Below are 60,948 nucleotides of genomic sequence, written 5' to 3'. Positions count from 1 at the left end.
GACATGGGATACTTCATATGCCACTGCCTGAACCTTGGACTTAGGATGGACCTCACTGAAATGATCTGCAAGTTGAACTGCGAAGCACCTCACTGATCTTGTCCAGCATCACCTTGGTCTAATGATGGACTACACTCTTAAAATGGAATACATAGACTATCAATTAATTGCCAGCATAAGCCTTCATCGGCCAACTAACAAAGGACAATGCATCAATGTGAACTTCTGCAGTTAATCCAGGCTGAAATTCAAAGACATTAGTCATTAATCTTACAGTTCTTACAAAATCTTTGTTTAAACATTGGCCCTTAACACTTACTTAGTTTACTAATTTTAAACCATGACTTGCACTGCACATAAATAACTAATATTGGCATTATATTCATGCTGTTTAGCCAGAGGGGAACCGGCCCCCACAGTGAGCCTGGTTTCTCCCAAGGTTATTTTTCTCCATTAACCAACATTTTATGGAGTTTTGTGTTCCTTGCCACAGTCGACTTAGGCTTGCTCACTGGGGTTCTAAATACAATTATTATTTAATTATTTTTATTTTTTTTACATAATTTACAATCATAATTAAACTACACAATGATGACTCTAAGACTTTATAGATATTACAGTTTTCATTTTCTGTTAATGCATGATTTTCTGTAAAGCTGCTTTGAAACGATGTGTGTTGTGAAAGGCGCCATACAAATAAACATGAACAAATCTCATCCTATTCTCATCTTGCTCAAAAATGCATAAAATAAAACTTAATTTCAACATTAGTTCGCACCATCCATTCCCATGCTAAACATGCTGGGAAATGGATATCCCCTGCCCAGTTTCATCATTGCTACAAAAAGTATTTATGTAGTACAATCTCAAATGGATTAAGTAAACTGAAATTTTACTAATTTAATTGGATAGAACGCAATTGCCTTAAAGTACAGTCATTGTCAACATATTAAACATATAATAATTTTTCACCATTAATATGAGGTTATACATTTTACATACTGTATAAAAACAAATGTTTTACAATATTTCACAGTAAATGCATAAACATTTTCAAAGCTAATATAAGGACAATAAACCTCTTGAGAATGTTTACCACAATATTTGCTGTGCTCATTTATCCTGATGCTTTTGAGATAGACTTTGTTCATCAACACTGCTTAGCACTGTTTAATATCTTGGTTAATATTTATTTATTTATTTTCCTAGGTGGGCTTTAGGCACTTTTATTGAATAGAGACAAGAAGAGACAGGAAATTATTTGGGAGAAAGATGGGGAATTGGATCAGGACATGACACAGGCCAGAATTTAACCCGCAAAAAAGTTCTCTACTCGGCGGCGTAAAAGATTTGGAGCATATAACTACTTGACCAATGCTCCAAAAATTTTTTTATCTCTCTCTCTGTTAATGTAAGTATTAGCTGAAAATAGGCAATATTTGTTACCACATTTAAACCCTGAATTTCTGTCATCACTGAAACAAGATCACTTCTAACACTTATTCACTGACGTCTTAGAACATAGTCTTCGGTGAAAGATATTTAATCTTTTTCTGCTGTATGGTTTGTTGTACTGTTTCTGTCAGTGGTGAATTCTCAGGGCCAGCAAAGCCTTCTCTGCTGGCCTAACATGCCAAATAAATAAATATTTCTCAATCAACTTTTTGCCTATGTATTTTTAATCGCTTTTATTTAATCTACAAACAAATAGAGAAAAACTAAAAGTTTAGCCAGTCAGAATTTATTCCTTGATGCTTACAAGGGAAGCGTGACAACTATTTCACAAATCACATGCCCGAAGCAGCGAGTGAGTCTGAGCTCCACCCTGTCAGGCCTTCAGAATTTCTTCAGAATCCCTCAACAGTGCAAATGAATGAGCAACTAGAGTCAGACTGTCAGATTCATCAGCCAATCAGATTGATTTATTTGTTCTTGGTGGGTGTGATCTTTAGGATATGTTCTAGCTGGCCTTGAGTGACGCAATCACGCTTTAAGTGACGTAATTTGAAAGCGAAGAGCACGAGATCTTGCTGACGAGTCGGCTGTCATCACTGCTGGTATTGCCGTTGAGAAAGAGATCCTTATGGATTTAAAAACACAAGATGTTCTGCATGACCGTGTGATTGCTTGATTTATTAAACAGGAAAGGAGGGCTGATTTTCACTTCAAGTAAACTGGTAAGTGCTTTTTGCATTGTTATAGCAACATCAGGAGTTTTCTAAGTGTAAATTAGGCTGCTTGAGCATTCAGTGTCGGATCAAGTTTTGGAAAGTAGTGCTGCGTTTCATTCAACTCGGAAAGTCGGATTTTACAACTTCTGACTACGAAAAGTGTAATGGAATGCATTTTTAAGTCAGAATTACAACTTGTAGGCTCATGCAGAAATTCTCAACTCCGATTTCGCCGAGATGCAGGGGCATGATGTCACACAAACATGTCGACAGATATACAAAGTAAGTGATCAACATTCACTTTATTAAGTAATATCGATAAATGAGTTTGTTTCCACATTACATGATATTAAAGCTTTTTAACAAATGGCTGCAGAAACAGGTGCATAAAACTTTATAATCTCTTTTGATAATCGTACACCTGTAGCACAAATGCTAGCGCTGCAGCACTGTTTATCATTTGGGTTGCTAGGAGACATCTCTAATGAGAGTCATACCCCTGCTAAGCTAACGGGAGCGTTGCAGTTCCGAATATCGGGGAATGGAATGCATTTATGGTCAGAGATATCAAGTAGGAATGTCCCACATCCAACTTGAATGGAACGCAGCATAACCGTGTACCCTGATGAAACGAAATGTATTGCAAGCAACATTTAAATCGCAAATATTATTAGATCAATTTTTCCAGGTATAATAGACCTCCTTGTTAGATTCATATGAAAAATGATGATTTTTGAATGTCTGTTCAGGAGACGTTCATTTCACAAAACAGTCATGCTGCAGTTAAAATTAGGCTTGCTTGAGCATTAAGTGTCATTTCAAGTTATGGCTTTCGAGCGTGGACGTGTTTTTAAAATGTCAATTGGTATTATTAGATGCCGAAAGGCATAGGATGTCCTATTCATTGTGAAACTGTGTTTTCTTAATGGCATGAATCATACTGAAGGCAGAGACTTTAAATGCATGGCCCGCCACTGGTTTCTTTCTGTGTATGGGAAAAAAAATTCTGTCATGAGAAAATCTTGAAACATCCAGTACCTGTTTTATAAAGCTATGGACACACTGTGTAACAGATGGACTATTGTGTGGCTGAATGTTATCAGTCAAGGAAGAGTGTCAGGATATCTTGTGAACAAATATTTAGTTGCCTTTTGGCAAAGATAATCAATACATGTATCTAAGCAACACAAATTACATCATCCTGTTAATGAACCACATTTAAAACATAAAAAGTCAAGTTAAGAGCCAGTTTAAATCTAAAAAAAAATAACTGTCATTTTTTTCTTAGTTCAAAGAGATAATCATAGATATAATGTAGCCCTGTATAATATATAATCACGCACATTTTCTGAGCATAAAAAACGCTGTACTTTTTATTTTTTAATTTTTTAAATAAGACTTCTTCATAGGAGATTGGTGGTTTTATTTTTTATGGATGATGAATAAACATCAATAGCTGTTTTTCCCTTTAAGTTTCAACATCATAAGGTTCTGCATTGCATCTATCTGTGTGCTTTTTGTGGAGCTGAATAAATTGGTAGAGCGCCCCTAGTGGAATAAGACAACATGGCACAGCAGACAGAAGAACACAAATACCAAAGACCCAGTCTGGATACGGCAGCTTTTGAGCCTGTGAAAATTTGAAAAACAAATGTCACTATGAGTTTTTATCCCTCTTTACCATTTAATTTATATACTTTAATTTTTTTTAGAGACCCCATGAATTAAAAATTAGGATTGTCATAAAATATAGATATATTGATTATTGATTGGCATGCTTTGCATGCTTTCCAGTTGTCTCAGCTGGCCTCTGTTTAACAGTGTGGCGTAATAGGAGACCTCAAAAGGGTGTTATAACATGTTCTCTCTCTCTCTCTCTCTCTCTCTCTCTCACGCACACGGACACACTCACTCACTCACTCACACACACACACACACACACACACACCTTGGTGCGGTTATCCTTACGAGGACTCTCCATAGACATAATGATTTTTATACTGTATGAACTATAGATTCTATCCCATAACCCTACCCCTAAACCTAACCCTCACAAAACAAATTCTGCATTTTTACATTTTCAAAAAAACATCATTTAGTATGTTTTTTAAGTGATTTGGGGGGCACAAGAAATGTCCTCATAAACCACATTTATAGCATAATACCCTTGTAATTACCAGTTTGTAACCTAAAAAAATCATCCTCGTAAACCACCCAAACCCGCCCATACACACACACACCAGACAGACAGGACGAGCTGAGGCGGTGCAGGAGTTAGTCCAAAGTTATGAAGGTTTTTGTACTTCTTCAATAATGAACAAAGTGACGTTGATGAGTTTGCTGCAGGTTAGTGAAACTGCACAAACTGAAAAATTAGAAATGGTGACATTTATTATGCAATTCTCTGTATGTACAGTAGCCTTTAATAGGTCTTTCATTCAAGCTGTCAAACCACAAAGCAACATATTTGTAGCTGAAAATAGGCTCTGTGAAAAATACATGTTTACAATAGATTATCCAGTGATAGCTAGAGTAAATAATCTTTGTCCTTTGATAATGATTTGGGTCGAATTTAATAGAAAACTATTCAAGCTGCACTCCGTGGCACTTCAGAATGTTGACGCTGAGTGTTGGCGATGTGTGCATACCTTTGTAGAAAATAAATAATTGTGCCAATTATTTTGCAATGATGCCATGATGTCTGCCAAACACGTCCGGTGTGCGTCCCCCTTTGATTTACCCTGCCGCTCACACTTTATTAACACTATTTAAAGTTGTGTTAAGAAATATGTCTGAAGAGACAAAGACCCGATAATCATCGGGAAAATCTTCTGAATATCGATGCTTGAAAAAGGCATTGATCCCAAGCCTATTCAAAATATATGTTTTGTGGCTTTTAGTCCATGTCTATTAGCCTTCTTTACATGCTAGTGTACTCCCAAAAGTTTACAAAAATTAAACTTTCGCAGATATACTGTACAAATTTAAAATGTGCAGACTATCTCTTCTGAGAAAATATTGATGACTCACCGTGCACTACACAGATGTTGGGCCTCATGTACTCAGATAGGAGACAAAAGTAGGCCTACATACAGTCATAAAGCCTGACTGTAGGAACACTCAAAGCCTGATAACACAAATGGCGGCAAAATCAAACAAAGGGAGTCCAAAACTGACTACAGATCCCATCAAGCCTTGCTCACTTTACACCTTTATGTGAAATTCTGAAGGATCGAACTCTCAACTCATATTGGATGAAATGCATGACAGAAGTGTCCCTCAACCATGACGTCATCGGAGTATAAAATCTCTGAGATCTTTCTAAGCTTTGCTTCCAGCAACAGTATGCGCCACATCTAGTTGAAGCCCTGCTGCCCCCAGGTGTAGCCTCATTGCCCAAGGAAGTAACGTACGTACCTGAATGTAACGTATGTACCATACAATCTCCATCTCGCTGGACAAGGCAAGATTTCTCCGTGTTCCACTGAGCATGCTAACGGATCCGGAGGAGATCGCCAAGCAATCCGCGTCTCACCCATTTGTCTGCAGAAATGAAAGATTTCTCTTCCTTCTTCTGGTGGAGATATCAGCGAACCCGCCGAGAATCAGCTGCCAAACCGCCCGCCGACAGAGCGAGGAAACAGCCTCCCATCATCACTTGAGCTTCGAGGAATCGAGTCGGAGTCAAACGATGGACGAACACACATTTTACCTGCGTCCTCATGCAACTCAGGTAAGAGGTTTACGTCTGGGCAGAGACAGATTAATATAGTGTGTTATTCTTGTAATTTACTGTTACCACGAATGAGATTTGCTGTGTTGTCATCCAACCACATTGGGCTGTTTGTGCATTTCTGCCATCGCGGGTGAGACCAGCACACTGAATTTATCCATTAAAGAACCAACGACTGCAGCAGACAGATTGCGAGCCATTCACCACATCTCTGAGTGATAAAACTAACGGTTGCCTTCTCTCCCATGATCGCTAAAACCGGCTTTGGTGCCCTCACTGTGGCAGGGTGAGCAAGAGACAGACACAGTGGGTGTGGCGTCAAGACTCGGAGAGGCATTTATTGGAAACAATAATAAATGTAAAAATGTCCAAAGGAGGTAATAAAGTGTCTAAGGGGGAATAGTGTTCATAAAAGGGGGAATCTGGCATCCTCGCGGTGAATGGGGCGGGGTAGTGTCCATAGGAAAGCCCAGGTACGGGCTGGGTCAATCGGCCGCTCACGCTCCCCTCCAAAGTCCACGGCACATGGGGCGGCGGCGTCACTGGCAGCCTGTCTTCCCAGGCCCACGGCAAGCGTGAGGGGAAGGCGGCCTGGCATCTAGCCCATCGGTGGCAATGTGAGCAGTTCACCCCCGGAGACTCATTACGGCATCCGGGGGTCCGAAGAACGGGTCCGGCAGCGCGTCCACTCATCCGATCCCTCCCAGCTCTGGTCCTGGGTGTGCGAGGATGCCAGTGTGTGCACACTTGGAGATTTGCGCACTGCATTTTAAAGACAGCGGTGATGAAGCATTATCCCCATAAGGTGTGCTTCATTCACCACTGACCAAACTTATTGACCAGGCTTATTAATTATGCACCTCTTCTCGCTCTCCCGCCCAACTCCCGTCGTGAGCCTGGCTGAAGGGCGGCCCTAAGAGGCAGGGCGATGGATAATTCCGCCACATCTCCCTGTTCTCTCTCTCACGTACTAACATAAACATACCCGCACATACATTTGGCGAGCAGATAACTTGGTGATAGTGCCCAGCTTTGTCCCTAAGTTATCGAACCAGAGGAGACACACGTTAAATGGGCAGACGCCATTAACCAGTTTCTCCGCCCACATTCAAAACTCGTGTGAAACATCTGCCATTTTGTGCCCTCCTTCTCTCATTATGCACACACACACACACACACACACACACACACACATACACTCATTTTCACACACACAAACACACACACACACACACACACACACACACACACACACACACGTCATGTTCATGTTACTGTTTAGTTTGTAGTTGGAAGTTGGAAGTTTATCGACTGCATTGTATTGATTATTAATTGATATTACTGCATCAATAAACTTTGTTATACTTTAAAGAGAAGTGATTTGGTATTGTTCTGCATACACCTGTGCCAAGGGCTGATGTCATTGCTCGGATTCAAGCCTTCATTTTTTTCCTAATGAATGTCGATGTTCTCTGGACGTCGACTTTCCTAAGAGAACAATCCTAAATTGAGACTGCGATACTGTCTGGTTATTAGTCCCTGATTCCAGGGTGGTGCCCCGGCAATATTAATCCTTATTAATATTCTATTGATTTTGATAATTTATAGTTATTATCTTTGATGATTTTTGATTTGAAGGATTAAAATTCTAATGTTGATTCTAATCAATGTTCTATTGATTTTAATAATTAATAGTTATCTTTGATGATTGTTGATTTGAAGGATTAATAAGCTAATGTTGATTATAATCAATGTTCTATTGATTTTAATAATTAATAATTATCTTAATAATAAGAAATACTTGAAAAACTGCGCACGTCAAGCGATTTCATGGGGTCTTTAATTTAATAAGAGTGTAGCACATTTGATTAATAATAAAAAAGCATAAGATTAAAAAACTATTCTTCTGAGAGAATCATAAATAGCAGAAAGATGTTGTGTCATACGTGATATGGGTTCCACGCTGAGTAGGTTGGCTGCCTCTGGGCCTCAACAATCACATATGACAGAAACACCACCAAAAGCATGAGGGGGCTGATAACCCTCCACATCACCTGCCAGTACAGGTTAGGCCTCCGTCCTGTCATCCACTCGATATCATTGTTGAACCTGATTAATATATGAATGAAACCTCCTTGAGCCTCTACGTAAACCAATAATCAGTCAGATATTATAACAAGCCTTGCTTCATTATGTAATGGCAGTGTTCTGTTCATTCATGAAGCCTACAAATTGCTGTGGAATACTTTTAGTGACATACCTGTTAATACCATAGATATAAACCACGGCTATGATCTCAAAAAAGGCGATGACTAGCAGTGGCACGGACCCCACATAGCTGTCGAATATTTCTAGCCAGTAGTTTCCAGAGCGCAGACAAAATATCAGTGCAATACTGAAGGAGACTAGGCATATAAGACCTATAAGGAGAAGACTGTATGACAATCTGTACACAAGTATGGACACCCCATTCTAATTAACAGGTTTTAGTGACACCCATTACCAGGTGCATAAAATAACACATGCGTAAATTTTACAAATAGTCCTCTGACAAAATAATTCTTACCAGTTTCTTACCAAATGACTGAAATAATTTGACTCCTACCTGTTAACAGCTCTTTGGGCATCCATTTGGGAACAATGTGCAGGTCTAACAGAGGAGTTAGGACCCCTTCCAGATTTCCAAACATTGAGGACAACCCCAAACTGAAAAGCATGATGAAGAAAAGCACAGCCCAAACCTGAGCGCCTGGCATCTTTGTCACTGCCTCAGTGAATACGATGAACGCCAGGCCAGTACCTGAAGCACTCTGAGTACAAAGTAAAGACACACACACACACAGACACACACACACACACACACACACACACACACACACACTTAAATGGTTAATGATTCGTTAGTGCTATCTTCCAGTGCATTTAGAAAAGTAGAGGACTATTTGCAAGCTTGTATGCAGATAAGATTTTTTTAAATTACTATTATTTTTAACCAAAATATAGCTACAGAAGGGAGTACTACGGCTACATTTTCTGGAAGTATGAGTAATCAAATGCAACTGTACCTTATTGAGAAATTTATGAAGATCACATGTCGTCAAGTTAAGACTTCCAACAAGCCCTTGATTTGTAGCATTCAGATATGTTAGCCACTCTTTATAATTTGTTTCTGTAATATTCTGATCCGAAATATTAAAAGTATTTTCCAAGTTGTTGATATTACTAAAAAGAAATGTCAAAGGTTAAATATCATATAATACCATAAAACACTTTTCAATATTGTGGTGCTTAATGTTTAGCTAACCTGTTCATGCACTCTTCGTAATTGGTTTGAGCCTTGAATCCCAGGATTGCAAAGATGGGTATAGAAGCATAGATTGATGTTGCACTATTGATGCATCCAACAATGACAGCATCTCGTTCACAGTTGTTCCTGATCAAACAGATAGACATACAGTGAAGCTAAAAATGCACATTGTTTTTAATAGTTCACCTGTAGACAAGGCTAGAGGCTTTGGGTGACAACAATTTGATTTAGTTCAGTTATGATTTTTACTAACTGATGTGCTTCATCATGAAATCTGAAGTTTGGTCACAGTTTGGATTTCTAAACTGAAAATATAGCTCAAGAATTTTATTTTGGATAAGAAAAGAATGAGTATTAAATTCCATGATCAATGCATTGAATTTTCATTGTCAGATCAATGCATTGTGATGCATTGTCACATTTATACATCCCTTTTAGTGGCTAATATTAATAACATTAGATATGATGTGTGAGATATAATGCAAAATGAAAAGTCTGTTTTGACAGGTAACCTGAAATATGTGCTTCATGTGGTAACATATAAATAAACTGGTTCCTTTTTGATTCAATTCACTAGACATTGCTGTAAGCAGTATGGGGAATACTTTCCTAAGTGACTTAGTTGAAACCCTTGTACAATAACGGCAATCTTCTGATTGGCAATGGTGATTTGAGCTCCGCCCCTTTAGGCGTGCAGTCGGCATATTTAAGCAGACAATCAATTACTGTTACTTCAGATTTTTCTTCCTTCACGACTTCGAACATTAGACTTAGTCTAGGAAACCCTCTCCACTTCGCCGTCAAGATCCACTTACAGCGGACGGTTCTTCTCTGTGAGATGCGAACAGGAAGACTTGACCCTGCGTGTTCCAGTGAAGTTTTCGCCACCTCACTGTCGAAAACGCTCTCGGTGAACGGGCCATTCATTTTCCCTCCCCACCAGAGTTTTCCTGGCGATTATGCATATGTTGTTTCTGTGTGATTGTGTCCACATAAACTATATTCACACGAAATTCAGAAAAGCGCTCGCACGATGTTGACTCTCCTCCCCGCGAGTGTTCGCCTGGAGGATTCGCATATGTTGTTTCTGTGTGATTGTATTCACATAACAATGTTCTCATAAAAATCAGAGATATGCTTGCTGTCTGTTCGAGACGCACATATTTACACACTCCTCATTCCCCGCCATAGGTCGCCGGGATAGCACACAAATGTGTTTCTGTCTGTTGTGTTTGTATAAACATTTAACAAACATGCTATATCAACTGCTCCCCTGTGATGAACAGCACTCTGTCTCCTGTAGTGAGCCCACTGTCTCGCTGTGTGGATGCCCGACGAGCCCTCATACTCCTGTAGCCAGTGAATCAATAAGCCTGCTGTCTCAATGCACATGAGCCCTAATGGCCGTATCAGTCTATCACCCCACACACTATGATCAACCACTTCCCTATGGTGAGCGGCGCTCTGTCCCCTACAGTGAGCGAATCAATAAGCCTTCTGTCCCATTGCATGGATGTGTGGCAAGCTCTCACCTGCGTGTTAAATTGGGAGTTGAGAGCAATGGAACACGTCTAACGATTCAGTTCGTACACCGGCCACCCTGCTTCAATGACGTTCTGTCATCTGTGGTCCTACCACTGGACACGCCGGTATTGTGTGCAGAAATTCACAATCTCCTCGTGAGGAACATGATGGAGACTGTCCCGGACAGCGACGCCCTCAGCAGGGTTTACAGCTGCTATTTTCTAACTCCAAAAAAAGGTGGCGGTCTTCGGCCCATTTTAGATCTGAGACATTTGAATCGTGCGTTCGCGAAGCAACCATTCAAAACGATAACCCAGAAAAAAAATCCTATCGCACATCCATTCATGGGATTGGTTTGCGTCAGTAGAGTTTGCATCAATAAATACCTTTTTTTTGGTCTGTCTCTGGCTCCCTGTGCATATGCAAAATGTATCGATGCAGCACTCAGCCTATTGGAAATGAACGGTATACATGTGTTGAATTACCTCGATGATTGGCTGTTACTAGCCCAATCAGAGGCCATGCTGAGTGAGCACGGAGACTTTGCATTGCCATCTGAAAACCTAGGTCAGAATGTCAACCGGGCATCCCAGTTCAAACTGGGGAAAGCATGTCCACTGATGTCTTTTCAGAGGATATGGCTTTTATGGCAGCAGTATCCGCTATCATACCGTTAGGTCTGTTACACATGAGACCTCTCCAGTATTGTCTCAAACGACATGTACCACAAAGCATGCATGTTGGGGTACCTGGCCACTGTCTGGCTGCTTTAGCACCATGGACAGCTCCAGCTTTCTATCAGCAAGGTGTTTTGCTGGGTCACGTATTCAGATGAAAAGTAGTGACCACGGACACGTCCAACACAGGTTGGGGTGCAGTGTGCAATGTGGACAGGTGCGAAGTGAGCATGGCACATCAACCGCCTAGAACTACTGGTTGTCTTTCTAGCCTTGAGGGTTTTTTTATTCCGACATTGTGAATCACCACGTCCACGAGACACTTCTATGCATTAAAATTGCAGGTCTTTGCAAACTGATGCCCTTCACATGGCAAAGACACAGTAAATTGCTCCATAGCTCCATTTTCCTTAAAGTCCGCACTCTTGTTGGCTCTGGCTTATTTTAAATGGTTGAATCACATACAGATGTTGTCGACTGACAGCTCATGCATGAAGTTCGGACCACGTGTTTCAAAAGCCATACTTAAACCTAGAAAAGGCTACGTGCCTATGGTTTTGTCAATACCCTTCAGGGCTCAGGTGATCCTGCTGCAAGCCTTCTGTCTGCCAACGTTTAATTCAGATGAAGAGCAGTCTATGCAAATGTTATGTCCGGTGTGGGCATTACACACATTTGTTGAACGGATCCACCAGTTGTGGCTGTCAGACCAACTCTTTATTTGTTATGGAGGCCGCACAAAAAGCATGGCCATCTCCAAACAAAGGCTCTTTCACTAGATTGTAGATGCGATCACCCTCGCATAATGCATGAATTGCCCTATTGGGGTCAAAGCACATTCAACTAGAGACATGGCATCCATCTCTTCACAAGTTCTTTCTACCTAGAGCGCTTATATTTTCAGCAGGTAAGCCAAAACACACTATTATGGGTGGGCTACCAGTTAAATTTATACAGCCACAATATGTAAGATGTATTATATTTCCCCTCTAAGTCACGAGCACTCCCTATAAGAGTAAAACCTATTTTCCATCCACGGTTGTGGAGAGGATAAAATTACACTGTGTGTATCTACACTGATGAGCCAAAACATTATGACCACTCACAGGTGAAGGGAATAACGTTGATCATCTCCTAACAAGGCATCATGTCAAGGTATGGGAAGATTAAAATGTAAGTGAACATTCAGTTCTCGTAGTCAAGGTGTTGAATGCAGGAAAAATGGGCAGGAGTAAAGACCTGAGTGACTTTGACAAGGGCCAACTTGTTATGACCAGATGACTGAGTCAGAGCATCTCTGAAACAGCAAGGCTTTTGGGGTGCTCCCAGTCAGAAGTGGTGAGTACCTACCAACAGTGGTCAGAGGAGGAAAAAACCACAAACCGACGACAGGGTGTTGGGCGCCTGTAGAGCCGAGGAGGGCGGGGCCGGGCTGGAATGACGTACGCCCGGTCCCCAATCAGCCTGATGGGGAGCGCGAGGGATAAAGGCGGCCGGGGACGACAGTTTGAGAGAGAGAGAATTACAGGCAGCTGTACTGTATGTTCATAGTTGTGTGTTTTAAGTTGTTTATTAAATTATTATTTACATTCTTAAGCCGGTTCTCGCCTCCTCCTTTCCACTGAACCCCCTTACACTGGTGCCAAAACCCGGGAAGGAGGAGGGATTCCCGTCGCAGAGTCCTTGACACTGCCGTCCACCCAGGGGAGCGCCGCTGCCATCCGACGGGGGACGGAGTAGCCCGACCACCTGGACGCGGGGAACGGCCGCCGTCCGCGAGGCGAGTGGGGACGGGACTCCCCGACCGACTGGAGTGGTAGGGCCGCTTTCAGGGGTGGAGGAGTGTCCCCACGGGACGCCGGGAACGCGGAGGGGCGTTCTGTCCACTGGGGGTCGGAGGTCTGACTCCGGTCCGCTCGGGGAGGAGCGGCTGCCGTCCACCTGAGAGGGTGGAGGAGTGATCGAGGACCACGCGACGGCGCATCAGAGAACCGGTGAGTTTTTTTTCTCTCTCTCCTCTCTCTCTCTCTGTCACTCCGTGTTGGCCTTTCCCTCGCCATTTTGTTTTGTTGTTTTTCCCCTCCTGTCTCCTCCCAGGTCGAGGAAGGCGGGGATGACCCGCCAGCAGTCGGGGCGTAAGGCACGCCCCCCCCGCGCCCCCCCCCCGGAGAGGAAAGGGGGGGGAATGTACATCATGACGGGGGCTCCCCAGCCTGAGGCAATGCCAGGAGGAGTGTAGAGCCGAGGAGGGCGGGGCCGGGCTGGAATGACGCACGCCCAATCCCCAATCAGCCTGATGGGGCGCGCGAGGGATAAAGGCAGCCGGGGACGACAGTTCGAGAGAGAGAGAATTACAGGCAGCTGTACTGTATGTTTATAGTTGTGTGTTTTGTTTAAGTTGTTTATTAAATTATTATTTATATTCTTAAGCCGGTTCTCGCCTCCTCCTTTCCACTGAACCCCCTTACAGCGCCCAAGGCTCATCGATGTGCAAGGGCAACGAAGGCTATCCTGTCTGGTCCAAACTGACAAAAGGTCTACTGTGGCACAAGTCAAAGAAAATTGGTTGCGGGAGGAATGTGTCACAACTCACAGTGCATCTCACCCTGCTGCGTATGGGGCTGCGTAGCCACAGACCGGTCAGAGTGCCCATGATGACCCCTGTCCACAGTCAAAAGTGCCTACAATGGGCACATGAGCGTCAGAACTGGACCTTGGAGCAGTGGAAGAAGGTCGTCTGGTCCAATGAGTCCTGTTTTCTTTTATATCACGTGGACGACCGTGTACGTGTGCACCATTTACCTGGGAGAGTGATGGCACCAGGATGCACGGGAAGACAACAAACCGGTGGAGGGAGTGTGATGTTCTGGGCAATGTTCTGCTGGGAAATCCTGGGTCTGGCCATTCATGTGGACGTCAATTTGATACGTGCCACCTATCTAAACATTGTTGCAGACTACAACTGTAGGTACACCCCTTCATGGCAATGGTATTCCCTGATGGCAGTGGCCTCTTTTAGCACAATAATGCGCCCTGCCACACTGCACAAATTGTTCAGGAATGGTTTGAGGAACATGATGAGGAGTTCAAGGTGTTGCCCTGGCCTCCAAATACCCCAGATCTCAATCCAATTGAGCATCTGTGGAATGTGCTGGACCAACAATTCAGATCCACGGCAGCTCCACCTCGCAACTTACAAGACTTGAAGGATCTGCTGCTAATGTCTTAGCGCCAGATACCACAGGACACCTTCAGGGGTCTTGTAGAGTCCATGCCTCGTGAGTTGGCACTGCATGCGGAGGACCAACAGCATATTAGCAGGTGATCATAATGTTTTGGCTCATCAGTGTATATACTCTATAGGTACCCAGACTACAATAACTCCCATCTGGTACTAACTACGTAGGTTACTCGTTTATATACAGTATTGTGCAAAAGTCTTAGGCACATAAGATGTTTCACACAAACATTTGTCTTAAGATGGTTTTTTATATCTTCAGCTTTAGTGTCTCAATAGGAAATATACATTTTAGACTCCCAAACATTCCTTTTGCAAATAGAATAGAATAGAAGAACAAACTACACCAAACAAACTATATATATATATATATATATATATATATATATATATATATATATATATATATATATATATATATATAGTATATACTTATATATATATATAAATATACACTTAGGCCTGTAGCCTGTAGGCCTGTGACTCACAATACATACAGTATCCTTATTAAGTGTTTTCTCCTGGGGTTGTGATGTCACATAGTGTGGCAGGATGGGATTCTGTTCCCCACAATGCTTACAGCAATGTTGAGTAAACTGAATCGAAAGGGATCATCTCCGGTTACACATGTAACCTTGGTTCCCTGAGATGAAGGGAACAAGACTTTGCGAAAGCTGGCCGCACTACTACTTCAGTGAATTGAGAAAAGAGTAATGCCCTCTGTCCCTCAGTCAGAAAATTTCTTACAAGGGTTTTAACTAGGTCGTTGAGAAAATTAATTCCAATACTGCTTACAGTAATGTCTCGTTCCCTTCATCTCAGGGAACCGAGGTTACATGTGTAACCGAAGATGTTTTCTTCAAACAAAAATATAATTTAACTTCACTGTATCAAGCTGAATACATTAGGTTGCACCAACAAAGTAATTGTATGGGTTAAATTAAGTAGAAATTGATCCTTGAGATAACAATCACAGTTTGCCACTTTTTCGGTGTGGTATTGAACCTTTGATACCACAACTTTACAGAACTATTTAGTTAGTTTCATATACCGTATATTCCAGAGAAGGGAGATAGATGATATGGATTAGCACATGAATGTTTTTTACATACAAGTTTGTCACAATATTTCTTACTTTTCTGGGTTATAACTGGAAAACGCAATGAGCCCACCAAAGGCTAAAGACAGAGAGAAGAAAATCTGAGTTGCAGCATCTAACCACACTTTTGGGTTCTTCAGTGTTTCCCACTGTCAGAAGGAAAAGACAAGTTAAGTTTTAACATTCACAAAATTTGTCACATATGTATATGCTTTTGGAGTTGGACCTACATTAGGGCTGAAGAGGTGCTTTAGTCCAAGAGTAGCACCTGGGAGAGTCAAGGACTGAATCAGGAAAATGGTGAGCACCACATAAGGGAAGGTGGCTGTCACATATATTGCCTGCAGAATCAAATGTTGAGAATTGAATAAGAATGTGGTTTTGAATAATAAGTGTAGTTTTCTGTCCTGTTCTGACATGGCTTTAAAGCTATGCATGTGGACAAAAAAGCCACAAAACTAACATTTTTATTGCATAGGGTCTTTAGCAAGAAACATAGAAAGAAAGAAAGACCATACATAAATGCCCCTTGTGTACCTTTCCAATGGTCTCAATTCCTCGGATAAAGCAGACATAGACTATACACCAGGCTGCAGCCAGACATACTGCCAGCTTCCATTGTATGATCCCACTGCTCTCAATGTTTGGAGAGATATTCAGAGTCTCTCTGTACCAAAAATAATTGACAGGTGTGCTCTGTTTGCACTCCTCAATGTATTCTGGAGCAAGAAGGAGGAATATTTTTAAATTGCAATATATCCCACATGGTCATTGAAGGTGTTTACAATATTACGATTGGTTTATAACTTGCCTGTGAGGTTGGGTTTAGTAGGACAGTGATGCCAGGGAAGTGGGTTATAGAACGAATGGAAGAAGTACCACAAGACCCATGCCAAGATGGTGTTGTAGAATAAACCCACCAAGAAGGACACTGTCATAGAGGCCAAACCTGCATGCAGATAGAAAATTCATCTCAATGGTCACTCCTGTGTCAGACTTCAGTAAAAATCCTAAAATTAGCCAAACCACTAGGGATTAGTATTGAAGTTTAATCATTTTTATTATGGGTTGTTGAGTTACTGTAGAATAGACATCTACAGGACATGTGCAAGGATGCAAATGCACATAGTCTGTTTCGAAATCTAGTAATTTTGTGTGACAAAAATATTACAATTCTTTTATTCATTTACTGTATACATCATTCATCATGTAAAATAACAATGGATTATGACAGCAGTTTGCTGTATTGACAATTTACAATGTCATTTTCAAAGAATATTCTGGGTGTCTATGTGTATTCCATTTGCACACACTTTTACCCTATAATGTTTCAATTAAAAAAAATGAAACTAGGTCTAGTTACTACTAGGCAAGAGTTCGATCTGCTCATCGGTAGGCCTACTATTCTTAAAGGGATAGTTCACCCAAAAATGAAAATTCTCTCATCATTTACCCACCATCATATTATCCCATATGTGTATGACTTTCTTTCTTCTGCTGAAAACAAACAAATATTTTTAGAAGAATATCTCACCTCTGTAGGTCCTTTCAATGCAAGTGAATGGTGAACAGACCTATGAAGTTCCAAAAATCACAAAAAGGCAGCATAAAAGTAATCCATACTACTCCAGTGGTTTAATATACAGGTGCATCTCAATAAATTAGAATGTCGTGGAAAGGTTCATTTATTTCAGTAATTCAACTCAAATTGTGAAACTCGTGTATTAAATCAATTCAATGCACACAGACTGAAGTAGTTTAAGTCTTTGGTTCTTTTAATTGTGATGATTTTGGCTCACATTTAACAAAAACCCACCAATTCACTATCTCAAAAAATTAGAATATGGTGACATGCCAATCAGCTAATCAACTCAAAACACCTGCAAAGGTTTCCTGAGCCTTCAAAATGGTCTCTCAGTTTGGTTCACTAGGCTACACAATCATGGGGAAGACTGCTGATCTGACAGTTGTCCAGAAGACAATCACTGACACCCTTCACAAGGAGGGTAAGCCACAAACATTCATTGCCAAAGAAGCTGGCTGTTCACAGAGTGCTGTATCCAAGCATGTTAACAGAAAGTTGAGTGGAAGGAAAAAGTGTGGAAGAAAAAGATGCACAACCAACCGAGAGAACCGCAGCCTTATGAGGATTGTCAAGCAAAATCGATTCAAGAATTTGGGTGAACTTCACAAGGAATGGACTGAGGCTGGGGTCAAGGCATCAAGAGCCACCACACACAGACGTGTCAAGGAATTTGGCTACAGTTGTCGTATTCCTCTTGTTAAGCCACTCCTGAACCACAGACAACGTCAGAGGCGTCTTACATGGGCTAAGGAGAAGAACTGGACTGTTGCCCAGTGGTCCAAAGTCCTCTTTTCAGATGAGAGCAAGTTTTGTATTTCATTTGGAAACCAAGGTCCTAGAGTCTGGAGGAAGGGTGGAGAAGCTCATAGCCCAAGTTGCTTGAAGTCCAGTGTTAAGTTTCCACAGTCTGTGATGATTTGGGGTGCAATGTCATCTGATGGTGTTGGTCCATTGTGTTTTTTGAAAACCAAAGTCACTGCACCCGTTTACCAAGAAATTTTGGAGCACTTCATGCTTCCTTCTGCTGACCAGCTTTTTAAAGATGCTGATTTCATTTTCCAGCAGGATTTGGCACCTGCCCACACTGCCAAAAGCACCAAAAGTTGGTTAAATGACCATGGTGTTGGTGTGCTTGACTGGCCAGCAAACTCACCAGACCTGAACCCCATAGAGAATCTATGGGGTATTGTCAAGAGGAAAATGAGAAACAAGAGACCAAAAAATGCAGATGAGCTGAAGGCCACTGTCAAAGAAACCTGGGCTTCCATACCACCTCAGCAGTGCCACAAACTGATCACCTCCATGCCACGCCGAATTGAGGCAGTAATTAAAGCAATAGGAGCCCCTACCAAGTATTGAGTACATATACAGTAAATGAACATACTTTCCAGAAGGCCAACAATTCACTAAAAATGTTTTTTTTATTGGTCTTATGATGTATTCTAATTTTTGTTAAATGTGAGCCAAAATCATCACAATTAAAAGAACCAAAGACTTAAACTACTTCAGTCTGTGTGCACTGAATTTATTTAATACACGAGTTTCACAATTTGAGTTGAATTACTGAAATTAACTTTTCCACGACATTCTAATTTATTGAGATGCACCTGTATGTATTATGAGGCCATGCGATCACTTTGGGTGAGAAACAGATCAATATTTCAATCCTTCTTTTTTTTTACCATAAATCTCTACTTTCATTTTCAGAATGTGAAAGAATGTAAAAGTGGAGATTTATAGTAAAAAAGTTCTTAAATATTTATCTGTTTCTTACCCACACCTATCATATTGCTTCTGAAGATATGGATTTAACTACTGGAGTCATATTAATTACTTATATGCTGCCTTTATGTGATTTTTGGAGCTTGAAAGGTCTGGCCTCCATTGACTTGCATTGAAAGGACCTACAGACCTCAGCAGAAGACAGAAAGTCATGCACATCTGGGATGGCATGAGGTTGAGCAAATAATGAGAGAATTTTCATTTTTGGGTCAACTATCCATTTAAAGTTAACAATAATGCTACAGATTATAATAATATATAACAAAAACTATTGGAAGAAATTATGGGCACTTAACAGTCTCTTGTTCCATTACCCACCTACTCCCCCAAGGTATGGTGAGATCGAGTTCCAGACTCCAATACTGCCGGTCCGGAGCTTTTGTCCTATTGCAAGCTCCAAATAAAGCAGAGGCAGACCTTCACAAACCAGGGCTATGAGGTATGGGATCAGGAAGGCACCTGTGTGTCCAAAATAACATCCATAGTTACCGCTTGACTGTATTATAACCAAAAGTTTGGATTAATGTACAGATTTTGCTCTTATGGAAAGAAATTGGTACTTTTATTCACCAAAGTGGTATTCAACTGATCACAATGTATAGTCGGGACATTATTAACGTGAAAAATTACTATTACAGTTAAAAACTTTTCCAGAACTTCTTAAACTACTTCAAAGAGTTCTCATCAAAAAATCCTCCACGTGTAGCAATGACAGCTTTGCAGATCCTTGGCATTCTAGCTGTCAGTTTCTCCAGATACTCAGGTGACATTTCACCACACGCTTCCTGTAGCACTTACCATAGATGTGGCTGTCTTGTCGGGCACTTCTCAGGCACCTTACAGTCTAGCTGATCTCACAAAAGCTCAATGGGGTTAAGATCCATAACACTCTTTTCCAATTATCTGTTGTCCAATGTCTGTGTTTCTTTGCCAACTCCAACATTTTCTTTTTGTTTTTCTGTTTCAAAAGTGTCTTTTTCTTTGCAATTCTTCCCATAAGGCCGGCACCCCTGAGTCTTCTCTTTACTGTTGTACATGAAACTGGTGTTGAGCGGGTAGAATTCAATGAAGCTGTCAGCTGAAGACATGTGAGGCGTCTATTTCTCAAACTAGATACTCTGATGTACTTATCCTCTTGTTTAGTTGTACATCTGGCCTTCCACATCTCTTTCTGTCCTTGATAGAGCCAGTTGTCCCTTGTCTTTGAAGACTGTCGTGTACACCTTTGTATGAAATCTTCAGTTTTTTTTTTGGCAATTTCAAGCATTATATAGCCTTTGTTCCTCAAAACAATGATTGACTGATGAGTTTCTAGAGAAAGCTGTTTCTTTTTTGCCATTTTTCACCTAATATTTACCTTAAGACATGCCAGTCTATTGCATACTGTGGCAACTCAAAAACAAACACAAAGACAATGTTAAGCTTAATATGACGAACCAAATAGCTTTCAGCAGTGTTTGATATAATGGCAAGTGATTTTCTAGTACCAAATTAGCAATTTAGCATGATTACTCAAGGATAAGGTGTTGGAGTGATGGCTGCTGAAAATGGGGCCTGTCTAGATTTGATCAAAAATGACTTTTTTCAAATAGATGATTGTGCTGTTTTTTACATCAGTAATGTCCTGACTGTATTTGTGATCAGTTGAATGCCACTTTGGTAAATTAAAGTACCAATTTTCTTCCAAACTTTTGGCTTCCAGTGTATGTTATTATAAACCTCAACCAAGTAACTCTTCAAAATATTTCAAACAAAGGCAAGACACCAAAAAGGCAATGATTGGTTTTTAATTTAACCCCATTGATGATGTTCAGTAGGAAATAAGTATAATGCAGAATTACAATGCATCAGTAACAGTATTTATATACTCTATAGAAAGAGTACTGTATGTGCTTAGCATCATGGGTCATTACGCATATGATACACTTAACCACAATGGAAACAAAGGCTGTTTATTCTCTGTGTAAATGAGACTGCAAAGGAAATCAAACTATGGTCACAAAAAGAAAAAAAGAAAGTGGTGCTACAACTACACTAATACATTAACCTCACTGATGTCGTCACCTTTGCAGGTATAGTTCTGTTTATTAAGCAGCAAGCCTGAAAACTACGACCTCTCTATTGTGCAACAAATCTCTTGAACACCTAAACAAATAATTCACCCATAAATGAAAATTCTGTCATAATGTATTCACCCCCATGCCATTCCAAACCTGTATGACTAAGTAATTTTACATGATTTTTCAGTTGGTTAGCACTATAAACAATGCAAATTTTGCATGAACATGGAAGCCTGTGAATGAGCTTCTCTCATTGCGCTAATGATTGCGCAACAGACGCCAAGATTTTCACTGAAAAACTTCTTGAATTTAAATTTCGGGGTGTTTCTTACCAAAACCTATCATACAGGTGCATCTCAATAAATTAGAATGTCGTGGAAAAGTTCATTTATTTCAGTAATTCAACTCAAATTGTGAAACTCGTGTATTAAATCAATTCAATGCACACAGACTGAAGTAGTTTAAGTCTTTGGTTCTTTTAATTGTGATGATTTTGGCTCACATTTAATAAAAACCCACCAATTCACTATCTCAAAAAATTAGAATATGGTGACATGCCAATCAGCTAATCAACTCAAAACACCTGCAAAGGTTTCCTGAGCCTTCAAAATGGTCTCTCAGTTTGGTTCACTAGGCTACACAATCATGGGGAAGACTGCTGATCTGACAGTTGTCCAGAAGACAATCACTGACACCCTTCACAAGGAGGGTAAGCCACAAACATTCATTGCCAAAGAAGCTGGCTGTTCACAGAGTGCTGTATCCAAGCATGTTAACAGAAAGTTGAGTGGAAGGAAAAAGTGTGGAAGAAAAAGATGCACAACCAACCGAGAGAACCGCAGCCTTACGATTGTCAAGCAAAATCGATTCAAGAATTTGGGTGAACTTCACAAGGAATGGACTGAGGCTGGGGTCAAGGCATCAAGAGCCACCACACACAGACACTACAGTTGTCGTATTCCTCTTGTTAAGCCACTCCTGAACCACAGACAACGTCAGAGGCGTCTTACATGGGCTAAGGAGAAGAAGAACTGGACTGTTGCCCAGTGGTCCAAAGTCCTCTTTTCAGATGAGAGCAAGTTTTGTATTTCATTTGGAAACCAAGGTCCTAGAGTCTGGAGGAAGGGTGGAGAAGCTCATAGCCCAAGTTGCTTGAAGTCCAGTGTTAAGTTTCCACAGTCTGTGATGATTTGGGGTGCAATGTCATCTGCTGGTGTTGGTCCATTGTGTTTTTTGAAAACCAAAGTCACTGCACCCATTTACCAAGAAATTTTGGAGCACTTCATGCTTCCTTCTGCTGACCAGCTTTTTAAAGATGCTGATTTCATTTTCCAGCAGGATTTGGCACCTGCCCACACTGCCAAAAGCACCAAAAGTTGGTTAAATGACCATGGTGTTGGTGTGCTTGACTGGCCAGCAAACTCACCAGACCTGAACCCCATAGAGAATCTATGGGGTATTGTCAAGAGGAAAATGAGAAACAAGAGACCAAAAAATGCAGATGAGCTGAAGGCCACTGTCAAAGAAACCTGGGCTTCCATACCACCTTAGCAGTGCCACAAACTGATCACCTCCATGCCACGCCGAATTGAGGCAGTAATTAAAGCAAAAGGAGCCCCTACCAAGTATTGAGTACATATACAGTAAATGAACATACTTTCCAGAAGGCCAACAATTCACTAAAAATGTTTTTTTTATTGGTCTTATGATGTATTCTAATTTTTTGAGATAGTGAATTGGTGGGTTTTTGTTAAATGTGAGCCAAAATCATCACAATTAAAAGAACCAAGGACTTAAACTACTTCAGTCTGTGTGCATTGAATTTATTTAATACACGAGTTTCACAATTTGAGTTGAATTACTGAAATAAATGAACTTTTCCACGACATTCTAATTTATTGAGATGCACCTGTATGTCTTCAGAAGACGTGGAATATGATGCACAATGGACTACTTTTGCATGAACTTTGGGTCCTTTTTTAACTATTCCTTTAAAATTGTTGCAATTTATTGTAATTTATTTATTGTACTTGACATCCTCTACAGTGGTATATGGCACTCTGGCTTTGCATGATTTTCTGGATGACAAGAATTATATTTTTTGTATTGTAAAATACAGCTAGAGAAACAATATAATATAAAACTAAATACAACTTTATAGTGCCTTTATCAAAGTAATACACCAATGTGTTGTAATATTAAATAGCATGTTAACTTGGACAAACCTTTTACTTTTATATTTAACTCTTTACTTACTACAGCTCCTTTTACCTACATTTAGCAAGCGACCATACTTTCCAATCTCAACATCTTAATAACTAGTGGCTTTATCACAAGACACCAGATGTTTCATGAAAAAGTGAAACTTGTCAGTTACCACACAGACTGCTGCACTTTTTCACCCCTTCACACATCACACTGCCCACCACTTGTGCTTTACCTGTTTGCTGCTTAGAACAAGAAAATATGTCAAATGAGCCACCACATCAGTTTGCTATGTAATATAATCATCTATAACTCTGAATATATTTAAAGTTTTTTGGTTTTCTAATCTGCATGCAGAGAATTGTGTAGTCTTCCTGTACAGCACCTACAACACGTTTAGTGAAAGACAACCTCAGTAGTTTCCTGTGTGGTATTGTGCCAAAAATTATTTTCCCCTCTCAAGCAAGTTCATCATTCACATAGAAACTGTACTAGGCAGCACATTTAGCCGTGTACATTTTTTCTTTGATTTAACTAAACGAATGTGACTTTCCCAATGGCACCAAGTAGATGCTTACCACCTCCATAGGTTTGACATAAGTAGGGGAATCGCCATACATTTCCTAGACCAACAGCAAATCCAACACAAGTCAGCAGGTACTGAGCTTTGTTGTCCCATTTGGGTCTTTCAGTGTCCTTGGCCTCGGCTGCCTGGATGGGGTCTGTGCACTTGTTGTCAATGGCATCCATCATTTTTGTCTAAAGTTGGACCAAATATCATAAGCGTTCCTTTTCTCTTCACACTGTGGTTATGTTTAACTCTGCATCTGTGTGACTTTTTCCGTTTTTTGGAGAGGAGGAGGAGCTTTAGTGTGCATGTCAAGTGTATACTTTCACTTGACTGGTGGTAAATTTAACCAGGATGTTACCATTACAGTTTGTGCTGCATCCATTGATTTCTATGTTAAAGATTGCTCTGGTCTAGTAGCATCTTTTCAACAGGTTAAATGATTAGCCATTTATATGAGAGCAATCCCTCAATGCTCTGAATACAGGGGCTTCAGTGGTGTCTCAGAACCTGATGTTTGCAGTTGTTTGTTTGTAAATGCAGACAATGTACAAAACAGCCTGCATGATTTCGAGTAGGACTGTCAAACTATTCAAACTTTTGTATTATTTTTGTTATTATAATGTATATTGAATTATCTGCATTTAGGGGCCTTTCTCAGCAAATGTTCATGTATGATGAGAAAGGCCTCTAAATAAAATAATTCAATATATAATAATAAAAATTATTCAAAATATAATATATACTTTAAGGTCACACTTCATATTAGGTGTCTTAAACTAATATGTACTAACATTAAAATTCAATACATTTTTGTGTAACTACATTTTGTTCTGCAAAATTCCCACAAGATTCACATTTGTTACTACTGAGGTTGAGGGACAGGTAGGTTTAGGGATAGGGTTAGAGTTTAGACTAGGGTTTATGTTAAAGGTTGGGGTAGGGTAGGGTTTGGTTTAGGGTAAGGGGTAAGGTAAACCGTGTAACCACAAATGTAATTAAATGCAGGTACTTTAAATTTAATTACAATGCAAAAACACATATTTACATAATAAGTGCATTGTATCAAATGCTTAAGTACATAGTGGTATAAGACACATAATATAAAGTATTAAAAATGTAATAATTCAGATAATTCAAAGACATTACATTATTGTGACAGATAAAGAATTCATTAGAAAATAGAAAAAGTGTCTTTAAATGTCAATGTATTATTGTTTTTGTTTTCCATCCAGCTTTCAACGCAAGAACGTTTCCTGCTGTGTCAGGCTCATTTTGTGCTGCCTGCTCTTTACAAGGTAAGTATGGTTTATTGCCTGTGCAGCTGCGTATTGCACCAACTGCACTCTGCTGACTGTGACTTGCAAAAACATGACAGCCTAAGTAATATGAATAATTACAATAATGTATATTCTAATTAAAGTACGTTCAAATTGTTCAATGAGGTTACTGTTTTGTATAGATAAATATTTATTGCACTTGCACAAAACATGCCTAAAAGTTCCTTTATCAAAATCATAATGGAAAATGTATTGGCCAAATATATATATATATATGCTGTTTCTGCATAATCAAAATACAATATTATTAAAAGAAAAAAAAAATATTTGTTACAAAAATAAATACACAGATCAATACATTTGCCTGCCATATGCCAGAACCGAATATGATTCAGAATCTTCATATTATATTCTCCAATAACACTCTTAATTTTCAATAGTAAAATGTATGTAAAATTACATTATTTTAAACAATATTTTGCTACTAAATAAAAATAAACTTAAACTCCTGTCATATTATCAGGCCCTAAATTATTATCTTCTTCCATACACTGCTTGTAAAGGTTCTTTACAAATGCTGGAACTACCTTGAAATGCTAACAAAAAGAGAAAACAGTTCTTGAAAAGGCAGTCAGTTAAACTCTAAATGTTTGTATGGGTCTACGATTTTCTTTTGAATTGTGTTTAAATTATTTCTAAGTTAGATCTTATCTGTAGGGGTTTTGGTCAGACTTTTCAGACTTATGGGATTCTGTTCTTCATCCTGCATTTGAATTTTGTAAGATATGGAATTGAGTTCTTGAACTAGGGCACCACGATCTTTTCTGCAGCAGTAGTCTCGTATGGCTCTAAAAACGGCAGTTCCAGGTACAGCCAAACTGGGGATCCCAGCCAAGAGAAAGATAATCACAAAAACCCATGAAGGATAAGGCTTCTCCTGGAGGGTTGGGAAATTTTCCTATAAATGAGATAACAAGGTTATTCAATTAAGTGCTAATGTCTTGTGCCACAGTATTCACTGTAAAATATTTTGTCAGGTAAGCTAAAATGTGCTTCATGTAGTACAATAAATATGATTCAATACTATATTATGAGTGAATCAACCCGACTACATAAGGTTACACCAAGTAAATTTTAGTGTCAGACAAGGTAGAAATAGTTCCTTTTTTATGGCCCAGATTAATCAAAAGAGCTTTAAGAAATCTAAGGTAATTGTTGCTTTGCATATTACAGTTCTTGTAAAGAAAATCGCATTGTGGTATTTAGATGACCTCACCGATTCAGGATCCCAGGCAATGTAAAAGATATCCTTGGTGACGATGGTGGAAAAGTAGAAGACAAAGATGGCCAACATGATTAGGGGACTAATGAATCTCCATGTGGCTTGCCAGAAAATGTTAGGCTTGTGTCCAATCATGAACTTCAGGTCATCATTGAACCTGTTGATAAAAGAGTAGAAGATAGCAGTCACTTGTGGCTGATACCAAATCAGTGTATCTAAATAGCATCTTATAAACTCATAAACTCAATGTCTAGATACCATGAACACATCTGTGAATTGCTGACATGTTGTTCTATGCGAAATAATTTATCTTCTGTGTCCTGTCTATATCCTATAACCATTTCCCAACATTATCAAATAATTATATTCAATATAATCCATATTTCTTTTATCCGTAGAGCATTATTTTAATCGTTAAAGCTGAAGTATGTAACTTGTTCTGTGTTAAAATACTTTCTCCTATCCCAGCTTAATATGCAGAAACAACTATTAGTAAGCCATTCATAGGTGATTTTTTAAAAACTGTAAACACTGTGTTTCTGTTGCGCTATGGAAATTACTCTGTTTCTTTTGAGCAACCCGTTTAGACCCGCCCAAACATCTTCACTCAACCAGTGGCGCAAGCTGGGGGCGGGACGATCTCTGTGTTTGACCAAGGCAGACAGGGGGTGTATTCAGAAAGCCCTTTTTTAAAACAAAGTTTATTTTTGCAATTCCGTTTGGTGGCACTAGTGTCATAGAAATTACATACTTCAGCTTTAAACAACATTTAATTGCAAAACCGTTTGGCTCCAACCTACCTGTCTATCCCATAGACGTACACAACTCCAAACATTTCAGAGAAAGCTATGATAAGAAGTGGGATAGAGCCAGCATAGCTATCAAACAGGGCTAGCCAGTAGTTCCCTGAGCCTTGCACAAATATCAGTCCAACCAGGCAGCACACCAAACACACCACTCCTGCAATGTAAAGTTAAGTTAGGGTTTAAACTACATCCTAAACAATATCCTCTCTTAAATGGAGAAAAAATGGAATCCACAATTAGTCACAAAGTGATTAGATAAAATACCTGAAAGGACCTCCTTGGGCCAGCTTTTGGGAAAGATCTTCAAGTCCTGCAGGGGAACCAGAACACCCTCAATGTTGCCAAACATGGAGGACAGGCCGAGGCAGAAGAGCATGATGAAGAACAGGACAGACCACAGTGGAGACAGAGGCATCTTAGTGATGGCCTCAGTGAACACAATGAAAGCCAGACCTGTTCCTTCCACACCCTGTGTAAAGATAACATACAGGTTTGGATGATATGACGGTGAATAAATAATGACAGAATAAAAATGTTGGGGTAAACTATCACTAAATTCTGCATAACCTTTACTAACAGGTAATCCTATCTAAAGCTAAAGGAGTATTGTACCTCACTGAGGAAGCTGTTTAGATCACAGGTCTTAAGAGTGAGGTTGCTGATGATGTCAGGGTATGTGGTGTTCAGGCTGTGAAGAACTGTATCATAGTTACTCTCAGTGATGTTTCCCTCTGGCAGTTCAAATGTGTTCAGAAGAGCCAAGATGTTTCTGCCAGGCAGTGATAAGATGAGTGCATTAGTTTACACCTTAAAGGAATATTCCGCTTTGAAAACAAGTTCAGCTATCAACTTACAATGTACAATGTCCATTGATCTCCCCATTGACTTTCATTGTAAGTGTACTTCTGCCTGATGTACATACATTAGGTACAATGCTGATGCGATTGATAAGGCTTACCTTTTATTTAAATCAGAATATTCCTTTCATTACCTAATAATCTCATGATTACTCATTTAATCTCTTGACAGTAGTTTTCCCAACAATCTGAGTCAATACTTTGACCATCTTCACACAAAGCCTTATCTTAACTAGGCAATGAATAATTTTTTCAACAAAACAGAAGGTCAAATGATAATGTGACCCTACTAAGCACTTACCCATTTAAGCAGTCATCAAATCTCTCTGTGGCTCTGAAACCAATGATGCTGTAGATTACAGTGGCAGCATAGATCGAGGTAAAGGCATTAATGATTGAGATGATTACTGCATCCTGCTCACAATTATTGCTGGGGAAAAAAGAGAGAGAATAGTTAGATTGTTCATCATTTAAGTATTTGCATTGAACCTTGTGTGTAAACCTCTATTTTACTGACTGAGTAAACTGTAAGAAGGCACTTTCCAGAGACAAATGTAATCTGCTCTATAATTTTGAGTCACTTTGACACAGAAAAACATTTAGTTTTTTGTTTTTGCACTTAAGAACAAAGGGAATAGGGTTGGGGAGTAACGAAATACATGTAATGGGATTATGTATTTAACATACAAAATATTAGTAACTGTATTCCACTACAGTTACAATTTAAATAGTTGGTAATCACAATATAGTTACATTCAAAAAGTATTTTGATTACTGAAGAGATTACTTTGCATTTTACTGTCTTTTGTTTAATTTAATATTTGGTCTATTCATTTGGAAAACATTTATCTGTATAAATGATTCAATCCAAAGAGCATTTGAACAGCAGTGAAACACTTTCTTATGATGTGTTATATTTATACGAGCAGACAGAGGGCACTTTCACACTGTTATCAGTGAAAAGGTGGATATGGTGTTACTGAGGAAAAAGATGTGGTTGTGTACACTCTGTGGGGTTTTGAAGTAAGCTTGAAGCAGCAGAAATAGTTAACCTTGTGTAAATTGTCATGTGAACATTTAGCTTTATGCAAAGCTTAAATGCTTTTTCTAGCCCTTTTACATGCACCAATTACCATGCATTATTTTTCTTTTGTTATTAACTTGTTTGTAGTCAAAACAAGTGAAAAAATCTACCAGTGCTGAAGAAGTAATCCAAAGTATTCAGATTACGTTACTGATCTTGAGCAATCTAACGGAATACGTTACACATGCCATTTTCCAACATACATTCTGTAATCTGTAGTGGAATACATTTCAAAAGTAACTCTCCCAACCCTGAATAGAATTATTTACTTATCATAGCTAAGCAACGGTATGGAGTAAAAACATAATAATTATATAATTAAAAAGCTGATTTCTTTCTTTTTTTCTTTTTTTTTACAGTACTAGAGCAAAAAACTCAATATGCATTTTTGGGTGAAAGTGACTCAAAATAATGGAGCAAATAATTTATTTACATAATAAGTAGGCTACATTATATCAAATGCTTATGTACATAGTAGTTAAAGACACAGAATATAAAGTTAGTCCCTGTATAATAAATATAATAATTCAGATAATTCAAAGACATTAAATTATTGTGACAGATAAAGCATTTTGTATAGAAAACACAAAAAGTGTATTTAAAAGACAATGTATTATTTGTTTTTGTTTTCCTTCTAGCTGCCAACACAAGAACATGTCCTACTGTGTGAGGCTCAAAATAATTGTAATAATAAATAATACAATAATTGTATTTATACATATACTGATGTATATGTATAAATACAATGTAAAAAAGGTTAAATGCTGTCTTAAATTTAATTTCTGTTTTAAATAAAATCAATGTGGTGCAAGGTTAAAAGATACAGAGACAAATTAATAACACTATATCCAAACACTTTGAATTTATAAAGAGCTGAAGTTTAATAATAATAATAATAATAATAATAATAAAATGATTAGCAATGACAGAAATTACTGTAACATTAAATAGAATACAAATACAAAAATAAAATAATGATGAAAATATTTGTACAGTGTATATTGTCAAAAACTAGCCACCCTTCCAAGAAAGACATTAAAATACATGAACTTACTGCACAGAGTTATAGCTGGAGAAAGAGATCAGACCCCCAAAGGCCAGAGAAAATGAATAAAACACTTGTGCTCCTGCATCCAACCATGTTGTGGGGTTTGCTAGTTCATTTAACTGCACACATATACATACAGTTTGTATTTTCTGACAGTGCTAAATGTGGTAAAAACATTGATACATTATGAATGTAAAGTCACTGTTTTGATTTTGGCACTTACATCTGGAGTGAAGAGGAACTTAATGCCATCAAAAGATCCTTTCAGAGTCAGTCCTCTGATCAGGAAGATGGTGAGAACTACATAGGGCAACGTGGAAGTCACATAAACAGCCTTTAAGGAGAAGAGACACTTTTATCACATGGGAACCTACTGTCTCTATTTGCTATTGAAATAAAAAAAATAAAAAATAAAAAATAATTTCATGTGAATATGAGCTAAAAAAAATCTGATGACATTCTTTGGTTTTTAACTTAGGCATTGTTTTATGGCTCTTGAATTAGAGATAAACACAATGGACATTCTGGAATTATAACCCTTTTATTGCAACAGTCGAAACAGAGTTGTAAAGCTGTGAACTTGTTCTGTGTCAGATATCTTTACAAGCATGTGTTCTTTCGATATGTCACTGTAATCTTTATTTGTATTTTTATGAATGCAATACGACAATCATTTATAGCATTCATATGATATAAAAAATTACCCTTTATAGTTGCATTGTAAATTCATCCAGTTTAAGTCCTCCTGTTTTACCTAAACACTATTTAATAAATTAGCAGATTAACAAAAACTATTAGCATGTCATTATTCTAAAATAGAGTGCAATTCTGATTATGAGACTGAAATAGAATTGGTTTATATCAGTGCTGTTATGTGTGCAGCTGCTGTATACAGGTATGCTGTGCACTTCATTACATTCAGATTTGCAGTTGTTGTTGCAGTCAGTACTTAAAAATGCATTATTCCTGCAATAGTTTAATATTATTAAAAGTGTTCCTGTATAGATAAAGGTTTAGAGTTTTATAATGTGCAGTTAGTACATTGTACCAGAGACATGATAAGGGGGAGGATATGGACCACTCATATAAAAATTAATTGGAGAAATTTCAATGCTCAAGATGGTGATTCTAAGAATGGAAATGCCACCTTTCACTTAAAAGAGCTAATGGCATTTTCATAGAGTATTTTTACTCTTTAAAGTGCTTGCACATTAACTAGACCAGTCTGACAAAAGAAGTTTTAGATTAATTTGAGCTGAAGAATTTAAACCTGTTATAGTTGTTATCAGTGTTGGGTGTAATTTAATTACTTTTTAGTCAAAAAAGTAGTGTAATGCATTACATTTTAAATTTTTATCAGATTACAGTTACTGACTTTCAATTAATTAATTACTTTTAAGTCCATTACAGGGCTATGCTTATTTCTAATATATTATTTATGTAGAATACATAAATTTTGGCCCGTAATGAGTCATTGTGAAGAGAAATGGAGAAATGTGAAAGGAGAAATTTGAGGTGCTGAGTGTATGACTTGTGTGTAACAATGAACCAGAAAGAAATATAGATACTATTTTGAATTAGTTGAGCGGAAAATGTTTAAGAAAGTAACTTAAAAGTGAACTGACATGCCTTAAAATTGACTTTGTACTGCTACGAACAGTGGCAAAATTCCTACACATTTGTACAAAGAGCTGCCTTACCTTTCCAGTCGTTTCAATTCCACGGATGCAGCAGACATACAGCACACCCCAGGCTGAGATCAGACAGAGTATCATCCACCACTGCAGACCCCCTGTCTCATCTATGGATGGAGTGGTGTTGAGAGTCTCTCTATACCAGAAATAATCCACAGGGGAGCTCCTCTCACACTCTGAAATTAGTCCTGCCAACAATTGACAACAGTCATCATCAAACTTTATTAATGGTAATTTTTTAAAACACAGTGGATTTTCCCAGTTCCAACATTTGGGAAAACTGCCCATAGTGTTACATAATTGAATTCCTCATCACAGTAAATGGGCCACTTATATGTATACCTGTCCTGTTGGCATTGATGGGGCACTGGCTCCAAGGCAGTGGTTCCTGAAAGGAGTTGAAGAAGTACCACATGACCCAGGCTATGATTGTGTTATAGTACAGACTGACCAGAAAGGACACGCACATAGATGCGATACCTGTGAAACAAAACATGTTGTTAGTTTGTACACTGAGGTAACCTACTTAGATCACTTACTTAGCATGGAAAAGAGTTTGGACTAAGGGATAATTAAGTGGTGGTGTTTCAGACGGTGGACATTTATTGATTTAAAAAAATCTTCTTCTTTTTTTCAGCAGGGTAGTAATAGAGAGAAATAATGTTTTTTAAATGGGTTAGTTTTGATATGTAACTATTGCTCACCAACTCCAAGCATGTAGGGGTTAATGGTTCTCCATACCCCCACACTGCCTTTCCTTAGCCGCTGGCCAATGGCAAACTCCAGATGGAGGAGAGGAATGCCCTCGAAAACCAGCAGGATAAGGAAGGGAATCATGAAGGCCCCTAGAAAAAAAAGGGATGGATTAGGAATAGCTTGTACGTATTTCAATTAGTCTAAAAAACACAGCATGTTGTTGATGCTTGTCAGATCTTGTTGTTTGTTTTCCATATATGTGTCAGACACAATCTCAAACACAATCTAATCTTGATTATTTTCACCCATGTTCAGGGACGAAGGTTATCAGCAGTTCTGAGTGTATAAATAGCTTATCAGCTTTTTAGCGTTTCTCTTCCTCTACTTTTTTATCTTTTGTGTGATTGCATGTATTGGCTGTTCACTCAACTGTTGTGGTTTGCCTTTGAATTTGGATACAATATAGAGTTAAAAAATGCTTATTTTCCTTAAACTTAAACCTTTAGAAATTAGTATATTAAGTATAATATAGATTATAATAGCTTTAATTTTTTTATAGCATCTTTTTAATTACTTTCTCCTAGTTTTTAAAAGTGTTGATAGGTGAATTTTGTGAGAATTTCTCTATTTTGGGCTTGTCCCCTAAACAGACTTTGAACTTCCCGCTCAATAGTAAATTCACAAAAATGATTAAAGGCAGGAAAATTCTACAATGCACTTTTTGTATGAGCTTGGGCAGCACATCTATGCCAGGCCAGTAGAGTGAAATCTGAGAGTAGCTTTATTATTTGTTATTGCCAATTTGGTTAATATTTAAGAATTTGAATTCAGATAATCCATTTATTTGTATTTTTATGAAATAAAATGTAATTGACAGCTAGCTAGTTTGTGTAAGCTAGTGTTAGCAAGCCCAAGCCTTGCCCAACTTTCTCACCAAAAAGTGAAAAAAGTCACCATTACACACAATATTAGTATATACTGTATTTAACTACTATATATATATATATATATATATATATATATATATATATATATATATATATATATATATATATCAAGATTTTAACTACTCAAAACTGCCCATAATTGAAGAATCATGTTCCACTGTAAATTTCCATTAGGATTTCTGTTACTCAAAGGGAGCAAAGTAATTTCCTACTGTCAGCCATTACCATCATAGCTGAGTTAATAGTTGACTGGGAGGCTGTGACACTTTACATCTGAAGTGATCCTACCATGCTGTCTAGTTAACCTTGAACTGAGGTCTGTGTTAAAAGAGTTACATATACATTTATTACACTTGCAGGAAACCTCTAAAAATTAATATGAGGCATTAAGATTAAGGGCTAGGCAGGTAATAAGCATCTCATGAAAGAAGATCACTAAGATATATATATATATATATATATATATATATATATATATATATATATATATATATATATATATTAACGTCCTCTCATTTTCAACTGCTTTTATTTTCAGCAAACTTAACATGTGTAAATATTTGTATGAACATAAAAAGATTCAACAACTAAGAAATAAACTGAACAAGTTTCACAGACATGTGACTAACAGAAGAGGAATAATGTGTCCCTGAACAAAGTGGGGGTCAAAATCAAAAGTAAGAGTCAGTATCTGGTGTTGCCACCAGCTGCATTAATTACTGCAGTGCATCTCCTCCTCATGGACTGCACCAGATTTGCCAGTTCTTGCTGTGAGATGTTACCCCACTCTTCCACCAAGGCACTTGCAAGTTCCCGGACATTTCTGGAGGAAAGGCCCTAGCCCTCACCCTCTGATACAACAGGTCCCAGATGTGTTCAATGGGATTGAGATCCGGGCTCTTCGCTGGCCATGGCAGAACACTGACATTCCTGTCTTGCAGGAAATCACACACAGAACGAGCAGTATGGCTCATGGCATTGCCATGCTGGAGGGTCATGTCAGGATGAGTCTGCAGGAAGGGTACCACATGAGGGAGGAGGATGTCTTCCCTGTAACGCACAGCGTTGAGATTGTCTGCAATGACAACAAGCTCAGTCCAATGATGCTGTGACACACCGCCCCAAACCATGACGGACACTCCACCTCCAAATCGATCCCGCTCCAGAGTACAGGCCTCGGTGTAACGCTCATTCCTTCAACGATAAACGCAAATCCGACCATCACCCCTGGTGAGACAAAACCACGACTCATCAGTGAAGAGCACTTTTTGCCAGTCCTGTCTGGTCCAGCAAAGGTGGGTTTGTGCCCATAGGCGATGTTGTTGCCGATGACGTTGTTGCAGGCTCAGTGGTTAAGGCTCTGGGTTACTGATCAGAAGGTTGGAGGTTCAAGCCCCAGCACTGCCAAGATGCCACTGTTGGGCCCTTGAGCAAGGCCCTTGACCCTATCTGCTCCAGGGGTGCTGTATCATGGCTGACTCTGCACTCTGACCCCAGCTTGGCTGGGATATGTGAAAAAAAGAATTTCACTGTATATGTGCAAATGTGTGATATATAATTATAAAAAAAAAAAAAAAAAAATTATGATATCTGGTAAGGACCTGCCTTACAACAGGCCTACAAGCCCTCAGTCCAGCCTCTCTCAGCCTTTTGCAGACAGTCTGAGCACTGATGGAGGGATTGTGTGTTCCTGGTGTAACTCGGGCAGTTGTTGTTGCCATCCTGTACTTGTCCCGCAGGTGTGATATTCGGATGTACCGATCCTGTGCAGGTGTTGTTACACGTGGTCTGCCACTGCGAGGATGATTAGCTGTCCTTCCTGTCTCCCTGTAGTGCTGTCTTAGGCATCTCACAGTACGAACATTGCAATTTATTGCCCTGGCCACATCTGCATGCAGCATGCCTAATGCACGTTCACGCAGATGACCTGTCAGCTTTGGTGTTTTTCAGAGTCAGTAGAAAGGTCTCTTTAGTGTCCTAAGTTTTTATAACTGTGACCTCAATTGTCTACCATCTGTAAGCTGTTAGTGTCTTAATGACCGTTCCACAGGTGCATGTTCATTAATTGAACAAACATGGAAAACATCTTTTAAACCCTTTACAATAAAGATCTATAAAGTTATTTGGATTTTTACAAAATTATCTTTAAAATACAGTGTCCTGAAATATTTTTGCTGAGTTTATATATATATATATATATATATATATATATATACACACACACACAAACACACATACACACATACACACACACTGTAGTATATTTATATTTAGTCAAATTACTACAGTTACTACAACTACTGTAAAACCGTAAATTTACTCAAATCTGTAGCGGTTAACACATTTTTCCCCAAAATTAACATGGTAAACAAAGTTTTTGCAGAAATGCCATAATTACTGTCTATATTACTGTTATTGTTACTACTGTTAAAACATTTTAAAAAAATTATATGGGATCTCCTTCCAACAGTGTAAGAAACTTTCAGAATCTTAGTTAATTAAGCTAATACCATTAACATAGTTTTATTTTACTAACAATAATTGTAGTAACTATAGGATTTTGGTGGAAACTATGGTTATCATGGTACATTTTTATAAGGGATGTCTTTCTAAATAAATTTTCTAAATAATTTAATAATTAATATAAATGATTATACACTTGTACTGGTGTGAGCTCTAGAAAAGGTTGATCATACAGTAAATGTGTGTTGGGTAAAAATTGTGTAACTTGGTGTGTGTTGTCATCTTGAGTATCTCTTCAGTTGTATTAAAGTTGGCAATATATATTTTATATGGGACAAATAGATACTGATCAAAGATTGATTTCACATTCTTCCTCTCTTTAACTCTTTTCCCAATCCATTTTTGAACCTTGAGGTCTACAGTGTTACTTAAAAAAAAAAGAAAAAAAAAAGGAAAGAAAAGTAAATTATTAAATCCATTTGTCTAGTTTCAGGAAGATGACACACTGCATCCCTATTTGATATACATTTTATTTAACTCAGGATTGGGAGAGACCAAATGCATGTGGGTCTGTGTCTTGCCAGAAAATGTATTACTTTATTTTGTCCTTTTGTAAGATACTCTTCTGAACAATAATACAATACTTTAACTTGCTTTAATAACTTTTATCAGTCAACCACTACAATGATTATTGGAGGACAGAAGCTCCATGGCCATTTTAAGTGAAATGGCTTTAAAAAAATTACATAATATGCAATACTTAATACAAGTACTTGTATCTCTGATAATTAAGTTGCACAATTATAGTTGGAGAGAAGTGTTTGTCTAAATTGCTGTGGCAAAATCATCCATTCACATGTCTAAATTGGGTCAACACAATCAAGTAGCACCTTCCACAGATAATTTTCTGAAAATTATGTTATCATCTACCCCACCATGTCACCTCAAACTCATATGACTTTTTCATATGAAGACAGTTAGTATTATATATAAACTAAAATAAAATAGTGACTAGTGCTCCTCAATGACCATGGTGGTTACAGCATAGATTCACCATAGTTCAACCCCTTATGAAGTCCAAGCAAGCACTCACCTCCTCCATGGCTCTGGCACAGGTAGGGGAAGCGCCAGACATTGCCCAGTCCCACACAGAAGCCCACGCAGGTCAGCATGTACTGGGCTTTGTTGTCCCACTTTGGTCTGTCACCTGCCTCCTCTACCTCCAGCTTTTCCAGCTCCTCATGGTTCAGAATCCTGTCCTCCAGGCCTGGATTCGGCAACTTCAGTTTCCACTTCATGATCTTTTCTGCTCCCTGCTAGCTCACTGATGCTTGCCTCGACAGTGGGTGTCCTTGGGCGATTCTCCGTGAGTGAGAGTGTAGGTTGTGGGATCCGAGCTGAGATAAGGATTCTCTTAGTAGATGGGATGAGTATATGTAGTGAACTTTGGCATCCATCCAGATGCTTGTGTCATGGTGTGTGTTAGAGAAAGGAATAATGTCCTGTCAGCTGAATAATGTGAAAAGAAAGGCTGTGACTAAGACTCTGTGCATGGCAATAATTAATGTCTTATCAAGATTAGTGGAAGACAAGCACACATTCTCTTCTACTTATTTTTGTGGTTAATAACTAAAGATAATGATCTTTGTGGCACTTTGGAGGTAACTTAATACTATAAAAAAAGGGTCCAATATTCAATGTCAAAGATCATTTAGAGTTCAGAGAAAACTGTACAAGACAGTAGAAAAAAGTCAGATCACTGATAATGTATTTTCTGCATAAAAACAGTAAAAATGACAGTGCGCAAACACTGAATGGGAGACCATAGTTCTTGTTTTTATATTAAACTGTTTGCTCTCACATATTCTGACTCTTGAATGAGAATATTATATAATATTTATTGCTATGCAGTCTGTAGTGTAATTTAGTTTTTAATGATTCATTCAAAATAGCCAGCTTTGAACCAACTTGATAAGTGATGATGTTAGTGTCTTTTTGTGTTTATTTCAAGTGATTCATTTTTAAACTGATTCCATTATCAAAACACACAACTCTGATTCATCATTTTTGTTTAATGCTGGGTCTGCAGCTCATCCATGTTCCAACTTTCAAATCACCTTTTTCTAACTCAGTTGTAAAGAAATGAAGGAGAGACAACAAGTCTCATGTTTTATATGAAAATACTTTTATTAGTTGTTGTGAGTTCGATGTAATAATATTAATATTACTGACTGGCATCCAGGTCTTTGTTATGCTTGTGGAAACGTAAAAACATACTCCCACATCCACACTCACCCACCCACACACACCCACAACCTTATAAATGCAGCTTTATAAAAACTGTATAAAGATACTACAAATTTATCCTCAGATGGATTGTATGGCTCCATATCCTCTTTTGAGAGTTTTTATATGGTTGTTGTGGCAACTGGGATCTGTTGGGTCTACATTGGCTGGTGATTTGATCTTTTTTACATCTGCTAAGAGTTAATGCTTTATTTTTAATAGGTGCTTTTATCAAGCATTTGCTAAAGACGTTGTTTGACATAAGAGTAAAAATAAGGCACAACTGTAACATTATGAATCAATTATCTTTGTAAATATGTTACTAATTGAAAAACAACGACAAATTCCTGTTTGAACCATATAAATAGCCATGCTCTTCCATTGTGACTTTGTGAAGTATTGCCAGTTTCACTGCTTTACCAAGTTTTATTTTCTTTGCCTGTTTATTTGCCTATTTGTTATGACCACTGTGCCTGTTTCACTGGACTACCATTATTGGATTACTGTTTAGCTCTGTTTTCCTGGTTGGACTGATTACCTGTGCAACGACTACTTTGCCTGCTTCAGCGATTACGTCTCTGCCTAGTGTCTTGGATTTGTTTGCTGATTATAATAAACTTCTTGCATATGAATTCTACCTTTGCCTCCATGTCGAGTCCCTTACAGAACAATTTGCCACCAATGAATCCAGCGGAAGTTTCTCAGCTCCAGGCTGCATTCGCTCACTAGAGCGAACCACTCAAACGTTTCCAGGAACAATTGGACCACCTAAGAGCTGCACATGAGAACCTCACCCGCTATATCGCTTCCATCTCCAAGTTACACCGGTAAGTTTCGCTCTTCCTGATAAATTTGATGGCTTGCCAGAGAAATGTAAGGGATTTTATGTCAATTTAAAGCCTATTTCTCCAAACAACAAGAGTCTTTCAGTCAGGAGTCCAAGAAATTTGCATTTATGATGACGTTACTTACCGGTAAAGCGCTAGACTGGGCCTCAGCAAAACTTCATTCGTCATTTGATTACTTCGCTTCCCAGATCCATAAAGTGTTTGAATACCCAGAGGGAGGTAAAGTTGTCTCTGTTCAGTTGCTTCATGTATGCCAGGGTTCACGTTCTGCAGCTGACTTTGCCATACACTTCAGAACATTAGCAGCCCAAAAGACTGTGTTCAGAGAGGGACTGAACTACAATCTGCAGGCCGAACTCGCATGTAAGGGTGAGGATTCAGCTCTAACTGAATTCATTTCCTTGGCAGTAAGGATTGATAATTTACTGTGCAATTTGCCACGCTCAAAGATTAGCTCCAAGTCATGACCATCAGTCAATAGTCAAGTCCAGGCATGCCCCGAAGCTCCTGAACTGATGCAGATCACCTATACCAGAGTTTCTGATGAAGAATATGATTATCGTCATCGGGAGTGACTGTGTTATTACTGTGGTGAAGGTTGTCATCAAAACTCCACATGCCCTCACAAAGGCAAGAAATAAAGACTCCAGAACTATTGTGAGAACTATTGTGAGTACCATGAACATTTCATCTCCCACAAACCACAGTTTCTCTCCCCATTGAGCTCTCCTTTGATAAACTGAAATCTGTTTCTGCACTCGTCGACTCTGGGGCTGCTGTGAATTTAATTCACCAAGGTCTAGTATGAGAGCTCCATATCCCTACAGTACCTTGTATACCCACCATTAACATTACTGCTGTAAATAATGCACCTATAGGCACAGGTATCGCTCACCAAACTGTTCCAGTGACACTACGGGTTGGATTGTTTCACACAGATCATATCTTTCTATATCATCGACTCACCCAAGTATCTTCTCATCCTGGGTCACCCATTGCTGGATATCCATGATCCCATCATCTCCTGGAACCAGGGTGAGTTAAAACAATGGTCAGATTATTGTCAGTCTAATTGTATTCATGTCACAGTCACCATGTCATGTTTGACTACCAGTGACAAACGTCCAGAGAATCAAGCTCAAATCCAGGTCCCCAGGGAGTATTCTGAATTTACCGAGGTATTCAGCAAAGTCAAGGCAACCCAGCTACCCCCTCATCCATGGGACTGCATTGTTGAGTTACTACCCAACATGGCACCCCCGAGGAGCAAAGCCTATCCAATGTCAAGACCTGAAACCATGGCCATGGAGACTTGCGTCGAGGAGACTTTAGCTTCAGGGTTCATTTGTCTTTCCACTTCACCAGCTGCAGCAGGCTTATCTTTTTTGAGAAAGATGGAGGGCTCCGTCCATGCATAGACTACCGAGGATTGAACACTGTAACAATCAAGTACAGGTACCCACTCCCTCTTGTTCCATCTGCCCTAGAACTATGTGAAGCACGCATCTACACACAACTGGATCTGAGAAGTGCATACAACCTGATTCGTATCTGAGAGGGAGACGAGTGGAAAACTGCATTTATCACCACTAGGGGGCACTGAATACCAGGTGATGCCTTATGGCCTGGCCAATGCACCAGCTGTGTTCCAGTCATTCATCAATGAGATCTTCAGAGATGACCTCAACAGATTTATCATCGCCTACATTGATGACATAATCATATTCCCAGGATGAAGAACAACACAAAGACATTAAAATGGTCCTCTCTTGCCTGCTGAAACACCAACTCTACATAAAAGCAGAGAAATGTGAGTTCCATGTTACCCATACAACGTTCTTAGGGTATATCATCCGCCATAGAGGTGTTGAGATGGATGACTCCAAGATCAAGGCAGTCACAGAGTGGCCAAGACCCAACACTGTTGAGGAGCTACAAAGTTTCCTGGGTTTTGCAAACTTCTACAGGAGGTTTATCCGCAACTACAGTCATCTCTGCCCCCCTAATGTCTTTGCTCAAAGGAAAACCATCCAAGCTATCATGGAGTGACTCTGCTCAAAAAGCCTTTGACACCCTCAAGACAAGTTTCACGACCGCCCCATTCTAAAGCACCCAGATCCTAACCAACTGTTCATTGTGGAAGTGGATGCCTCAGACTGCGGCATAGGGGCGGTTCTCAGCACCACGGTAACCCCAGAAAACTTTATCCTTGTGCTTTTCCCGCAAACTGAATGCAGCAGAAAGGAACTATGATGTTGAAAATAAAGAACTACTCTCCATGAAGGCTGCGCTAGAAGAGAGGCACCACTGGCTTGAAGGTTCTGTCCATCCATTCCAAGTAATCACCGCCCATATGAACCTCGAACACATCAAGGGAGCAAAACGTCTGAATCCATGACAAACCTGATGGTCACTCTTCACAAGGTTCCAATTCACAGTCACCTACCACCCTGGCAGTAAGAACTGCAAAGCTGATGCTCTCTCCCGTCATCATGATCCCCTTCACAACATACCTCAAAATGAATCTATACCCCCACCTTCTGTCATTGCACCCATAAGCTGGGACATCATGGAAGAGATCCAAAGAGCCCAACAAGCAGACCCAGCACCACCTGAATGCCCTCCAACAAAACATTATGTACCATGCACTCTACGCCAAAGAACAAATCCAATGGATCCATATCTCCCTCAGCACTGGACACCCTGGAATCCAGAAAACTATAAGCCTGGTATGCAACTCATTTTGGTGGCCTTCAATCATTAATGATGTCACTGCATACATTAAAGCATGTCAAGTTTGTGCAAAGTCTAAAAGCCCCAGGGAACTGCCAGCCGGCCTGCTACAGCCACTGCCTATCCCTCAGAGACCATGGTCCCATCGAATTCATCACCGATCTGCCAAACTCCAATGGGTATACCACCATCTTTGTTATCATTGATCGTTTCTCTAAGTCATGCAGACTAATTCCCATGAAAGTTCTACCCACTGCCATGGAAACTGCTAACGCTCTGTTCCACCAAGTTTTCAGGATCTATGGTCTGTCAGAAGACCGTGTCTGACCGGGGACCACCGTTCACTTCCAGAGTCTGGCAGGCTTTCTGTAAACAGCTGGACATCAACGTCAGCCTCGCATCTGGTTATCATCCTCAGGCAAACAGACAGATGGAGAGACTAAACCAGGAAATCGGCAGATACCTCAGGTCTTAATGCAGACAAGAACAACAGAGGTGGAGCGACTTCCTCCCATGGGCTGAATATGCCCAGAACTCCCACACGCACTCATCTTCTGGACTCACTCCCTTCCAATGTGTGCTGGGCTACCAACCTCCCTATGTTCCCTTGGTCGGGTGAACCCTCTACAGTGCCAGCGGTGGATGATTGGATCAGGCGGAGCGAGCAAGTGTGGGACAGTGCTCAAGTCAGATTGCAGCGGGTCGTCTGGGACCAACAGATCCAAGCTGATCGACAGAGGTGTCCCCACCCCGACTATCAACCTGGCCAGAGAGTCTGGCTATCTACACGAGACCTCAAGTTGCAGCTACCCTGCAGGAAACTCAGCCCAAGATATGTCGGTCCGTTCAGAATTATAAGACAAATCAATCCTGTAACTTACTGACTGGAGCTACCTGCTAATTACCGCATCTCTCCTTCCTTTCTTGTGTCATTGTTGAAACCTGTCCACCTGACATCTGGCCCCAGAACCATGGATCCTGAGCTGCCTCCATTGGAAATAGACGGATCACCTGCTTACATGGTCCGAGAGATCATTGACGCGCATCGTTTAGGGGGCCAGATGCAGTACCTGGTGGACTGGGAAGGTTATGGACCAGAGGAGAGATCTTTGGTAGCTGCCAAGGACATTCTGGACACATCATTGATCCATGACTTCCAAGCGCACCCGAATTGTCCTGCACCATGACCAAGGGGATGACCCAGGAGAAGAACACAGGGAGTTGTTCGTTGAGGGGTGGGTGGATGGATTGGGGGGGGGGGGGTTTCTGTAATGAATGAGGCTGGTATCCCTGTACCGTTTCTTCTATGGTTACTTCCTGTTTGAACCATATAAATAGGCATGCTCTTCCATTGTGACTTTGCGAAGTATTGCCAGTTTCACTGCCTTACCAAGCGTTATTTTTATTGCCTGTTTATTTGCCTACTTATGACTATTGTGCCTGTTTCACTGGACTACCGTTATTGGATTACTGTTTTGCTCTGTTTGCCTGGTTGGACTGATTACCTGTGTAATGACTACTTTGCCTGCTTCAACGATTATGTCTCTGCCTAGTGTCTTGGATTTGTTTGCTGATTTATAAACTTCTTGCATATGGATTCTACCTTTTGCCTCCATGTCGAGTCTCTTACACTCTTCTATTCATACAATAATATTTTGGAAAGTAAAGTAATCTAACTGGCCTATCAGATTTCAGTTTGCTGATCAACTGCAGTTCATATAATTTAAGAGATCTGTAAAGCATCCAACAATACTTTTTCAACAATATTATTTCATATTTTCTATAATACAATTTCTTTAACCATTTTCAACATTTTAGTGTATTATAGTGCCCTCTAGTGTTAGCTTTTTGTGGAAACAAATTGCAACAACACTTGGGCAACTTGAGTTCATGGATAACTTCTCATCTGGCATTAAAATAGATATATCCTTTCACAAAGCAAATATTTGTGCTCATGTTCGCTAACAATGTTAATACTGTTTTTTTTTTAATTGGCAGTGGATAAAGATTACTGGCTGAAAAAATTTGGCAAATGCATGTTTTAAAGTTCTTTCCTCTGTAAACAGGCTCAGAGGCATTATATTTAAAATGTAGAAAAGGAATGCTCATCGAGATTTTGTTGCTGTCTTAAGCCTTATGAGGCTTTTTTTTTTTTTTTAAAGTATAAAGTTTAACAACTCTGAAGTCTGTTTAGGCCTTAAAGGCGCATGGCATGAGGAATCAAATTTTCCTTGATCTTTTGACATAAGAGGTCATTGTACAAAACATACTGCAAGTTTCAGAACTCAGAAACTTCCTCACTGCAAAAAGATTATTCGTTGAAACCAATCTGCCAAAACGACTCGGGCTGCATCCGAAACCAGGAAAATGCTGCCTTTGGAGGCTGTATATGGAGGCAGGATGAAATCAAGGTGTTTTTCAAACTGTTCAGAGACCAGTTTCCTTAAGAGTTCCATTAATTCGGGAGGCCTGGGTAGCTCAGCAAGTATTGACGCTAACTACCACCCCTGGAGTCACGAGTTCCAATCCATGGTGTGCTGAGTGAATCCAGCCAGGTCTCCTAAGCAACCACATTGGCTCAGTTGCTAGGGAGGGTAGAGTCACATGGGGTAACCTCCTCGTGGTCCTGATTAGTGGTTCTCGCTCTCAATGGGGCTTGTGGTAAGTTGTGCGTGGATCGCGGAGAGTAGCATGAGTCTCCACATGCTGGGAGTCTCCGCGGTGTCATGCACAACAAGCCACGTGATAAGATGCGCGGACTGATGGTCTCAGAAGTGGAGGCAACTGAGACTTGTTTGAGGTGAGTAACCGCTCTACCACGAGGACATAAGTAGTGGGAATTGGGCATTCCAAATTGGGAGAAATGGGGATAAAAAATAAATTAAGAGTTCCATTCATTCAAAACAGCCATCAGTTAAGCCATTAACTGATTAGACAGCAAGGCAGCAAGTCAGCTGCCTACATATTGGATGCAGCCTCAGTCTCTACTTCCTCCACATTATGATGTCACACATAGACATTTGCGTCTTACCACCTCCACAACAACACATCTTTACCTTTAATCGCTTCCGTAGCTCGCCGAGCAGTGAGAGAGAGCTGGTGAGTCGAGCAGAGAGCCAATCGTAACAGTGGTCTATTATGGTCTTAAAGGAGAAACAGCACCAAAACCAAGCATTTCGAGAAGAAAAAAAAAAAAAAAAAAGAAATATATGACTTTTTTGTGCAAAAAACTTTAGTAATATTTTAAGTGAACCTCAGGGAACTTATTAAAACAACAAAAAGCATCTCATGACCCCTTTAAGGATGTCATGTCATGACCCCTTATTCAGTGTAGCACCATACTTAATTTTTTGACAGGAATGAAAACTAGTCTGTGAGGGATAACTAGGATTTTTTTTTTTTTTTTTTTTTTATTTCGTCAGCAGAACGATCAACACCACTTTAAACAACTGTACAGCCCAATGAAGAGAGAGAGACTGTGAGTCTTTCCCACACAGTTTTCAATTCCGTCAAAAATAGAATGTGGTGCTACTCTTAAAAAAAAAAAAAAAAAAAAAAAAAAAAAAAAAGGTCTATGCAGTGTTAAAGGTTCAGTTAAATCAATTTGCTTTCATTACATCTTTTTATATGCAATGAAATGGAATGGTAACTGACCACATTCTGCCTATCTACTTTTGTGTTCCACGGAAGGAAGAAAGTTTGGCTGAGGTTGAGTAAATGGCATAATTTTCCATTTTTTGTTTTTGGGCTATCACTATGAGAAATTGCCCCTTGTTGTAACAATAAATGTAGTAACTGTAGTATTTTAGCGGGAAACTATAGTTAGCCTACCACGATCATTTCTGTACTTTTCTACTCTGAAGAACAGCGTCATTTGTGCTGTGATATAGAGTTCACCACTAGGAGCCGCCAAAACTCTGGCTTTTGCTCTCACACCTTCACTGCTGTGGCTGAGTTTGAATTTGAGCCGGAGGGAGTCCCCCAATCCCGCTCACGTATCGCAGAGCTCTAGACATCAGACAGGCTTTAGCTGTCCCGTCCCGACCCGTCTGCAGCAGTCTGCCTCAGCACCTTGCCTGCCCGACATGCCCTTGGATACTACCGACCCTCCTCGCGCAAAAAACTACTGTAGAAATACAGAAACCACTAAACATTAGCAGAAGACTTGGGGTACGGCGGAGTGTACCTGGATTGTTGTCACTTTTACATTGCGTCTGAATCTAAAGGATTTGATTGCTTGCTATATACTTTGTTGTTGTTGTGCCTACTTTTCCTAAACCGACGTGTATGGATGTATCATGGCTACGTTTGCATGCAGGGTGCAGTTTTTAGATGATACTGATCCATTTAATAGCACCAATTTTCCGGAGCCGACCAGACCTCCGCATTTCACATTCAGAGAGGATATTCCACTCATCAATCAGATCGCTGGAGTACACAGACTTTTGAAAGCACCACACAAGGTATGATACCCCTTACTGAAGAAAGACATGCCATTGAAGAGGAATTTATGCTTAAATTTACTGCAGTGCACTAATGTTTTGATATTGCAGTAATTCTGGAGGGCATCCTGCATATGATGTCAGGATACTTTAATGCGTCTTTGGCTGCACTGCGCCAAGGTTTGCGCCGTCCTATGCACCCAGTGAATTGTTTGTTATTGTCAGTATGTCTAAAACTGTTTTTGAGTTTGCAGTCTATATATCTGTCTGTCCATCCATCCACCCATCCTGTTTGCTGCTTTATTTATAATACAGAATATCACTTTTATGATGTCATAATGGGATTTGGGGTAGATGAAATACAGGTAGCTGGTGTTGACCGTCTCCTGACTCTCCTCACATCCTGTAATAAACCTCACTTCTAAATTACCCTGCTCTCCTTCATTATAGGCATGCATGAGCCAAATCTACTGATGATCATCTCCAATGGTTTAAGATATAATTGTTGTCTTAAACTTGGTTCGTTTCCACCGCATAAACTGTGTTATCCCCTGAGCAGGTTTTAGGAGTGCTGTTATTGTGGTCTTTAGAGGAATGCACAGCAGCTGAGGGCCATAATTGGGTGGACTGACTGCTTGAGCATGCCAGGTCCATATTCTCAGGAATCTACAGCTGTCATTGGCACTGTCAGTGATGACTTTGCAGATAAAAAGGTGTCCTCCTGGGGCCAAAGCTCCCCTAATGAAGCCAGCTACTCATTTGGTGTGGCTTATTCCACTGTTGTTTGCATAGGGACATTATTGTTCTACGTTGTTCTCCAAAGCCAGATTTTAGCTTCCAAACAGGTGAATGTCAACTCTGTTACAATTTGTTGGTTTGTGAATGTTATTTTTTGATCAGTGGGTAGCGCAATCTCATGGATAGAACTTTTAGAGCATCACATGCCATGACACGACTGCTTCATTATGAGTGGACCTTTATTGAGATCTGTTAAAATAATCCTTCCAAAACTGACATGTACGGATGTATTTCTGATATAACTCAGATTCAATTCCCATCATCAAACTCTTGAAGCTACTCAGATAAGTGGTAAAACATTTTCAACAGATGGATAATCAAGTCCAGGTGCTCATAATTTACTAGAATTTTGTTTTAATAGTAGGCCTAATAGATTTTTGTACTTCATATTCTACGATGATCCTAATAACTTAGAATCTTTATAGACATACTGTACAGTATTTCCTGTGACAAACATCTTTAAGTTTGTCAATTTCATCAATTTAGATACCACAAAAAAGGTAATACCAGAGACTATTTAGCAGAGATGGGCGACTTCTATTAAAATGAATGGGAGAAAATGGAACGCCCAACAGCAGCCAACGGTCAGCGGATGTGGATAGGAAGTCCCGCCTTACAGGTAAAAGAGCCTTTTAGATACAGACATTGCCTGTCAATCAACTTGAGAACGTGCATGCGCATTAGCTATACAAGCCGGGAAAATTGAATTTTTTTAGCATAATCTGAGGTAAAGAAGCACAATTTATTTACCAGTGTTGTCAGATTTTACTGTTTGAAACATGTTTTTTGATCGTAATATTGACCAACCGTTTTGGAGATTTCGGTCTTTCCCCAATCAAGTAGATAGGAGCTGCACTGTCATGACTGTAAATAGCCTCCCGAGAGCATTCAAACATGGCCGACAGTGGACTGACTTGCTAGTAAGACTTTGGTAATATGCTATTGAACACACTCCTTTAGCCTATTTTACAAAGTTAAATGTATCAATGTAAATAATAAATGTAACAATTGTATGTTTCCTTCAAGAGTTTCTCAGTTAAGTAGTACCCTATGAAATCAGTTTTATTTGTTTTTTTCTTCTAATCCCTCATTCTGGTTGAAAGTTTCATCAGTTTCATCAAAAAAAAAATAGTGTCTAATTAAATTAATTAATAAAACTTTAATTAAATGAAAATAGAACAATTACTTTTTATACACAAAAATATGGTCTTATTTTTGTCAAAGTGCGATAAATAAAGTGACATATTGCTTACATATAATAATAATAATAATAATAATAATAATTCTTAGTATTATTATAACAGTAAATACAGGATTGTATTATACAGTACTTATATATTTGTCTTGCAATTTATTCCATTCTCCCATCAAGCTTTTATTTTGAATCAATCTTTTATTTTGACATGAAGGCTTTTCCGTTTTGTGTTTTTTGCGGTAGTTTCACACCTCTGGTTAAGTCGTTGGTCCAGTGTGATTTTTAAAGCACAAAATGCTGCGATTTAAGTATATACTGTAAATATAAGTAGTCTGCATGCGCTGCATGCTTTAGAGTAAATGTGCGCTCTCTTCTGTCATCTACTACAACAAGCACAGCGCGTTGATGCTCATAAAACGTGGTGTTTTGATCAGTTTATGTGTTCAGTGTATAAGTGGCTTCAGACATTCACATGTTTGCTGAAGCGCGCAGTGCATGCAGACTGTGTTTATTTAATTAAATGGCCGGTTTAATAATAACACTAGGACATATCACTATTTTAATTTGATTAATTGTGCATTTCAGTGTAAAAGAAGTAACAGAGCACACGCTCATTAGTGTGTGAGCATTCAAAAGCAGTCTTCTGTCATTTAGACCATATGGGGACACGGTGCTCAGTACTACCGGTACAGCAGAAACCATTACATCTTTTTTATTTTAGTATCGACTTTGTATCGAATTACCGGTACTTTTGACATCACTGCCTTAAACAGGTTTTAAAGGTTTATGCTCTGTTGAGTTTTAAATCACCAAAACCTACCTCCCTACCCTAAACCTTAAACCTAAACCTAACCGATATTGTTATAAAAAGCAAACGTTACATGAAAAATGCCATTGCTGAGCCAACCACTTCACCGCATCATGGTGCTTTTATGACACTTTCGACTCACGTGTCAACTTGCGTGCTCTTCAGGACTCGTACCCTGGTCCTTTGCATCACAAGTGCAATGGTCTATCGGTTGAGCTACCATGCAATTTAATCACGTTTGAACAAGCTTGTAAAAATAGTTGGCAATAAAATGCAAATGTAAAAATGATGGCTGTCTCGCATTTAAATGTTTTAATTGCGATTAATTGCATATTTTTGTAGTTAATCGCAATTAATCACAGATTTTGAAAATGCTGAATTTGACACCAATATACTTATTTTCATAATGCATTTATTTACATCTTAGGAAATAAAACAAACAATATGTAACAATATAATGCTTTATTAACATTTTCCAAACAAAGCCTTCCACAATATAAAGATAGAAATGCACTAAAATATCACCTATTCAAGTAACATTAAACATTTCCCAAAGTCTAATTGGGAGGTTGACTTATTGACAGAATTAGTCCCCATAGGTAGAGTATCAATTCATATTTTCATTAATTTTATATTTCTATATTCATAATTATTTTACATTTTAAATTCATCTCATAACATTATTTATGCATTTGCAACTGCTGTGTAAATGCATTTATTCCTGCTCTGTGAAAATACACCTAATTGCCACTTCAGATGCAGCTTCTTGTGCCACCTTTGCTGTGTAAAGATGGCTTTAGTCCCCATATGTTTAGTATTCATTACAATGGGCATTAAATCTCTTAAACTCTCATCCTCCACAATATTAATCTGCCAGTAGACTGTGATTATCTGCTTTGTTACAGCAATCGTGAAGCAGCATCCAGTGCTGCTTTGAACTCCACGGGAAAAGTGCCGTGCTTCAGTGATAATTAAAATGCGCTGAAAATACTTGATTTCTATCACAAGTCCCATCTGGGCTTGTTTTGTACATCAAATAATTGCGCTAAGAGGTCCTTTCTCCGTCATTTTATCACTGACAGGGAAGCTCTGTTGTGGTGTGTGCATCAGTGTAATGACACCGTCCGGACACATTATAAAGTTTCCGACCTCCCAACAAGTGTTAATGCTGGTTTATGCTGTATTAACGGTAAATGCGTTAATCGCGATTAAGAAAAATTAACTTAAAAGTTAATTCCGACAGCTCTAGTAAAAATGTATCGCTTTACAAGTCATACTATATTAAAAGTGTTTAGATGTCATAAAATAGCACTGTGTGATGGACAGGGTGTATAGTAGGTGTTTATGAACTGATAATCTGCCCTTTTACTCGTGATTTGTGTGAAAGGGAATAAAAGTTGTTATAGCGCCTTTAGTGTTAATTTCACCAGGAAACTGCCGTGTTACGCACAATGAGCCACATAAAAGTAATTTTGCAAAAATGTAGGTATAGTAACGTGAGTAGAATTTGCTTACAAAGCCCTCTTAACCTAAGGCACTAGATTTCAAAGGTAGGGTAACTGCAGTCATGACTATCATTTATACAGCTCTCATCACAAAGTAAATCGGGCATATCCCTTATCCAGCAATGGATGAATCCTCAGAGTTTTCTTTTACATTACAGGGTCCCAGCAAACTCTCAAAAACCAACTTCACTCTAAAACAAACCTATTTGACAGCAGCTTAGCAACAAGGTATGTGTGAACACTAACACAAATGCTCTTTGTGCAAACAGTTTGCTTTCTCCAGATTCACTGTCATTAAGCAGAACCACAGAGCTAATAGAAAGCATCAGAGCAGGAGGGAGCTGTATGATATTCAGTGAGAGAGAGGGAGAAAAGGGGGAGAGAATGGGAGGAGATGAGCTGGCACATTATTTAACATGAGCCCACAAATGAGCCAGTTGGGCCTGTTCAATCGCACATTGTTCATCATTGCTGTGAATGTTATTTTCACTTATAACAAGAGGAACTGAAAGATGTTTGGTGGATGTGATATGCTTTACTATGTGTCCTGGGTTTCATACATAGTTCAGATGGATTTTTAAAAAAAAAAATTTTAAAGCATAATTTATATTGTTAATTAGATTAATTTTAGTTTATATATTTAGTATATTTATATATAGTGTGACTGCCTGGGACATATTTGTCTGTTCACACTTTAAAAAAATCAAGAAGAATCATAATATTTATGTTTAGAATATACAGATAATGTATGTTTTTGGTAACATTATAAATTCTAATGTCCATGTACAATACAGGGACTGAAATGGATTTTGGCTGATAAAGGTAAACCATATGGTGTGACACTATTTTGTTCATTTTGAATGGCCAGTTATTTGGACCCTTCTGTAGTGAGTGATCCTTGATCAGCTGGATAGATCAAATAATGTTTTTTAAGGACATCAGAGGTTCAAGAGGGTCAGTTTTGGGGTCATATATTTTGACATCATTTACACAGAAATGCAATAACTTTTAAATATTGAGACATTGTCAAGAAATTAACAAGTGTAGGGAGAGCAAGAAAGTACAGAGAAAGAAAGATTAGTAAGGGATTGCTTTGTACTATGTTGTTATAAAAAATCAGTGCACAAATTAATTAATATAGGCCACTTAAAGCCTTAATTCAGTAGTCTGTATAATGTTCTTATGGTGTCCTTTAAATATTTTTAATAAATGTGTTCCATATTATTAACATTACATTTTATTTCAGCTTAAAGAGATAGTTCATCCAAAAAAGAATATTTTCTCATAATTTACAGTTGAAGTCAAAAGTTTACATACACCTTGGCCTAATACATTTAAACTCAGTTTTTCAGAATTCCTGACATTTAATTGTAGAAAACATTCCCTGTCTCAGGTCAGTTAGGATCACTATATTTTAAGAATGTGAAATGTCAGAATAAAAGTAGAGAGAATGATTTATTTCAGCTTTTATTTCTTTCATCACATTCCCAGTGGGTCAGAAGTTCACATACACTTAGTTAGTATTTGGTAGCATTGCCTTTAAATTGTTTAACTTGAGTCAAACATTTTGGGTAGCCTTCCACAAGCTTCTCACAATAAGATGCTGGGATTTTGGCCCATTCCTCCAGACAGAACTGGTGTAACTGTGTCAGGTTTGTAGGCCTCCTTGCTCGCACACACTTTTTTTTTTAGTTCTGCCCACAAATCAGATTGAGGTCAGGGCTTAGAGCCATTTTGCCACAGCTTTGGAGGCATGCTTGGGGTCATTGTCCATTTGGAAGACCTATTTGCGACCGAGCTTTAACTTCATGGCTGATGTCTTGAGATGTTGCTTCAATATATCCACATCATTTTCCTTCCTCATGATGCCATATATTTTGTGAAGTGCACCAGTCCCTCCTGCAGCAAAGCACCCCCACAACATGATGCTGCCACCCCCATGCTTCACAGCCTCACTCTTTTTCCTTCAAAAATAACAATGGTCATTATGGCCAAAAAGTTCTGTTCCCTATCTGTCACTCACTTGACGTTGTGTCGATGTAGTGACACTAGGGGTCACTCTTGGGAGCCCTAAACACCTCTGATCTTTGAAAAAAGGCCAATGGGAATTGGCGAGTGGAATTTGCATGCCACTCCCCCGGACATACGGGTATAAAAGGAGCTGGTATGCAACCACTCATTCAGATTTTCTCTTCGGAGCCAAGTGGTTCTGTTCATTGAAGCTGAATTCATCTGCGAGTTCATTCACCTCATCTGTTGGATTTTATGGTGCATTTCAGCAGCTTCTCCCCCTCTGCACCCATGGAGTGCAGAGAACGCCCCTGGGCGCTTCAGCAGAATAACAAAAAGAGAAAATTCTAAAAAGAGTATATTTTCATTCTAAAAGAGCGGCACACACGGAATGTCTTTTTAAAGATGCCTTTCCGTTTGTGTGTTATTCCTGGCCGCGGCCATTATCTCTCCGCTTCTGATGGCCATGATCGCTGTCTTACGTGTCTGGGCGCTGCCCACGCGGAGACATCGTTCCTGGTTGGGTCTTGTCCTCATTGCGAGAACATGACGATGGCAACGTTGCGGTCGCGGCTTGCATTCGTAAGAAAGCAAGCCACCCCAGCGGCTCCCCGCCTCGGTCCTTCTACCTATGGGTATGAGTCCGTGCCGGCTAGCACTGGGGGCGATTTGGGGACCTAAGTCGGTAAACACCCACGGACCTCCCATTCCCCAACACGCTCGCTTGCTTCGGTCGGGCTCTTGGATGAGACGGCCGTACCCCGCCCCGGTCCCTTTCTTCCTGGAAGTGCATGAGGAGCTGACAAGATCATGGGGGGCAACTTTTACTGCCTGATCCCGATCTTTCAGCTCCCCCGCTCTCACTACCCTCGATGGTGGGGCGGCCAAGGGGTATTCGGTGATCTCCCAAGTGGATAAGGCGCTCGCGGTGCACTTGTGCCCGCAGAGCGCCGCCACCTGGCATGGGCGCCCGAAGCTCCCGTCCAGGTCATGTAGGTTTACGTTGTCCCTGACGGCTAAGGCCTATGGTGCCGCTGGACAAGTTCTTGGCAGCAGTGAAGCAGCAGAAGAAGGCCATTCAACACATCCTGCCCTGGCACGGTTCAAGATCCCGCACCCCATCTGCTCGTCGCCAAGGTCGTCCTCCTGCAGCAACAGCACCAGCTCTGCCGCAGCCCGCCCCCGCGGTCCGGCCCCGACGTGGAGCCCACTGCAGGAAGCAGATGCCACCCGTCTCACGGCCAGCCACCAAGAACCCCAGGAAGGCTTCAAAGTGCCCCTGAGACAGGCGAACCAGGGACGAGGAGATCCACTTCTACGGAGCTGGTAGACATACCACTCCATCCCCCGGTGGAGGGCTGGAAGGAGAATCTTTTGTTTCATTTTTTGCCGCATGCCCAAGAGGCCTTGTTCTCTGGGTCACGTGTCAGGTGTGCACGGCCGTTGTCACGACTGCCGTCCACCGTTCCATTTTTGCAGGTTTGGTGCTCCAGCGGCGGACCCCCCGCCCCTGCGCACCCAGCTGTGGCACAAACACGCCCACACCGGGTTGGCTCCGACAGACTGTGGGGAGGATGTTCCTCCTCCCCCTTCCTCAACCAATCTTATGGTGGGTATCAGGAGCCAGGTAAGTGCTTCGATGTCCGTGGACTCAGCATGGCCACGGGGCTCAAGCCCCCGTGATGTGGCGCCTCAGGCTCCGCCCCACCACAAGGCCCCACCCACCGGTACGTCCAATGTGATTATCCCCTTGGTCCCCCTAGCCCGGAGTTTGGACGCATGGCTTGCACTTTCCAACCCGTCACGATGGCTGACCCGGACCGTCTGACTCGGCTACGCAATTCAGTTCGCCAGGCGCCCTTCTGCTCAAGGGTGCGATAGAGCCTGTCCCTCCAGCTGAGATGAAGAAAGGGTTTTACAGCCCTTCATCGTACCGAAGAAAGGCGGTGGGTTGCGCCCAATCTTGGACCTACGAGTTCTGAACCAGGCCTTGCACTGAACCTGCAAGCGCTGCCCCAGGAGGAGGCAGACCCAGCTTTGGTGTTGCTGTGTCTGGTGCGTGCTTTACGCATCTATTTGGCACACAGAGCTTTAGAAGCTCCGAGCAGCTCTTTGTCTGCTTTGGTGGACAGCGGAAAGGAAGCGCTTTCTCCAAACAGAGGATCACCCACTGGGTCATTGACGCCATCGTGATGGCATATCACGCTCAGGACGTGCCGCCCCCCGTGGTGCTACGAGCCCACTCTACTAGGAGTGTAGTGGCCTCCTGGGCCCTGACCAGTGGCGCCTCTTTGGCAGACATCTGCAGAGTAGTGGGCTGGGCAACACCTAACACCTTTGTAAGGTTCTATAATCTCCGGGTTGAGCCGGTTTTGTCCCATGTGTTGTCAGGTCCGAACAGGTAAGTTCCGGGACAGCTGGCCAGGTGTACCACTTGCGTATAACGCCTTTCCAATCCCATGAGGTGAAGATGTGAGCCTTTGACTCCCAGTCATGTTCACAAGTTGTGATTCCTGGATGACTTTCCTCCTTAGCCCTGTGGCAGACGAGTTTGTGGAGAAACTCGCTGCCGGCCCAGTACATGTGCTAACTATGCCCTGTACTGGGGTAGGTGCTCCACATGCGCTGGTTCCCTATAGGTGACCCCATGTGATACATCTTCCGGTAAATCGTTTCCCTGTCTGTAAACTGCGTTAAACTGCGGAGGCCCCTCTGCCCCCGGTCACCATGCTTGTAGAAACTCCTCTCCCCTTGGGTAGGACCTACCAGGCGACTTCTCCACATGACATACTTCCGACAAGACTCGGTAAGACCATGTGACGTATTTCCACTTGAAATACCCCCCCCCCTTCTCTGGGCAGGGTGTGATCTCCGCGGTGTCTTCCCTTAGTTGGTTAACAAATTCCACTCTTTTTGAAAAAAGAGGAAAAGAGGCCACGGCTGGGCTAGCCTGTCCCTATTTGTTGTGCAGTCGACTTGTTCCCGAAGGACAGTTCCATGCTCATAAGAGCATTGGGGAAGGTTACGTGATGGCCTGGTGCGCTGGCTACGAGGCACACAGAGGTCTGCCCGTCTCGCACCACTAGTCCACGTAACACAGTTCAGTAGTCATGGCGTTTTGTATAGGGACCCCTAGTGTCACTACATCGACACAATGTCGAGTGTGTGACAGATAGGGAACGTCTTTGTTACTTTCGTAACCTCCGTTCCCTGATGGAGGGAACGAGACGTTGTGTCCCTCTTGCCACAATGCTGAACTACCCGCTGAAATGGCCGGGACCTTATCTCGGCTCCTCAGCACAAAACCTGAATGAGTGGTTACATACCAGCTCCTTTTATACCCGTATGTCCGGGGGAGTGGCATGCAAATTCCACATGCCAATTCCCATTGGCCTTTTTTCAAAGAGGTGTTTAGGGCTCTCAAGAGTGATCCCTAGTGTCACTACATCGACACGTCTCATACCCTCCATCAGGGAACGGAGGTTACGAAAGAAACCAGGACATTTTTGATTCATCAGTCCAGAGGAAATTTCTACAAAAAATAAGATCTTTGTCCCCAAATTGTAGTCTGGCTTTTTTATGGCGGTTTTGGAGCATTGGCTTCTTCCTTGCTGAGCAGCCTTTCAGGTTATGTCGATATAGGACTCGTTTTACTGTGGATATAGATACTTGTCTACCTGATTCCTCTAGCATCTTCACAAGGTCCTTTGCTGTTGTTCTGGGATTGATTTGCACTTTCCACACCAAACTACGTTCATCTCTAAGAGACCGAATGTGTCTACTTCCTGAGCGGTATGATGGCTGCGTGGTCCCATGGTGTTTATACTTGCGTACTATTATTTGTACAGATGAACGTGGTACCTTCAGGTGTTTGGAAATTGCTCCCAAGGATGAACCAGACATGTGGAGGTCCACAATTTTTTTTTTCTGAGGCCTTGGCTGATTTCTTTATATTTTCCCATGATGTCAAGCAAAGAGGCACTGAGTTTGAAGGTAGGCCTTAAAATACATCCACAGGTACACCTCCTGTCAGAAGCTAATTGGCTAATTGTCTAAAGGCTTGACATTATTTTCTGGAATTTTCCAAGCTGCTTAAAGGCACAGTTAACTTAGTGTATGCAAACTTCTGACTCACCGGAATTTTGATAAAGTGAAACAGTCTGTCTGTAAACAGTTGTTGGAAAAATTACTCATGTCATGCACAAAATAGATGTCCTAAACGACTTAACAAAACTATAGCTTGCTAATATGAAATCTGTGGAGTGGTTATAAAATGAGTTTTAATGACTTCAACCTAAGTCTATGTAAACTTCTGACTTCACCCTCAAGCCATTGAGAAGAATATCTCAGTTCTATAGGTCCTTTCAATGCAAGTGAATGGTGACCAGAACTTTGAATCTCAAAATCACAAAGACAGCATAAAAGTAATCCATAAGACTCCAGTGGTTAATCCCGAGCTTCTAAAGCAAAATGATAGGTTTGGGTGAAAAACAGAACAATATTTAAGTCCTTTTTTAGTATAAATCTCCACCTTTGATGAACCCCGACCAGTAGGTGGTAAAATGCAAAAATAATGTGAATCGTCAAAAAAACAAAAGAAGAATTTGGAAGTGAAAGTTAAAGTAAAGATTTATAGTAAAAAAGGACTGAAATATTGATCTGTTTCTCACCTACACCTATCATATCGCTTTTGAAGATATGACAAATATGGATTACTTATATGCTGCCTTTATGGAGATTCAAATTTCTGGATACCATTCACTTGCATTGTATGGACCAAGATGTATAGAGGGTTTCAGCTTTTAAGATTTTTTTACTGTAACCTGATAAAAAAGTTTAAAGAAATAGTTCATCCAAAAAAGTAAATTCTGTCATCATTTAATCAACCTCATGTTGTTTCAAACATGTATGACTTTTGTTCTTCTGTTCTTTCACTTTCTTTCACTTGCATTGAATGTAAAAAAGATCAAATGAATGTGAATCTGCAGCATTGCTTCTAAGTATATTGAAAAATTAAGTGTAATATAATTACAAGATTAGATTTGAACCTTTTGACCACTGACTTTTAACCATAATGATGATTTTTAAATTTGATTGTATAATTTATTTGTGCTGCCTTTGCAATGTATAAAGGCTATTTCACATGTCAAAATACAGTGAAAGTCAATACTGTATATAGCAGATAGATGTGAATGTAAATACACATGGGATACGTACAGTAAATTAGGGATTATCCACTGTAGGTTGTGACGGGTCCTGGACTGGTTTTTAGTCTCAGTCCATGTACACACACATCTCTCGTTTGCTAATGCTTGATGGATGCAGCCCTTCACTGAGTTACTTTTTCGGGAAGCCTTTTCTGTCTGCACATGAATTTTGCCGAAATTACAGAGTCTGGTAATGAGAAGTTATGCTAAGTGCTGTAAAATATAGGCTAGCCCTTCACGTCTGTGGTTGAACTCTGGATTAGCCTTACACATTGTTATGTAGAGCTGAGGTTTTTGCAGCCCTGTGACTTTCCTCTGTATTTTTCGGCACTGTCTGCAAAAAAAGCTCCACGTTCATAGTTGGCTTTGCACGCCTTTGAAATGCACAAGATTTCTGTTGTGGTCCATATGTATGCGACAAACCCTTTTTAATGTGTTTGCTAATTGCGCACTGCATATTTAGAAGGCGACCACAGACACTGTTATATTTGTAAATTAGAAACAAACGTGTAAATACTGTCAACACACATCAAGCGGCCGAAGCATGTCAACGAGGGATTAATTTAGTTGCTACACATTATGTCATTTAATTGCGCCTTTGATATAGAACTAGAGTCGCATGCTTGAACTCTTTGGAAAGCAGGCTGCACTGTCTGTTTCACAGTTCACGGCTTTAATAAAAGCAGCATGGTTAATATGCTACAGTACATTGTAGTTATGAGGATGTTGTTTTATATTTGATTTTCCATGACCTGAGGTGTTCTCTGTGACAACTCTGCTGAAAAGACCATCTTATAGGGATGGGAATTGTATGAAATGTAATGATTCTGGTTCCAATTCTGATTCCTCTTTCTTATTCTGGTTCCTTAACATTTTTAGTAGCTTTCAGGATACAATAATTGCAATAATTATTGAATTTACTGCCCTCAGCAGCCTATTACCACATGATGAGATCATTTAATATTTTATCAGAACAGATTCTTGCAAAGGGTGTGTTTACATTTACTTTTTAATTAAGATATTTTATTAATTCATTATTTTTTTTAAAATACCTCTAATTACAACAAAACTCATAATGTGTATCTTCACATTGTCATATCAACAACCATCCATTAATTACTCTCAATTCTTGGTTCATTTGAAGTCAGACATGATGAAATTAATGACTTACAGTTCAGTATGTTTTTGATTTACTATAAAGAATGGGCTGAAAAAAGTTATTAATTCGATAGGAAGCGCTGTATGTTTTGTGGTTTAGATTCAAAGGAACCAACACATAAGAGCCATTTTTTCGGGAATCGGGTTTCACTGGTCGCTCTGTATGTTTCGTGCTGTAGATTCAAATGTACTGGCTCATAAAAGTAATTCGCTCGGGAATCGAACTACACTAATCGCACTGTATGTTTCACGCTGCAGATTCAATAGCAGTGTTGCAGTGCCGCTGAGTGGTAGCAGGAAATAGTGTCAGAATATTTTGGCACATTGTTTAGCATCGGTGGAAGACTGCATGTTCTAGAACCGTTAAAAAAACTCAAATTCATGAGAATCATTCGGTTCTAGTATATATATATATATATATATATATATATATATATATATATATATATATATATATATATATATATATATATATATATATATATATATATTTTTTTTTTAATGGAACCAGTTCTAAATAAAAGCTGGTTCTCGGTTCCCAATTCTAATCTCTAATCAGTTTCCATGCTGCTCCAAGCTGGTTAATGCTGGTTAGTGTTCCTTATTGTTTCTGGTCTAGCTGGTAGACCAGTGTAGCTATCCTGTTCATCTGGAAGCTGGTCGACCAGCATGGTCTTTCTGATTAAGCTTATTGACCAAGGTAGTATTGCTGGTTAAACTAGCCTGTTGGGGAAAGCAGCACAACATCCAAAACTACATGACTGTGACCAGCTATACTGGTCTTTTCAGCAGGGAAAGAAAGACTCAAGTGCAAGTCAGCTGAAAAGAAGTAGCTACAGTTCTGAATGAATATTCTGAATTTTATTCTCTCTCACTACACCAAAACCCAAGCCGGGAGATGAAATTGAGGATGATATTGTGCGTGTGGATTTGGAGAGCAATGCTGGTTCCCAGTGTACTCTTATTTTTAGGCCATCTCCAGATCTGCGCTTCCTTGCCAGTGCTTGATTCTGTGGTTAAAAGAGGAAGGCCAAGCCTGGCTTTCCAGCCCCATGATCACAGGGTAATAGGGTCAATGTCTGGGCGGGGACCCATCAAATGTACTGTTAATCCAGGATCTCTGTGCTCAGATTAGCAGCTTTCCATGACCTGGAAACCTTTGCTTCAGCTCTAATCCTTGCACTACTGTTTAATAAGGAGTTTGTGCATTTTTCCCTGCCTGTAGTTGCTGTATATTCCCATAGATAGTTTAATACTGTATATTAGGGTGAATTCAGGTAAATCATTTCAAAGTGGTCCAATTTACTTAAATTCACCCTACATGTATTCTGTGTATCAGCCGCGGCCCGTGCATTAAGTCTAGGCCTTCAGTGCGATTCATGCCATTAAGAAAACACAGGTTCACAATGAATAAGACATACATATGCCTATCATACAGTACGTGGCAGTCAACTAATAATACCAATTGACATTTTAAAAACACATCCACGCACAAAAGACAGAACCAAGGAGGTCTAATACCAAGAAAAACTCTCTAATAATATTTGCTTGCAATAAATTTTGTTTCGTCAGGGTACACGGTTACTTTTCAAAATGATCCGACTCTGAATGCTCAAGCAGCCTAATTTACACTTAGAAAACTCCTGATGTTGCTATAACAATGCAAAAAGCACTACCAATTAGCTTGAAGTGAAAATCAGTCCTCCTTTCCTGTTTAATTAATCAATCACACGATCATGCAGAACATCTCAGGTTTTTAAATCCATAAGGATCTCTTTCTCAATGGTGATGTGGCAGTGACAGCTGACTCGTCAGCAAGATCTCGTGCTCTTCACTTTCAAATTACGTAATA

At 39.9% G+C, this 60,948-nt stretch overlaps 3 protein-coding genes across 3 annotated transcripts in view; 1 reads left to right on the top strand and 2 right to left on the bottom strand.

The window, feature by feature from the left end:
• Positions 1–1,719: 1,719 nt before the first annotated feature.
• LOC127454345 (sodium-dependent neutral amino acid transporter B(0)AT3-like) lies at positions 1,720–24,211 on the bottom strand. Its single transcript, XM_051721478.1, has 12 exons — positions 23,960–24,211; positions 19,435–19,575; positions 16,561–16,698; positions 16,287–16,468; positions 15,980–16,090; positions 15,786–15,898; positions 9,209–9,337; positions 8,970–9,126; positions 8,510–8,714; positions 8,165–8,324; positions 7,851–8,013; positions 1,720–3,801 (listed from the first exon to the last, which is right to left on the bottom strand). Exons 1-12 carry the CDS (start codon positions 24,132–24,134, stop codon positions 3,640–3,642), a joined length of 1,836 nt encoding a protein of 611 aa, XP_051577438.1. The 5' UTR covers positions 24,135–24,211; the 3' UTR covers positions 1,720–3,639.
• A 748-nt stretch (positions 24,212–24,959) lies between these two features.
• Positions 24,960–37,578, bottom strand: LOC127454342 (sodium-dependent neutral amino acid transporter B(0)AT1-like). The gene is made up of 12 exons (XM_051721473.1): positions 37,200–37,578; positions 32,705–32,845; positions 32,343–32,480; positions 32,007–32,188; positions 30,530–30,640; positions 30,313–30,425; positions 28,476–28,604; positions 27,930–28,086; positions 27,582–27,786; positions 27,312–27,471; positions 26,506–26,668; positions 24,960–26,187 (listed from the first exon to the last, which is right to left on the bottom strand). The coding sequence occupies exons 1-12, from the start codon at positions 37,402–37,404 to the stop codon at positions 25,930–25,932; spliced, it is 1,962 nt and encodes a 653-aa protein (XP_051577433.1). The 5' UTR covers positions 37,405–37,578; the 3' UTR covers positions 24,960–25,929.
• An 8,469-nt stretch (positions 37,579–46,047) lies between these two features.
• Positions 46,048–60,948, top strand: part of fhod3b (formin homology 2 domain containing 3b) — a 276,595-nt gene continuing 261,694 nt past the window's right edge. Inside the window, exon 1 of the mRNA XM_051721466.1 lies at positions 46,048–46,436. Coding sequence (XP_051577426.1) covers positions 46,272–46,436 — 165 coding nt within the window. The 5' untranslated portion in view covers positions 46,048–46,271. The remainder of the gene's footprint in view (positions 46,437–60,948) is intronic.

The sequence above is a fragment of the Myxocyprinus asiaticus genome, chromosome 16 (genome assembly GCF_019703515.2).
Source record: "Myxocyprinus asiaticus isolate MX2 ecotype Aquarium Trade chromosome 16, UBuf_Myxa_2, whole genome shotgun sequence".
NCBI classification, from domain to species: Eukaryota; Metazoa; Chordata; class Actinopteri; order Cypriniformes; family Catostomidae; genus Myxocyprinus; species Myxocyprinus asiaticus.
The sequence above is the reverse complement of the archived record's forward strand: the minus strand, read 5'-3'. Positions and strand labels throughout refer to the sequence as shown.

Excerpts from the sequence above, each read along its gene's own strand:
- LOC127454345 (XM_051721478.1), bottom strand. The coding sequence starts at position 24,134 with ATGATGGATGCCATTGACAACAAGTGCACAGACCCCATCCAGGCAGCC. Across the intron at positions 9,127-9,208 it reads TACGAAGAGTGCATGAACAG|TAATATCAACAACTTGGAAA; the intron begins GTTAGCTAAACA and ends ATTTCTTTTTAG. Across the intron at positions 3,802-7,850 it reads CAGCGTGGAACCCATATCAC|GCTCAAAAGCTGCCGTATCC; the intron begins GTATGACACAAC and ends AAATTTTCACAG.
- LOC127454342 (XM_051721473.1), bottom strand. The coding sequence starts at position 37,404 with ATGAAGTGGAAACTGAAGTTGCCGAATCCAGGCCTGGAGGACAGGATT. Across the intron at positions 32,846-37,199 it reads GTGCCAGAGCCATGGAGGAG|GGGCCTTCATGATTCCCTTC; the intron begins GTGAGTGCTTGC and ends TTTTTTTTCTAG. Across the intron at positions 27,472-27,581 it reads GCCCAAGGAGGTCCTTTCAG|GAGTGGTGTGTTTGGTGTGC; the intron begins GTATTTTATCTA and ends TTTACATTGCAG.